At 40.4% G+C, this 70,425-nt stretch overlaps 3 protein-coding genes across 3 annotated transcripts; 2 read left to right on the top strand and 1 right to left on the bottom strand.

The window, feature by feature from the left end:
- The first annotated feature begins 19,168 nt into the window (after positions 1-19,168).
- Positions 19,169-39,510, top strand: LOC124264828. The gene is made up of 5 exons (XM_046699612.1): positions 19,169-19,200; positions 28,177-28,467; positions 28,718-28,804; positions 29,264-31,038; positions 39,268-39,510. The coding sequence occupies exons 2-5, from the start codon at positions 28,179-28,181 to the stop codon at positions 39,508-39,510; spliced, it is 2,394 nt and encodes a 797-aa protein (XP_046555568.1). The 5' UTR covers positions 19,169-19,200; positions 28,177-28,178.
- Positions 39,511-41,808: 2,298 nt separating this feature from the next.
- Positions 41,809-47,316, bottom strand: LOC124264827 (glycoprotein-N-acetylgalactosamine 3-beta-galactosyltransferase 1-like). The gene is made up of 3 exons (XM_046699611.1): positions 47,103-47,316; positions 44,589-45,253; positions 41,809-42,230 (listed from the first exon to the last, which is right to left on the bottom strand). The coding sequence occupies exons 1-3, from the start codon at positions 47,314-47,316 to the stop codon at positions 41,925-41,927; spliced, it is 1,185 nt and encodes a 394-aa protein (XP_046555567.1). The 3' UTR covers positions 41,809-41,924.
- Positions 47,317-69,829: 22,513 nt separating this feature from the next.
- On the top strand, positions 69,830-70,165 carry LOC124264826. Its single transcript, XM_046699610.1, has one exon. It carries the CDS (start codon positions 69,830-69,832, stop codon positions 70,163-70,165), a length of 336 nt encoding a protein of 111 aa, XP_046555566.1.
- Positions 70,166-70,425: the final 260 nt, after the last annotated feature.

Raw genomic sequence — 70,425 nt, 5'->3', positions numbered from 1 at the left:
GTCGATGCAGCCATTAATTGCTATTCCATAAGGTTTTGAGCTTGTCGCAAGAATCAATATGCCAGACATTATTCGGACACTCTGCTTAAGTACTGACGTCTTCGAGTCTCCTTCTTCTTCGCCTCGAATTCTTTCAGGGATCCAATATCTGTGGCAGGTAAAGGGACTACATCTCAGGTACACATATCCCAGATTGTAAACACTTGAGAATGCAATCCACCGATAACTCATGATGTTTTCCGGACTCCCAAGTAATTCACCATTAATAAAAATGGCTGTTTCTAACAGATCTGAATAGTTTCCTCGTCTTCCTTTCAGATTCATTCTTTTCTCAATATTCTGCAAAGAGTTCTTTTGGTGATAACCGCACGATCTTTAAGAGCAAGGGAACACACAAATCTCACCATAGGATGAACCAAATTGAAAGTAAACTCTGATTATTCTTTTTTGTGTGCTCACTGACGACCATTTTGATCAAAAGCATTCACGGCGAACTGAACACAATTCACACGAGTGCAAAGGAATATAATAATAGCTCTTCTGAAACCTCGAAGCTAACAAGAAAATACTCGAAATTTCAAGGTACGACAGAAACTTGAAGCTAACGAGAAAATACTCGAAGCAACGAGAAAGTAATCGAAGCAGCGAGAAAATATTCGAAATTTCAAGTTTTAAAGAAAATTGAAGTAACGAGTAAAATACTCGAATTTCAAGTTTTAAAAGAAACTTGAAGTAGCGAGTAAATATTCGAAATTTCAAGTTTTTGACCCGAGGAAACTTGAAGTAGCGAGGAAATACTTTCGAAGCAACGAGAAAGTAATCGAAGCAACGAGAAAAATACTTCGAAGCAGCGAGTAAATACTTCGAAATTTCAATTTTTGAAAGATACTTGAAGTAGCGACTAAATGCACGAGGAAACAGCGAGAAAGTAATCGAAACAGCGAGAAAATACTTCGCTAACAGCAGTAAATACTCGAAATTTCACGTTTTGTAAGAAACTTGAAGTAACGAGTAAATACTCGAAATTCAAGTTTTGACGGAAACTTGAAGAAACGAGTAAATACTCGAAATTTCAAGCTTTAAAGAAACTTGAAGTAACGAGAAAATATTCGAAATTTCAAGTTTTTACAGAAACTTGAAGTAACGAGTAAATACTTTCGAAATTTCAAGTTTTAAAAGAAACTTGAGAGTAACGAGAAAATATTCGAGATTACAAGTTTTTGACAGAAACTTGAAGTAACGAGTAAAATACTCGAAATTTCCAAGTTTTTAAAGAAACTTGAAGTAACGAGTAAATATTCGAAATTTCAAGTTTTTGACGGAAACTTGAAGTAACGAGAAACTACTTTCGAAACAGCGAGAAAGTAATCGAAGCTAACGAAAATATTTGAAATTTCAAGTTTTGTTAAAAGAAACTTGAAGTAACGAGAAAATATTCGAAATTTCAAGTTTTTGACAGAAACTTGAAGTATAGCGAGTAAATACTCGAAATTTCAAGTTTTTGAAGAAACTTGAGTAACGAGAAAATATTCGAAATTTCAAGTTTTGACCGAAACTTGGAAGTAACGAAATTAATCGAAGCAACGAAAAAATAATTGAAGTAACGAGAAAATACTCGAAGCAACGAGTAAATACTCGAAATTTCAATTTTTGAAAGATACTTGAAGTAACGACCAAATACTCGAGAAACAACGAGAAAGTAATCGAAACAACGAAAACATACTTGAGTAACGAGAAAATACTCGAAGGAACGAAAACTACTCGAAGCAACGAAGAAATAGTTGAAGCAACAAGAAAATAATCGAAACAACGAGAATTGTCGTTGAAAAATATTTTATGCTACAAAGTGGCAACATTAGGCTTCCGTAATTTTCTGCCCTGAAAGAGGTGTTAAATTTCCAAAGCCTACTCCACGACTTAAGCGAGGGAAGTAGAGAGGGACAATTCTATTAAAGACTGATATGAGTTTATACTCGGTATAATGTTACAGTAGTTAACTGAAGGCATCAAGTCATGTGATATCAAGAGAAAATCTAGTGTAGCCTTAAGTACGTTTATTGTTGATCATTATTGTCTTGGTGAAACTGTGAGGCTGGCGTATTCTCGACGTATATATTTTGCAGCAAACAAGGGCCTGTGAATAAATGATTGTGGGGTTCTGGACGGAAAACACACACATTTTCATCCGATCCGAATATGGGTTTTATGCCGCCTGTAGTAATATTCCAGCAATGTGTCAGCGTTTGACGCCACGGGTAGATTTAATTTCATATACCCATATAGGAATGAAACCTTGACCTTCTCACTGATGCATTAACACTCTTTATCGGAGAAGCTAGTGTCTGATAACATAGTTGAGATACACCCACGACAGTGAGCAGTGACACATTCGGACAGGCAACCCATAATGCTATCTATACCTTTTGTGTTTCTCAATAGCAATGAGTCATTCATGCAGCCATGTTTCAAAATATCTTCTTCCTAAAGTCGAGTCTGGAAATTCAGAAGCCATTTGCTTAAGAATGGAAATGTCAATAAACATAGCTGCCTGGGTTAAAGCGTCTGTATGGAGGAGAGAATTTTTTCGGGGAATTTTGATGAAATTAGAATTACAAAATGTCTGATCACAACAAAATAATTCTGGGTGGTCGGAAGATGGGAATCCGAGCATTGTTTGACAAATATCAGTTTGTTATGGGTAATGTCCGATACTGTAGCTGCATAGATACAGGGGGGGAACCCAACATCTGCATCAAGAAAACGTGGCACTTCGTCTGGGATAGTGATCATAGTATAGAGTATTAAAATAACGTTACTAAGCCGGAGTCGTACCGGATCAACTCGAAAAATCAGGCTGACAGTCTGTTGAAAAGACAGGTACAAAGACAAACAGTATATGGGATTAATTCTATACATGCAATGTCAAGTTATTATACAGAAACACGATGTTGATCACTGGATTGTCTGATCCAGATTCGATTATTTCCAGACCGCCGTCATGTAGCTGGACTACTGCTGTGCGTGGCGTTAAACACAAACTAACCCACTGCTATATAGAAACCTAATGAAGAAACTTATCATTAAGTGATTGACAGGTGTGATAAGTTATCTGTATTTCTGTCGTATGGAAAAACCCTGGCGCGGCTGCATGTGAATGTGACGTACATGGTGGGTGGTAGCAGTGAGAAAGGTCGAGCCTAGCTCTTAGAAGGTAAGGGCGATTTACGTTGCCATATTTCCGTGGTAGCTGAAGGTTGGTTTCTCGAAAGCTTGGGAGCTTGTCCTGTTAGTTGTAAACAACAAAGAATGCTTAAAAACAGTTGAGATGAGGTCCAGAAACATGGACGTGTCATATCCCATCTATTGGACAAGATGGCCGCTCAGGGTGATATACAAGTGGTCTCCACATGAAGATTCACTCGTCGGGCTCAAGGTTTAAGTTTCAGCGGGAATCGTGATCCCTCCCAGGAATGTGTGTTTCTTCGGGTTTCTCAGGTTAAGGGCTCAAATTAAATCCTCCATGGAATCCTTCTCGGGTACAGTTGAGAAATAGTATGAACTGTCGACAGATAAATGTGATACTGTTCAAGGAACCGTCTAAATACGTTCTGACAGGAAAAAAATGAACTACTTTGTCGAATGTGTCCAAAAAGTCTTTATTATGAAATGTCTCTCCTGATAAGCATGAACTGTCAGCACAGAAATGTTTGGTTTAAACACATTTTTATTCAAATTAAATTGAATACGGATCGGTGAACAAGCTGTTAGCTTATATGAACACCCATCCCTTACCAAAACAAATAATAATTACATAGTTTGGCTGTTAGTCATGTATACGCTGAACATAGTCCAAAAGAAGAGAGGTATGTTGACATCATAGGTTGAGAGTAAACAATCATTATCTTGAGAAAAGGGCGTCAAATCTGCCTGATTTTACGATATATAAATGAACAGATTCAAGAATCTGCATATTTACAGGTGCAGTTGCATGGACATTTCCGAATAATACTGAGTCTAATGTATATCCTTTTTTGGTAAAAGTACATGTTATTTCGAGTTACAGTATATACTGGACAAGTAAAGAAAAAGTGAAAACTAACGATATGTGACACTGTTTCAGGGACCATGTCAACATGTTCTAACAGGAAAATAAATGGATGACTTTGTCGAACGTGTCCTTAAAGACTAAATTCTTTTGTTGCATGCACAGATCAAATGACCATATTTTATCCAGAAAATTCAAACACTGGGGGGAATATCATTTCTATCAAAACCAAATATGTCAGGGATGGGAGCATGGGAAGAAGGGTATGGTATTGTCGGCTTGCATAAAACCTAGAATTAATGTTATCTTATCACTGACAGCATCCAGGTCCTGGGCAAAGTGGTAAGACACCAATTGGGGCGAGACTTCGAGGCTTACAGTGTTGCATACTAAACTAATGTCCAAAGGAAACCTGAGAGCCCATCTGAAGCTCAATAGCGAAAATGATCATAATGATCATAAAACGTAAATGATCATAATGATCATAAAACATAAATGATCATAATAAAAAGTATTGTCAACATCAATATGTGCTAAAACCTTGTGCAAACAGTCATAAAAATACAATGAACAATGAATTAGATATGGCTGCTAATGTCCATGTGGGGTACACAAAACAGCTTTTCAATATCTGTCCAAGTGGTCAGCTCCGCACAGGACTAGGTGATATTAAGTATCACCTTAGTGTGACCTCCACTGACTTGAATGCAGGAAAACATTCTCCCACGCACTGAATTCGCCAGTCGCCTGATGACGTCTCATGGCATGCGTCGCCATTCTTCATGGATCTGGCTTCTTTACGTTTAGGTGAAGGTATCTGTCTTTCAATAATTTGATTTTTAGTTGCCAAGTTTCTTTTGGACGTTAGATCATATCTGGGATTTCTGCCAGCCCCAAGGTTTGTTATATACTCGGCGTCATTAATGAAGGGTTGCTATTGGTAACATTATTTCTTAAACGTTGTAAAACCTTCGTTTTTGTTTGGAACATAAGTAACTGAATGTTTTACAAACTTTCTTAACAGTATGGAAAAACACATTAGTCCGTTGAAATGTCTGATACATTCTGTTACAAATGGCACATTATTCAAATTCAAATGTTCGAAGAAACGCAACAAAAAAGTTGGTAGAATCGCTCGACATTTGCAAGAATCATGACAACCGCACGCTTATTCCACTCAATGCAGTCTTAAGAAGTGCAGAAGTAACAAGAACACCTGTATTCATCCTTCTGGATTAAGCTCCACATACCACGCCATGGAGAAAATGGTTTCGGTCCGATAAAGAGAAAATCTCAAATTGTGAAGTATTGAAGCCGCGAAAAGAGAATCGCGCGAAACCCTATAATCACTGAACTATACTAGCCACATAAAGAAACTGTGCATTGTCAAAATATTATCCCAGTTGACAAGTACGATGACAATGTCAAAGGTACATATAAACTTCAAAGGAGGGATCATGAGACCATAACAAGTCGGGAGAATTTCAACTGAAACGTCAATCACAATGACGTCACAAGGCCACGAGCCCACACGCGGGACAGGGGTCAAACGACCATGTCACAAGCTCAATAACGGGTATGTCCACCATCCGCATTGAGAACAGCAGTGCATCGACGACGCATAGAGCCTATCAAACGTGCAAGGAAGGCTTGTGGGATGTCACGACAGATTCTCTCAAGTTCTGTTGCAAGGTCAAGGACGTTATCTGTAGGATGAGGAAGACGGCGTAGACGTCGATCCATGTCGTCCCAAACATGCTCTATCGGGGAGAGATCCGGTGAATTTGCAGGCCAAGGCAGTAAATCAATGTTGTGGTGTTGCAAGAAATCCATAGCAACCCTTGCCGTATGAGGGCGGGCATTGTCCTGTTGGAATGTTAACCCAGGGCCATGACGTTGCAGAAAAGGAATTGCCACACGTCGAAGAATCTGATCCCTGTAACCCACACCAGTTAAGCTGCCCTGAACAATCACCAAAGGAGTTCTTTGGCGTGCTGTTATTCCACATCAAATCATCAGGGAACCACCACCAAAGCGATTCCTCTCCAAGACACAGGCCTGTGCATAACGTTCTCCCACGCGTCTATAGGCACGTTGACGTCCATCACTATGGGAAATGTTAAACTGGACTCATCTGTAAAAACAACATTTCTCAACTAAAACAAGGGTCTGTGGACATGGTTTCGGCACCACATTCGGCGAGCTTGTCGATGACTTTGTGTCAGGATAGGCCGTATGGCGGGACGTCGTGGTCGGATCCCGTGATGACGTAAACGTTGTCGAACTGTGTTGGGGTGGATACGGCGAAGTCCTGGGGTAGTTCGGGCAGTCATCATTGCAGTCTGAAACCTGTGGCGAAGATGGGTCACCCTTATCCATATGTCCTGTCTTGGCGTTGTTACACGTGGACGTCCACAACGTGGCCGATCGATGACGTCATTTGTGTTCTGGTAGCGTCTCACCTGTGCAGAAATGGTGTTCCGGTGGCAGTGGAAATGTGCAGCCACTTGTCGTTGAGACATTCCCTTACGGACCATCCCAATGGCCTCAAGACGTTATGCAGACGTGAGCCTTGGTATGCTATGCGTTTCAATAGCCGTTTTTTTTTTTGAACGATCGCAAGGGCAGGGGTTGAGCTTTCCAAAGTGACAGTATTGTGTGGCATTCATTTGCTCTGTTTCTCTTTCCCGGAATGCACGTGTAACAACGTATTGCACGTCTCAAGGACGAACCCACTTACGTCACGGAACGTGGCACGTGCATGCATGTTGGATACATGTCACTAATCTCTGAGTTTAAAGCCTTATGTGTCTACACAGCTTTGATGAATTTAGATTTTAAATTTTTTGTATGCACAGTTTCTTTATGTGCCTAGTATATTATCTGGCTCTGAACCCGAGCAGCTAATTTGTGTCTGCAGGTGAGAGTGAACTCTGTTTAATCAACAAATCAAATTATTTTGTAGAATATATAAGTGAGTTGATATCATGTAAGTAAATTAATGAGTGAAACTCATAGTAAGAGGTGATGCAAATGCGAATATCATGGTTCATGTATCATGTGTGAATGTTATATAACGGATACGGATAATGTTTTCATCATTCCGAATCTTATTCATAAACTGACTAATAAGAAATTATTTTGCGCTTTTGTAGACTTCTCGAAAGCTTTTGATAAAGTATGGTGAGTTGGCCTTTGGTATAAATTAAGACATATTGGTGTGAAGGGAAAACTACTAATCTTGATTCAAAATGTATATACCGATATCAAATCATGTGTAATGGTCCATAACGATAAATCCCCTTTCTTCTCATGTTTGTGTGGCGTTAGGCAAGGGGAAAATTTGTCCCCTCTACTTTTCTCAATATTCCTCAATGATTTAGAGTTATATTTAGAAAACGAATCGTGTAGCGGAATACAACTCCACTCTAACACTGGAAATATAGCGCTATATCTCAAACTGCTTGTACTTCTATATGCTGATGACACAGTTCTCCTTGCAGACTCACATGATGATTTACAAAATGCTCTCAATAATTTTGCTACGCATTGTACAACATGGAAACTTAAAGTAATACTGATAAAACTAAGATAGTGATTTTTAGTTCTGGACCTGCAGCTAATTACAGAAAACACTTTTATCTCAATGATCAGACAATAGAGATTACCGATACATATAAGTATTTAGGAATATTATTACATAGAAATAGGCTACTGAACTTTGCAATTAAACACGTTGCAGAACACGGCATGAAAGCATCTATATCATTGCTAAAACGAGCAAGAAATATATAGTTACCGTTAGATACCATACTCTCTGCATTTGATACATTGGTTTTACTGTATGGATGTGAAAATTGCGATATCAGCGAACGTGTTCATCTTAAATTCCTTAAATTAGCTACCGGTCTCAGGTATAACACCTCGAACGTTATGAAATACACAATGCCATTTAGAAAGTGGTCAAATGTAACATATAGACCGCTCAGACTTTGTGTGCTGGCGATTACGTGCCTGACTCTGAGGGTGTGGGTTCGAATCCCGGATGGGACTCAATCCAGCAAAAGTACTAGAATCTGTACTTTACAAAGAAAGTGTAATCCCAAATATAACATATGTTACACACGAACTTTATGGTTTATGGAGAACTTGGAAGACAATCTATTGAGCTCCAAATCTCTAAACGATTAATCACTTATTGGTGCAAATTGAAATTCTCCCATTCAAACAACAAAATAGCAGCTTTTCTCTTAGATCATATCATGGACAATACTCCCTGGCTAAAGCATGTGAAACATATATTTTGTAAATGCGGCTTACCGGATGTATTTGTAAACCCCTTTCATTATACTCAATCCTGGATCATAACAAAATCTGAATCAATCTTGAAAGACCAGTTTTTACAATCGTGGACCAGTGAAATAAATAATTCATCAAAAGGACAATATTATAAGATTTTTAATAACTCTCCTTTACTCGACAAATACTTACTGCTATCTGTAAATATATGGAAACCTATTCTATTTTTTAAAACATCTAACCATAAATTACCAATAGAATGTGGGAAATGGACGAATCTCGCAAGAAATGAAAGAGTATGTAACCTCTGTAAATCGCAGTTAACTGGGGATGAATTCCATTATGTCTTTAGATGTTCATATTTTAGACAACAACGTATCACTCTCCTAGAAAATAGTGTGTGTTCCTTCCCTAATATCTCTACATATAAAAAACTGATGTCAAGTACTAAAATTTCAACAATCAAACACCTATCTAAATTTATCAAATGTATATGTTCTAGTTTTCAGTAATCATTGCGTATATTCCCTGTCACCTTCTTGCATACTTTGTATATTCTGCATTCAATTTTATATATTCATGTACCACCGGAGATGGTTCCATCTTTTGTGTAATAAACTCAGAGTGAAAGGCTATATGCTGTGGTAAAATAAATTTCAGAACAGGCTGTACTTAATCCCTTGTTAATCCCTCCATTGTTAGTTAGTTAACCATGGGTGACTGCTTCACACCCTAAAACAAAGACAGAGTGAGGTACCCCCGGTTCACGAATGGTAGATAACCCTGCCATTTGATGTCACGAACTCAACAACTGATGTCTCGAGTTATGTAAAAGAAACCAGATCAGATACCATAGGAAGGCCACTCGTTTCGTATAATTCGTATGTAATGAGACCTCGTGTAGTATTCTCTGTTTATGCCACCTGTAGTAATATTTCAGCAATTTGTCAGCGTTGGGCGCCACGAGTAGATTTCATATAATATACCCATGTGGGGAATGAAACTTTAACCCTCGCCATGATGCGTTAACACTTTTATCGGAGAAGCTAATGTCAGATAACATAGGTTAGATACATCACGACAGTGAGCAGTGACGCACACGGACAGACAGCCCATAGTTTATGTGTTTCTGAATTCTGAATCTTACAGCCATGTTCCAAAACATTTGCTTCCTGAACTCGAGTCTGGAAATACGAAGTCCTTTGCATGAGAATGGAAATATAGAACTAAATTTAAAAGCGTGACACTTCGCCTTGCATAGTGGTCATTGTATGGAATATTCAAGAACGTTACTTAGCCAAAAGTTGTACGCGACACGATCATTCTTGCAAATAAGCCTCAACTTACAACAAACCATGCACAGCTTAAAACAAACAATATATGGAATTAACTCTGTACAAGCAATGTCCAGTTATTACATAGCAACATATACTGAAACTTATCATTAAGTGATTGACAGGTGTGATAAGTTATCTGTGTTTCTGTCGTATGAAAAGTCCCTCACGTGTCTTCACGTGAATGTGACGTACATGGTGGGTGGTAGCAGTGAGAAAGGTCGAGTCTAGCTGTTAGAAGGTAAGGGCGATTTGCATTGTCATATGTCCGTGGTAGGTTCAAGTTAGTTTCTCTAAAGGTAGGAGGCTGGTCGTGTTAGTTGTAGCTGAGATGAGGTCCAGAAACATGGACAATATGGCCGCTTAAGGTGATATACAAGTGGTCTCCACATGAAGCTTCACTTGTCGGGCCCAAGGTCTAAGTTTAAGTTAAGACCATCGAAAGTTCCAACAATTCTTCTTCCAAGGAATACACTACGAGTGATGGGTTCTTTCAGTTGGCATTTCCAATTAACTGGATCAGAGACTCCATCACTTAGTTCCTCAGACAACTTGAATTTTCTCTATTTTGCTATCAGACGATTGCTAGCCGATATAAATCTATCGTTTGCAATCAGTGGATCTAATTTTGAGGGATACTGGGGGATTTCACAACTGATTATTCTGAATTTGAATAATGTTCAAATTTGAACCCACCCTGTTCAGTATTCATCCGATAGTAAATGGGTACCAAGTATAATAAGGTAACACTGCAGATTATCAGACAATTTAGGTTGTGTACTTCCCACGGTGCTGGTCAGTTGAATAGACTGAATTTGATGCTAGGTCTAGTTCTCACCAAGTTTATTGTCATTAAGGTTTTCGATAATGTTACCAAGTTTCTCTGGGAAACCAGTGCTCTCTGGTTTGTCCAACCAGTCCTTTATGTGATCGTTCAGAGAACCTAATTATCATGACTGTCTTGGGGAACACAATCATTATAATTGTCTTGGGGAACACAATCATTATAATGGTCTTGATAATTGTCCTGGGGAACACAATCATTATAATTGTCTTGGGGAACACAATCATCTTAATTGCCTTGGGGAACACAATCATTATAATTGTCCTGGGGAACACAATCATTATAATGGTCTTGATAATTGTCCTGGGGAACACAATCATCATAATTGTCTTGGGGAACACAATCATCATAATGGTCTTGGGGAACACAATCATCATAATGGTCTTGGGGAACACAATCATCATAATTGTCTTGGGGAACACAATCATTATAATGGTCTTGATAATTGTCCTGGGAACACAATCATCATAATTGTCTTGGGGAACACAATCATCATAATGGTCTTGATAATTGTCTTGGGGAACACAATCATCATAATGGTCTTGGGAAACACAATCACCATTATGGTCTTGGGGAACACAATCATCGTAATGGTCTTGGGGAACACAATCATTATAATGGTCTTGATAATTGTCCTGGGAACACAATCATCATAATTGTCTTGGGGAACACAATCATCATAATGGTCTTGGGGAACACAATCATCTTAATTGCCTTGGGGAACACAATCATTATAATTGTCCTGGGGAACACAATCATTATAATGGTCTTGATAATTGTCCTGGGAACACAATCATCATAATTGTCCTGGGGAACACAATCATCATAATTGTCTTGGGGAACACAATCATCTTAATTGCCTTGGGGAACACAATTATTATAATTGTCCTGGGGAACACAATCATTATAATGGTCTTGATAATTGTCCTGGGGAACACAATCAGCATAATTGTCTTGGGGAACACAATCATCATAATGGTCTTGGGGAACACAGTCATCATAATGGTCTTGGGGAACACAATCATTATAATGGTCTTGGGGAACACAATCACCATTATGGTCTTGGGGAACACAATCATCATAATTGTCTTGGGGAACACAATCATTATAATGGTCTTGATAATTGTCCTGGGAACACAATCATCATAATTGTCTTGGGGAACACAATCATCATAATGGTCTTGATAATTGTCTTGGGGAACACAATCATTATAATGGTCTTGATAATTGTCCTGGGGAACCCAATCATCATAATTGTCTTGGGAAACACAATCATCTTAATAGTCTTGATAATTGTCCTGGGGAACACAATCATTACAATGGTCTTGATAATTGTCCTGGGGAACACAATCATCATAATGGTCTTGATAATTGTCTTGGGAAACACAATCATCATAATAGTCTTGATAATTGTCTTGGGAAACACAATCATCATAATAGTCTTGATAATTGTCCTGGGGAACACAATCATCATAATGGTCTTGATAATTGTCCTGGGGAACACAATCATCATAATAGTCTTGATAATTGTCTTGGGAAACACAATCATCATAATAGTCTTGATAATTGTCCTGGGGACACAATCATTATAATGGTCTTGATAATTGTCCTGGGGAACACAATCATCATAATTGTCTTGGGAAACACAATCATCATAATAGTCTTGATAATTGTCTTGGGGAACACAATCATTACAATGGTCTTGATAATTGTCCTGGGGAACACAATCATCATAATGGTCTTGGGGAACACAATCATCATAATGGTCTTGATAATTGTCCTGGGGAACACAATCATTATAATTGTCTGGGGGAACACAATCATCATAATGGTCTTGATAATTGTCCTGGGGAACACAATCATCATAATTGTCTTGATAATTGTCCTGGGGAACACAATCATCATAATTGCTTGGGGAACACAATCATTATAATTGTCCTGGGGAACACAATCATTATAATTGTCTTTGGGAACACAATCATCACAATGGTCTTGGGGAACACAATCATCATAATGGTCTTGATAATTGTCCTGGGGAACACAAACATTATAATTGTCTTGGGGAACACAATCATCATAGTTGTCATGGGGAACAAAATCATCATAATTGTCTTGGGGCACAATGAATATAATTGTCATCAAAGTGAATGAATGAATATAATTCTCATCAGCCATTCCTGTGTTCGATACTAAATCAGTATGCATTTTAAGTATGCATATCACCTGTCAGTCTGTTAGACTGGCATATTCTCCACGTCGAGGAAACATGGTGTATACTTTTGTATCAGATGAGGATTGTTATATATGTGATATATGACAAATGTGTTGATTACACAATGACATTTCGGTCGTGGGAGCCGTCCCAGTTTACACTTATCAGAGGGGTACACAAACGCCACAGACTAGACTACCAGTTGTCCGAGCGGGTTAGACTGCTGACTTTGTGTGCTGGCGATTAGGTGCCCAACTCTGAGGATGTGGTTTCGAATCCCGGATGGGACTCAAACCCCCAAAAGTACTTTACTAAGAACGTGTGATCCCAAATCTAACATATGTAAGTGGGGTTCAGAACGGAAAGCACACATATTTTGCTCTGATCAGAATATGGATTTATGCTGTCAGCGTTGGATTTGTCTGACAAGTCTGATTTTGTTATTGTTAATGTCCCCTACTGTAGCTGCATAGATTTAAGGAAAACCCAAACATCAGCATCAAGAAAACGTCACAATTCGCCTGGCGTAGTGATCATTGTATTGAATATTCCAATATCGTTACTAAACCAGAGTTGTACCGGATCAACTCGGAAAAGCCTCATCCAGCTCATCAGGCTGACAGTCTGTTGAAAGCAGGCACACAACTTAAGAGAAACACACGGCCTAAGACAAACAATCTATAGAATAAATTATATGCAAGAAATTTGAAGTTATGAGCAGTTACTTGCGAAGTCCGCCAGCAGAGCTTTAGGAGTTATTACTGGAAAATTCAAATTTTTTTGAGGTTTGTCGGTGGAGGTTTTTAACACGCGTTACGGTAACCTCGTCCAACCTATCCTGACGTACGACGCCGCTATGGGGATTCATGGAATTTAGATGTGTCAGCAACGTCCAACATCGTGCTCGTGGGTTTTCCCTTGTGTATGAGGTAAAACCCCTAACATTGCAGTGAGAGGCGAGATAGGCTGGTTATCGTGATTAACGTAACAACGTGTAGAAGTCGTTCGAGTTTGGAAGAGACTATCTGATATTGCTACGGGTAGACTTGCGAGTACTGTTACAGACTGGTCAACTGGGTACCGTAAATCATTGTATAATCCCATCCCAACTTCGTTACAGTCCCTTCAAGTAATTATATTTGACATTAACGAATTAACAACACAGGATTTCCAACTATTCAAGAATCAGTTAAATAGATCGGATGCTGAAAACTGGTGGCACGAGATGTGAAATGACAGTGGTTTAGTTAATGGAAATAAACTGCGGACCTACAGAATGTTTGAATCTTGCCCAATTGCTGAAATTTATCTGATCAAGTATCAAATCGTCAGCACCGAAGTATGTTAGCGACGTTAAGATGTGGAACGCTAACCTTGGAAGTAGAGCTCGGCAGATTCCACCGCCCACCTACCCGGTTGCAAGATCGTATATGTAAAATGTTAGATGTAAATGTTGTAGAAAACGAAATTCATTTTCTTGGATAATGCAGTCTATATAATGATATCCGTTCAAGGCCTTGGAAGCAAGCTACAGATTAGGGCAGTGTCTTTCCTTTACTTAGCACCACTGGTAAAATAATTCATCGCATGCAAAATAATAAGCTTTGTAAATCTTTAGTCACTACCATAAGTAAAATGTTACATCTTCGTCGTTGCACAAGATTGTAAGATTTTCCTTATATTTTGTGAAAGAACAAAACTGTTGGTGTGTGTTTAAGGTGTGTGTTTAAGCGCATATGTAAGGTAGAAGGAGTCGTAGGGTGAGGATCGTAGATGTACTTTGGTGAGAGGGTGTTTCTGAGGGGCTAGAAATATGGTATAAATAGAGATTACTAAACGGGTGTGTGTCAGATACCATTTATCTTCCAACGAGTTGTTTCAACACGTATTTAGCGAGCGTATTTATGGAGATAAATGGTGTCTGAAAGACACGAGTACAGTAATGTTTCTTACACATTATAAAATCGCATCGCTTGGTCGAATAGATTCAAATGTCATATTTTCTCATCGTAGCTGCGCAATAATACACAACACAACGTTTGTGAATGAGTGACGTCACTTGGCTTCCTAATCACTACTCATCCCTAATGTGACCCTCCACCAAAACGTTTCTGCCACATCTTCGCGTCATCAAGGCAATAGTGATAATGCAACTAGATAAGGTCACAGTCTATTAAACACTCTAAAACGATGATGTTACCATGTAAATGCAGATGATTTTAATTCTTGCAAGCATAAAATATTTGAGCGTGTGACGTCATCGTTGTTGTTTGGTGGTTGTCGTTATCGGAAGATTGTTTTGGATATCTCTGCACATTGGGATCTGTACTTGCGTACCAGTTTAAGTTCAATGTTATCCCATCTACCGGAGTCAAAACTATTGAGTGTGTGTAATTAGGTGCACCCCGTGTGCTCGAATGTGACATTGCTGAGGTTACGTTCACTATCAATGGGGGACTACTCTTCTTCGCCGGAGTGCAGCCTTTTCGTTTTCCCGAGCCAAAACTGCCACTTGGAAAGTTACGGCATTTACGGAGTTGTCAGTATGAAATGTGAGTTGATTATATCCCGTATGTTGTCAAGACATGAACTTTACATTATTATGCGTCGGAGAATCTCTTAAAGGCAATGGCTTATGTGTAGATTCTAGATTAACCGTTCCTGTACATTTCCGATTGAATAGAAAGGACGTGTGTCGTTCCACGCTGTACATTGTTTCAACGAGTGTGTTTTTGTTTTGATTGTCCTGAGTGAATTTGATAACATTGGAATCACATAGTAGCTCGGAGCGGGAAGTGGATCTTAATCGAAAGAATCATCATGTTTATCAGTGAAAAATGTCATCTTCATCAAAGAAAAATTGAGGCAAATCGATCTCCCAATGGACATGCATTGACGTTGTCGTGTCACATATTTTTTTCAAGACGATACATATGACACTTCTCGTATCAATCCAATAAAAGTACCAATGTACATTTTAAATATTCGAAGGGAATCCCGGGCTTTATCTCTAACCGCCATTTTGACATAATTGTTCAAGCCATTTCGAATTCATGACTAGAATCAAAAGGAATTAGAAAATAACTAGATTCGTGTTATATTTATTCTATATGTGTTTCATTGTGTGTGTGTTTCATTCATAATATTGTACCTGGTTATGTTGCAATCGCAAAAATAGCAGGTGTAAAGGTTTTGGGGGGCATGGGTAACAGGTTTCTGTTCGATTGAAGAACGAGTAACTTATCAATGAATGTTAATCAGGAAAGTAGTCCGCCATAACATGACCCTAGGTCATCACCACGGAGTAGCCAATCACGGGATTAGGAAATCGATCTCACACATTTGTTTTCTCACATGGGTTTCTCACCCACAGGTGTGCAAGAATGCTATTTATATACAAATGCTATATATATATATACAAATTTCCTCGTTCCAAAGCGAAGGGTTATAAAGAGATGATGGACGGTAGCTACAGTGGAAGCAAGGCCGACAGACTTAGGTAAATGCTTATCAAACTCTTCCAGGATTGTGGCCAAAAATCACAATCGAAACCAACCTGAAAACTGTCAACTTCTTAGATGTTACCCTTGAGCTCAAAACAGGAACGCACAAACATACAGGAAACCAAATGACGAGACAGTCTACATCAACTCTCACTCAAACAATCCACCTAACACCATCATAAATATACCAAAGGCAATCATGAAAAGAATATCCACATTGTCATCAAACCAGGAAATATTTGAAAATGCAGTACCATATTACGAACATGCCTTCGTAACATCTAATTACATTCCAGACAAGCAATTCATACCAAAACCTGCAGGTGGGAAAACAACGAAAAGGCGACCAAGAAAAATCACATGGTACAACCTGCTATTCAGTAAAAATGTCAGAATAAATGTTGGCAAACATTTCCTACAACTGGTAAACAAATACTTCTCCCGCGAAAGCAAATTTCACAAGATCTTCAACAGATCAACGGTTAAAGTAAGCTACAGATGCATGAAAAACATTCAACAGACAGTCAAGGCGCATAACAAAACAGTACTGAAAACAGCAAGTCAAACGCCAAGCAAGAAGAACTGCAATTTGGCAAAAAAGCAAACTGCCCGCTGAACTGTAAATGCCTGATTGATGACGTCATCTGCAAAGCTACTGTAACAACTAAAGCGGACACAGCGTCATACATAGTGCTAGCAAGTGGGTCTTTCAAACTGAGATACAACAACCACACTAAATCGTTCAGAAATGAATGCTACAAAATAGAAACCGAATTATCCAAATATATCTGGCAACTCAAAAGTAACAATGTCAACTATGAAATAAAATGGAACATTTTAAAGCAATCAAACACAAGCACAAGCAATCAAACAAAAGAAGCTAGAACTTCTCAACAACAAAGGCAACAAGATCAACAGAAAGAGTGAACTATTTCAACCTATGAGTATGGAAAGCACACAAGCCGAGTGAGAAAAAAAATAGTTCCAAGCAACTTGATTTCAGTTTGTTTGGTGATTCTACATAGATCGCCCAGAAGGCGATGGCTCATTGGTCAATCTGGTGGATCTATTGATCTTGAATTGATACTTCTGCTGGATTATATCATCACAGTATCCTTGGTGCTGCTAGTTGGAAACCCACTGGCATATGGCATTGTCTTAATGATACTCCGTGGTGGGTGGGGAGCTGGGATGATGAACCTTTATTTACTTACCATGATACCTCTAAAACAACTCAAACGTACTTTAGAGGATAGTACATGTTCTGGTGATGGCACCGTCTCCAAAAACAAATCTGACGATTGGTCTCGATTTTTGGTGATTTTAACTTCGGATTATGGTCCACTGAAACTGAAACCGTTTGCTCTATCAAAAGAGATTTATGGTACCGCTGGCGATGTTGTGTCAATGAAAAAGACGCGATCTGGTTGTATCTTACTAGAATGTAAGCATTTCAATCAGCTACACTGCTGGCTGCTAAAGATCTCGGTACTGTACCAGTTATTGTGTCTCCACACAAAACTCTCAACAGTTCGAGGGAATTGTCTTGCAGACATGTCTGAAGATGAGATAGCTTCGGAACTGAACGACCAGGGTGTTAATGTTTGTAAAGCGTTTTACAAGCAGGCAGAATGTTGTTACTCTTATCACTTAAGGTTTGGTCATGGTGCCCAACCATGTCCCAACAGCAAGAAATGTCACCGTTGTGGAGAACCTGTGCATGACACTTTAGACTGCCCAAACAGCCCTAAATGTGTTAATTGTTCTGGTGACCACGCTGCTTCATCAAAATCCGGTCCAGCCTGGCAACTACACTTTCACCTGTAATAGTAAATGCCAGCAAGTCAGTCAACTATTCAAAAAATTCGGATCGAGTACCGAAAGGTCAACGGGATCCGGTACAACTATTTAACAGCTATCAATTCGCTTCATTATGTACTGTGAAATTGAAAAATTCCTGAATATTGCTGACCCCATTCATTTGTTTTCAGATGAACTGAATGCTATAGCTACCGATTCCTTTCCTAAGTCATCTACAAATTGCAAACAGGCTAGAAAAAAATAGGAAAAGAGCGGAAAGTATTTTCGCAAGCATCCAACTGTACATAATTTGAATAATGTTAAGGTAACCAGAGCTAAGGCTCGCCGTACCTTCAAACAAAATAAACGTCAATCATGGAGAACCTACGTCTCCAAGATTCATTCCCGCAAACCTATATCAAAGGTGATTAATATGGTCTGTTGTGGAGAACTGCGTTTGTAAGCATAGAATATTCGCGTGCGTTTATGTTTTCAAACAAACGAACATTCGCACAAACGCAATGTACTTCTCGGAAGATTTGATTGCGTGAAACACGTGGAGCTGAACCTGCACGCGGTTTCTCCGATAGCAGTTTTCAACATATTTGATAGAACTTCGGACATTAGCGGTCGTGCTTTCGACGAACTGACCAATAATAGTTTTTCGTTATAGTCAATGAATAGAGTACTATCTGTATACAAATGTACAAAACAAAACAGAATTAAAGTTGAAATAGATTAGTCACAGTTTTGAAATATTTATTTATAGAACACTGCGTAGCATGGTCCAAAGGATCAAGGGCAAAGGTTCAAAGACGAGCGTTAAACACCTTAAGGAAGCAGATCACTTTCTGGAAGATGCTTCAGATATTGCCAACAAACTTGGTGAAACATTAGCTAAACACTCGTCTTCATCCAACTATCTTCCCGAATTTCAGAAATATAAGAAGCTTGAGGGAAAGAAAAACATTAATTTCAGCTCTGAAAAAGGTGAAGATTACAACGAAGTATTTTCACGACATGACCTACAAACTGCCCTTGGGCAGGCTCATGATACAGCAACAGGGACTGATAATATTCACTATCAGCTCCTAGATCATTTGCCTGATTCATGTATTGAAGTACTTTTAGAAATGTTTGATGTCACCCCGTCTGCCTGTCAGGTGGGTCAGAGTATAGTTTGTTTCTTAGAAGTGTTTCTACCATGGATTTTCGATATTTTACGAGTAATCATTATGATTAGGGAATGGTACATCGTGATTACTCATATGCCATATTAGGTCGAGGTGGTATGAATTAGTATAGATGAGTTTTGAATCTGAAATATCAACCATTATCAAATAATTGCCAAAAAGCAGTTTCCAAGCATTTCTGGCATTACTTTAGTGGGGAGTGTCCTTATAGGGAATTGTCCGTACACCGCCTAGGTTGTAGGCCATTAAACACTGAAATCATGATCTAATCAGGCTGTCAGTTACTTTGAAATGTAATTAATTAAATTACAATTACTTTGGATTTCCTCAATTACACCTTAAATTAAAATGTAAATAATTAAATTGCAATTATATTACCAATGTAATTAATTACATTACAAATTACTTTGTTAAAAAACAACACAAGAAAAACTAAACAGACATATTTCTGTATTTCATTAATAAACAAGATATAGGTGTTGATAAACAGTGGCCACTAAATCCAATTCACACTTTTGTCATCAAAAAGTGAAATGCAAAATTAGGATTGTTCAATATATAAACTTAAAACAGGTTTCATTCTGTGTATTTTTCTTGTGTCCATTGTTATTAGTCGGAAGTCCTACTAACTTTCACACCTTTGTTCACAATCAAGTAGCAGGTTGAACAGCACAACCTTTGACACAGATTTTCTTCAGGATATGTCCATTGTCCATTTGTCTCAAAGGTTGTGCTGTTCAGCTTGCATCTCTCAGGCATGAATGTCTCCCCCGCAACACTGAATAGCGTCTCAACTGGGGTTGACGACGCAGGTATAACCAGGTATTTCTTGGCAAGTTCGCTAAGGATAGATTTAAGTATCATATCCAGTGAGAAATAAACAAAGACGCCATTTTGATAGGACTGACTGACTGAATTTGGTTTTACGCTGCTTTTAGCAATATTCCAGCAACATCACGGCGGGGGACACCAGAAATGGGTTTCACACATTGTACCCATGTGGGGATTCGAACCCGGGTCTTCGGCATGACGAGCCAACGCTTTAGCCACTAGGCTACCCCACCGCCCCATTTTGATAGGAACTTGACTAATAGTACAGCTAATCCCCCATTCCATCATAAACTAACCTACGTTCAGTCATGCGTTACTAGACTACGCTTCCATTGGTTATGGTGGAGCCTGCAAAAGCAATTTAGAAAAATTAGATTCTATCCACCACCAAGGCCTGAGGCTCTGCCTGGGAGCTTTTAGGTCCTCTCCGGAAGACAGTCTATATGCAGAGGCTAACGAACCTTCCCAGGAACAACGCCGCATTAAACTTTCACTGCAATATATCACTAAATTACGTTCAAATCAGTCCAATCAAGCATACAATTGTTTTTTCAACCCTCTCTATGAAAACTTGTTTCCAAAACTGCCAAGCCTGGTTCCACCACTTGGAATCAGAATTCAACCACGCATATCTGCAGCTAGAATTGATCTCAATATCTTAGCGCCTTACCGACCCCTGTCTTCACCACCCTGGCAGATCGATCTTACCCTCAATATACACAAAAAGTCCGAAAGGAATCCTTTGGTCTTCAAGCAGGAATACAACCAGTTGCGGCCCAAGTATGACACTCATAGATCCATTTTCAGAGACGGATCCAAGGATGAGGGCCAAGTTGCCAGTGCTACAGTCATTGGATTTAAGACGGCCTCCTCTAGGATTCCCGACAACAGTTCCATTTTCACTGTTGAGACCAAAGCTATCCTTTCATCTTTGACCTATATTAAACAGCAGAATCATTCCAGAAACTTCATCGTTTTCACAGATTCACCACCTTGCCTTCAAGCACTTCAAAATGTTACTTCAAGTCACCTATTCGTTCTGGACATTTTGGAACTTTACAACGACCTCTCTACTGGCCAATGTGACATCGTCCTCTGCCGGTTGCCGGGTCACGTCGGCATAGCTGGTAACACAAAAGCCGATGCTTCAACAAAAGTAGCTCTTGACAAACCCTATATCTCCACTGCTGATCCCGTACAGTGATTTCAAACCCACTATCAAAAGCTATACTCGGGACCTAATGCACAAATCGTGGGACACCCAAGTAGGAAGAAATAAACTGTATGAATTGAAGCCAACAATTGGTTATACCAACTTGGGTTGTGAGTCAAGACGTGATGAGGTAATTTTACGACGATGTCGTATTGGCCACAGTCGATTTACTCATGATTATCTGCTGAAAACAGATGGGGATGTTTCTGAATATATGTTTTTGAAAAAAACCTCATTGTTACCCTGTACTTACAATGTTTATTAATGCAGACTTGTTCTCGTCACTCTATGGTTGGAATAATGCCCATGTGACATAAAGCCCAACTCAACTCAATTCATGCATTACTGATTTCCTTTGCTTCACATATGTGCAGATGGTGATAATTACAGGATGATGGAAGTAGCTTTAAGGGATCCAGATGGTGATAGTTACAGGAAGTTGGAAGTAGCTTTAAGGGATCCAGATATGAAAGACCCACATGGCTTGCACTTGGCCTTAAAAGTCTTAGAAGAGATGCCATCAACAAGAAATTCAAAAACCTCCCTAACTACACTCTGTTTACTTGACATGGTAAACTGTTTAAAGGGAAAACACAACTCTGTGACATACCACCAGCATTACTATTCAGTGAAACTATACTGATGTTAAACTAATAGAATAAGTGTAGCAAATGCCTGTAATCAAAGCTTGGAATATAACAAGGTCATTTGTGTGACAATGGGTGCAGTAAACAGCTCAAAATAACAAATTTTCATACCTGGGTATACAAAATGCAGTGAAGATAATGTCTTGTAAAACTTCGAAGGCTTAGACATTCGAATCTCTTTCAAAACTTAACACCTACTAGAGTATATACTGACAACAAACATCAAACTGAAAAAACTCTACTTTGTCCTCCTTATTGTGCAGTATAATTGCATGGGTTGCCTGATGACCACCAAAATATAAACAATGAGATGTAATTTGATGTAATTGAAAAAATCAATTACATTGAGATACTAATTAATCAAATTACAATTACAAATTACATTTTGAACATTCAATTACATATTACATGCAATTACATAGATTTTTGCAATTAATTACATTTAATTACACATTACAATTACCCCATGTCTGCAGAGTGTAGATTTCTGCCTCCTGTTTCAGCAATGGCCATTTGTGGGTCAACAGGAGTAGATTTCACATAATATCCATGTAGGTGATCCAGCCTTGATCTTCACAGTGTCGCAAGAATGCTCACGTTTATCTGATACGGACATATTACACCACCACAGACGGCGATACATCCAGACAAACGTGTGCCTGTGTTTAAAAATATTCTCCTCCTGAAAGGCAAATAGTACAATTGTGTTTGATATATCGTTGTAAAGCCTACACACCGGGCTACCTAAATTGATCAAGGCATGTCAATATAATGAATAGTTGCAGAGTTCGAAGTTGGTCCATTTGGCCAAAACACATTTTCATGGGGTTTATAAATGTCACAGCTCTGCGGAAAACAATGGATTTCCTTTTTCAAGGAACGAAACTGTAGATAATAAAATGGGAAACATATTTGCTTCACATTATGGTTATGCAAAAATGAATAATTACGACACAAACACAAACAATACGATAATATAGAACAAGTTTTATGGATAACAACTTCTTTATTTCGTGAGTGCGACGTTTCGATACAGATTCTTGTACCGTTGTCAAGCAAGAGTGATACATGAAGTGTAGGAGCTGCATATATATATACTGTATATAACAATGAAACAACATAATAGACAAAGGAAACAACATAATTGCCATGATTGGCTAAGCAGTAAGCTGAAGAAGCCAGTGAGTACACAAAGGATAGTGAATGGAAGCCAGAGATGTAGTTACAACGAGATGTTTATACAATAGATGCGATGTTTATACAATAGATTGGGCTTGGTGGAGGAGTGGATCATAAGCTGATGGAATGAAGTATCCTTGGTCACGGTTGATGGTGGGCCTGTGGCGTTTGATGTGAATGGCTTCTGTGAGCTTGCGTTTAGTGAAGTCCGTTTGGTTGTTGGCGAGAATGGTGATGTCGGACCACTCTATTTGATGATTGGGGTTAGCTTTGATGTGGTCAGAGATAGCTGACTTGGTGTCGGAATTAGCAACAGAGGTGCGATGTACTTTGACTCGGGTGTTGATGGGTCGGGATGTTTCACCTATGTAGCATTGTCCACAATCACAGTTTATTTTGTAAATAACACATTTCGGGTTGTTGTTGTTGTTGACGGTGGGTTGTTTTCTTCCGTTGGCATGGAGGGGGTTGTTGAGGCTGGAGGACGCTGAGAAGGTTGTGTCTATGCCTGCCTGTTGTTTCAGGAGTCGGCTGATTTGGTGTGATGGTTTACCAATGTAGGGAATGGATATCTAGAAACTGTACCCTTCAAACCGTCCTGCTGGTACCGCAAAGTGGATGACACCTTCGTCATCCTCCAACCTCAGCAAGATCCAAAGCAGCTCCTCGCCCATCTCAACAGCCAACATCCCCGCATCAAATTCACCATCGAAACAGAGCAGAACAACCAACTACCTTTCCTTGATGTCCTTGTGTCCCGCACCTCCTGCAACCAACTCCAGACCTTCGTGTACAGAAAACCTACTCATACGGATCAATACATCCACTACAACTCCAACCACCCCCCTAAAGTCAAGACCGGCGTCATCTCTACATTGACCAGAAGAGCCAAAAACATCTGCTCAACAAACCTACAGGAAGAAATTGAACACCTGAGGAAAGTCTTTGTAGAACGCAACCACTACCCACCTGAAATAGTCAACAGAACCACCGAAGCAATGCTTTCACCTCCTGCCAAAAGATCTAAACCAGAATCAGCCCCCATCAAGATATCCATTCCCTACATTGGTAAACCATCACACCAAATCAGCCGACTCCTGAAACAACAGGCAGGCATAGACACAACCTTCTCAGCGTCATCCAGCCTCAACAACCTCCTCCATGCCAACGGAAGAAAACAACCCACCGTCAACAACAACAACCCGAAAAAACAATACGATTCCTTCACATTTTCGCACGTTTTGATGGTGCCTGTGTATAACGGTACAAAATCTGTATCTTCTCCTAAATAGCATTTAGTACCATTGTGTTTGATACGTCTTTGTAAAGCCCACCCTCCGGACTACGTATATTGCTCAAGGCATGTGTCGATTTCTTGATTAATTTTGGAGTTATCGCCCTTGGAAGTTGGTCAATTTTGTTAAAACGCATTTTCATAGGGTTCAGAAAAATGTTCAGTTCAAAATATCAAACTGTAGATGATTGAATGGGAAACAGTTTTGCTTCACATTATTGTTATGTAAAATCAATAATTAGGTCACGATTACGACACAAACATCACAGCAGCATTCCATCAGCTCCAAATCAGGACGTCAATATTTCACAGTAACTAACATTTACTTCCTTAGTAATTCTATCACAAAAAACACTGTACTGGACGCTCCAGTTGGTGTTCAAAGAAACAGTATAAGTAAAGGTAGCCACTGGGACTGAACCGGAAGTCTGAAGACTGTCAGTATTGCCCAGGAGGCAGTCCCAGTTGAAATTCTCATTCTTTTTAACCTGACATTCCTATCTTCCTGTTTGGGTTATGCCGGATTTTGTTGTATTAGATTTAAAAATCGATTGATGTACAATTGTACAAGATGGAGTGCGATGACCTTTTCGAACAAATGTTTTTCCGAAGAAGATAAAATTAGTACTGACAGAAGAGGTACACCTCCCTTCAACACGAGTGTGAATAAGCCATAATGTCGCGCATCCCTCGTCGTCAGTGGTAAGGGTTAACATTAATTGGGCAAAAATATTGCCACCGATAAAATTAGAAAATTGACGGATGGAAAAATCGACAAACTGTACGCGAAATACTAAACCAGACTCGGCGCCGAAATTATGAAAACCATAGGGTCAGCCAAGAGATAACTCTACACCGGCATAGCTTTGTATTTCCTTCCCATGGATATACAAGATGACAGAGGTGAACCTCGAAACGACCCCACCACCACCACCACCACCACCACCTGCAGTGGAGGCGAGGAGACGACCCCCAAAATACTGATTGATACTGTCACGAAAATACAAAACAAAACAAATCCAAAAAGTATCCACCGGTAAAAATGGTGGGTTAGAAGGGCATCATAATAAACCGATGAATAACCAACCGTGGATTCCAAACGCCGTGGCAGCCACTTTCATGGGTATCACCACAGCTGCATGGTTAAAAACGATGAAGCCAAACGACGGTGGTGGTAAATCCACACATTATGTAATAAGGATGTCTACTCCCACCGACGGAAAAACGTTCGTCAACGACGCGTATCACTCCACCGTGGTCACTCGCTGGAGCGATAGGCTACACGCAGTTGAGCAAAATGATCACCAAAGAAGCCACTCCCAAACTCGATTGCAATATGTAAGGCGTGGGTATCCTGGATTTGGGGCTAGCGATGGCCACCAAAAATATGCTCATCAAGCAAGGCATCATTCCGGAAAACATATTAAAGTTAAGAGACATTATCAAAAATAAAAAATGGCCGCGATTGCCTTAATGGTCGGTGGGGTTTTAGTCAACGCCATCACCTTTTCGGGTAGCAATTACCTTTTTTCGTATTTACAAACATCCACAGAACGGAAACGTCACAATTTAGTAGTGGATAAATTACAAGCTGCGCAAGCCTACTACGCGAAAAAACGAATGCAAAGAATGGATTTTAGTCACGGTCAACTGCAATGAGGTCACGTCGTACGAACGTTTCAGGACGTAAACGAGGCCATGCACGAGTATTATCTCGTCACGGGAGAACAATTGAAACCCCTCGGACGTGAGCCCAACCTATCGGAATATTACACGCCTTCTCCAAATCAGAACAAGCATTCTCACTAAGGTGACATAATCCCCTGCCGCAAATTATCAAATCAAACTTATTAAGTACTGAAAGTTTAAGTTAAATGTCAACAAAAGCATGACCAGTCAAGCTTTCTTGCTCTTTAGGTGTTCAAACACACACATATTTTCAAGACTGACTTTGACCTTGACATAAATGTCATAGTGTATGAAATATGTAAAAATAGTACTAAAGGAATTGCTTTTTGATAAACATTTAAGGGAAGTCTTGAAAGTCTTTGAAGACAATCCAGTGAACCATTATTGAAATATCTTGCTGACAATTCAGGTTAACATGCTGAAATCTTCAAAGTGTCGCCATGACCTTGAAAATTATGTGAAGGTCACCAACATCGACTGGGCCATGTGCCTTCCCTAGATAAAGCTTTGTATTGAATATGAAGAAAATCCAGTGAACGGTTCTTGAGATAGCTCAACATGCAGGTAAAACGTTAAAGTCCCCTTGTGACCTTGAAATGAAGGGCAAGGTTACAAAACCTGACTTGGATCTTTCTTATACTGTAATAAACCTAGGTACCAAATATGAAAAGAATCCAAGATATTACAATTCGTACGTGGTCATGGTCGAAAATTTGGCATTTAAAACACCTCATATCCTGCTTTAACTTATTTTGGAGCTGTTTCAGGAATAGGTAGGTGTTTGTTTGTTTAGTTTCAGAGTTTTGTCGGGTAGTGAATCAGTTTACAAAATTCATTCCTTGTACTTTGATTTCTGAGACGATGTCTAGTTCACACATGAACAGTAACCAGATGATCCTGGTCAAGTTTTATGTAGAGAAACCGATATCGGTGTTCCAACAAACAGCTGACATCAAATTTGTCGATTTCTGTTTCCAGGTACATTCTATGAGCAGAGAACCTGTACGCAATCATTTGATATTTCGGACCTCACCTGCAAAATCATGTACGTCTTTTGGTACTGCAAACGGGTTTAGCTTTATAGGTGACAAGACAACAAATCGTGGCCAATATTCAGTTGAGTTGGAAGGTCGTTCACTATCATTGTCCAATTGACGATTGTTTCGTTTTAGGGGAGGGGTTGTAATCCATAGTTAGTGTTTCATCATCCGAGCTCACCACCCATTACGGAGTATTATGAAGACAATGCTATAAACAAGTGGATATCCGACATGCAGCACCAAGGATGCTCGGATGATATACTCCAGCAGAAAACTAGAAATTTAATTATTCCACAGGATTGGCCCATGAACAACTTCCTTCTGGGCATACGCCTTTAGGCCAAATGAACATTTGTTGTAATTTTAAGTCATTATAAATTCTGTGAAATTATTTTACCAATACCCAAATCAGGATCAGTTACAGAAAACACGTTTGTGCAATGTGAAATCGAATGCACAGGGCATGGCATCACCGCCCGATTTATAGAACCGGGCCCATTCTACCACCCGTCTAGGTGAAGTAAGGGCAAAGTGGTGTGTTTGGCAATGGAACACTTTTTCTGGAACCAGTGCCCTCAACCAGCACAATCATTTGTAAATATGAACATGACAAATTATTCATCTTTGTAAACCATGTTTTTTCTATGTGTCAACACACTCTTCACGTGTCAAGTCATATTGTATTTACGAATGAGCTACTGGTTACAGTGTGATTAACGTTCAAAACTGATCCAATAGACCCACTTGACATCTCGGCGTGGTGCATGGCAATGATACGCCATTTTTCTATTTTTAGGTTTGGGACGCTTTAGTATTTGAATTCTACATTGGCAAGCAAAGCAAAATATTGTGAAAGGTTGCACTTTTAATCAAAATCAGTAGACGTACAAAAAAATAAGATACCAGAACATGTCATGATTTAGCGTCTTACCAAACTGGTGGCATCCATCACAAACACATGTTAATGCTAGTGAAGTTATAACTCGATCAGTTGGTTTATCAATTTAAGTTTCACTTGAGGATTAGGCTAAATATTGTGACATTGATTTTCTGACATGTCGAGGAATCAGAGGGAGACAGAATCTGAACGTCCTGCCAGGGAACGTGAGACAGGAGGTGATGTAACGTTCACAATGGACAACCTGGCATCATCAGAAGTAGCACAACCTGGTAATGACAATGATGTTAATGTCGTTCCCCAAGGAAGACAAGGTGATAGGACATTCTCCATGGACATGGTAGCATCATCAGAAGTGGTCGAGCGTCAGGCCAGTGCGGGGAGTGGTTCCATGGCTGTTTCTGAGAGACGAGAAAGGCAAGCAGTGTCAACTAGAATCACTGCAGGTAAGTAGAATGTTTACCACAAGCACAATTTCACCACATTTAATACAATCAGTATCAATGGCATTATGTTCTGAAACACATTTTATTGTCCAAAACGTAAAAGTGTGTACGCACCGTTGGTTCCACTTATTGTTGTCTCCTTCCCAAATGATGTAATTATCTTACAAATACCATACACAATCAATCAGGCAACAACAAAGCTGCGGTAAGCTCCATTGTGACTCACCTGCTGTTTCTACTCTCATTCCAGGGTCTGACTTTAAAGGTATCATAGTACAGGACTCTTCTGAAGTCAGCTTATCTGTTGGAGGTCAGAATGATGGAATAATGAAATCAGGTAATAATGGCGTTTTATTGAAAAAGACTTGACCTAAACAGAAAAATAATAGGCAGATGATAACGAGGGAGGTTTTATGCAGAAAAACAGTGTTGTATAGTAAATTAGTTTGTAGTGTGGTGGTAGGATAACTGGGTTATGCAACTCTCATCTTGGTTAAAGGTCAGTTTAAATCTTTTAATTAAAATGGCTTCTGGATCAATTGGCAGGTGGGCTGTTGCTACGAGATGGCACACAGACATTATTGATAGATTCCCTGGATCGTCTTGGTGTAGACGTCTCCGAAGATGCATCAGATGTTATTATGTAACAGATTTATTCATTTGGCAAAAGAAGATTTGCCAGAAAAAATCTTTTGTGGCAATGGGGCCACAAGAGATAGATTCGATACTGCAGATGAAGCAGGATATATAATTGTAAGATGATGTGTGGGAATTTAATGCCTTTATTGTCTTGTAGATATGCTCCAAATAAATCTGAAGCGAGTCAAAGATGTCTTTGAGAAAACTGCTAACTACAGAAGAGTGAAGGAACTCTTGGAGAAGTATGACCATGTGACAATAAGTGGTGCTTCTGGTGAAGGTAAAACGTCCATTGCCTTGATGATAGGAGCAGATCTCAGGAACCAGGGGTATGAACTTGTGTTTGTTGATGATGTGGATAAATTCGAGCTGAAGAATTGTGACCTGCGTGGAAAGAAAGTTTGTCTGATACTGGATGATATATTTGGAACAGTCGGCCTATCAACTGACGTTCCCCATCTTAGGTCCATTCTACAAAATCTCAAACAATATTTAGAAGATGCCAAATCTAGCAAGGAACTGAAAACACATCCAGGCGCTGAATCAGTGATTCGTGTTATCTTCACCACTAAATCGTACAACCTGGAATGTGGAGTCGCAAAGTTGGAAGGCCAAGAATATTATTTTTTCACAGGTCCATCGCTTCTCGATTTGACAAAAATGAAATCATGTCATTACAGCCCCCAGGAAAGAAAGAAAATACTCCAGAAACAACTAAAACACCATAACATGGACATGAACCTCGATATTGATGAGCTTTGTGACACAAGAGAATCTTTGTTTGGCTTCCCCCTAATATGTACCTTGTTTTGTGAATTTCTCAGCTTTCAAAAAGAACCTGCACAGTTTTTTCAAGAACCCCTATTTTATCTACGGCGAGAAATTGACATGATCATGGAACGTAGGAATGATCAATCCGCTGCGCTCATCCTGATGTTGTTGTGTGAAGATCATCTGAACTTGAGCCGGGTAGAAATGGAATCTGAAAATGATTTTTTAGAAGCCGTAAAAAACGTGGTGCCAGTTACCTCACGTACTGCAGTTGCCAAAGCCATCAGATGTTACAGGGGTGTATTTTTCACTGATGGAGATATACTTGGATTTTCACATCCCACCATCTATGACGCCTGTGCTTGTGCCCTATTCAAAATGAATCCATCCTTCGTTCTGAACCACTGCAGTATCAGATTCCTTTATGAGCGTGTACAAGCTCAGCCAGTCCAGTCCACTGCAATAGATAACCATCTCCACATCATCTACGTCTCAGATGCTTACTATGACACAATTGCCTCCAGACTGGCTGATGCTGTTGCCAAAGGCAACTACAGTATGTCTATTACACACCCTATTTTGAGAAAAGAGCAAATAGTGGACAAAGTGTTCAAAATGCTCAAACTGAAGAAATCAAATACATTAAAGCGGTTCCTGAATACGAAGGACACAAAAAGGCTTGCCATGTTGCATGCAAAGGAAGAAGAGAAACACTTACTGTACTGGGCAGTTCATGCACACAGTCTGTACTTGGTTGAGAAAATCCTTGATGTTGGATACCGTTTTTCAGACGAAGAGATCAAGGAAGCCTTCAAGGCCTGTGCTTCCTGTGAGAACGAAGCAGTGTTATTGTTGTTATCTTCCAAATATAGGTCACTGCTTCAGCAAAGTGTGCTCAACAAAGCTCTAGTGACTGCAACAGATAATAATTACAAAGACGTTGCTTTGATCTTACTTAACACAGGAGCTGATATCTATGAATCCAAAAATGATGTTGGTGAAAATGTCTTTCAAATTGCAAGGTTGAAGGAGTTCCGTTTACTTGGAAGAGTATTTTTGGGATTTATTACCAAAGGATTAAATATCAAAGTTCTGACTGGAGACTTCGACTTTCAGAGAGCAGCTTATTCAGCCTTGTGTTACAGCTGTAGGGAAGGGGATGTAAGGCTTTTTCAATTCTTCCTTCCAGTCACTGACATTAATGCAAGATATCCTATGGGCAAAACACTCCCGTTCTTTCACATTAATTGTCTGGAACACGTGGGTCTAACGCCAGTGACGGAAGCAGCTTTGCATGGGAAGAAGGATGTTTTCGGCCTGCTCGTGTCAAAGGGAGCTGATCTCAAACTAAGAGATGACAAAAATAACACCCTCCTTCATGTGGCATGTCAAGGTGGAAATAGTGGCATTGTAGAAGATCTGCTTCCACTGTTTGACATTAATTGTCGGGGATATATGGGTTTCACACCTTTGATGGCAGCAGCTTGGTATGGGAATAAGAATGTTGTCGACCTGCTCGTGCCAAAGGGAGCTGATCCTTCACTAAAAGATGACTATAACAGAAATCTCCTTCATCTGGCATGTCAGGGTGGAAATAGTGGCATTGTAGAAGATTTGCTTCCACTGTTTGACATTAATTGTCGGGGATATATGGGTTGGACAACTTTGATGGCAGCAGCTTTAAATGGGAAGAAAGATGTTTTCGACCTGCTCGTGTCAAAGGGAGCTAATCTCACACTAAAAGATGATATCAATGACACTGTCCTTCATGTGGCATGTCAGGGTGGAAACAGTGGCATTGTAGAAGATCTGCTTCCACTGTTTGACTTTAATTGTCGGGGATATATGGGTTGGACACCTTTGATGGCAGCAGCTTGGTATGGGAAGGAGGATGTTGTCGACCATCTCGTGCCAAAGGGAGCTGATCCTTCACTAAAAGATGACTATAACAGAAATCTCCTTCATCTGGCATGTCAGGGTGGAAATAGTGGCATTGTAGAAGATCTGCTTCCACTATTTGACATAAATTGTCGAGGAGAAGTGGGTATGACACCACTGATGACAGCAGCTTTGTGTGGGAAGAAGGATGTTTTCGACCTGCTCGTGCCAAAGGGAGCTGATCCTTCACTAAAAGATGACGATAATAGAAATGTCCTTCATCTGGCATGTCAGGGTGGAAATAGTGGCATTGTAGAAGATCTGCTTCCACTGTTTGACATTAATTGTCGGGGATATATGGGTTTCACACCACTGATGACAGCAGCTTTAAATGAGAAGAAGGATGTTTTCGACCTGCTCGTGTCAAAGGGAGCTGATCTCACACTAAGAGATGACAGCAATGACAACGTCCTTCATGTGGCATGTCAGGGTGGAAATAGTCCCATTGTAGAAGATCTGCTTCCACTGTTTGACATTGATTGTCGGGGGGAAGTCGGTTGGACACCACTGATGACAGCAGCTTTGTGTGGGAAGAAGGATGTTGTCGACCTGCTCGTGCCAAAGGGAGCTGATCCTTCACTAAAAGATGACGATAATAGAAATGTCCTTCATCTGGCATGTCAGGGTGGAAATAGTGGCATTGTAGAAGATCTGCTTCCACTGTTTGACATTAATTGTCGGGGATATATGGGTTGGACACCTTTGATGGCAGCAGCTTGGTATGGGAAGAAGGATGTTGTCGACCTGCTCGTGCCAAAGGGAGCTGATCCTTCACTAAAAGATGACTATAACAGAAATCTCCTTCATCTGGCATGTCAGGGTGGAAATAGTGGCATTGTAGAAGATTTGCTTCCACTGTTTGACATTAATTGTCGGGGATATATGGGTTGGACACCTTTGATGGCAGCAGCTTTAAATGGGAAGAAGGATGTTTTCGACCTGCTCGTGTCAAAGGGAGCTAATCTCACACTAAAAGATGATATCAATGACACTGTCCTTCATGTGGCATGTCAGGGTGGAAACAGTGCCATTGTAGAAGATCTGCTTCCACTATTTGACATTAATTGTCGGGGATATATGGGTTGGACACCTTTGATGGCAGCAGCTTGGTATGGGAAGAAGGATGTTGTCGACCTGCTCGTGCCAAAGGGAGCTGATCCTTCACTAAAAGATGACTATAACAGAAATCTCCTTCATCTGGCATGTCAGGGTGGAAATAGTGGCATTGTAGAAGATTTGCTTCCACTGTTTGACATTAATTATCGGGGATATATGGGTTGGACACCTTTGATGGCAGCAGCTTTAAATGGGAAGAAGGATGTTTTCGACCTGCTCGTGTCAAAGGGAGCTAATCTCACACTAAAAGATGATATCAATGACACTGTCCTTCATGTGGCATGTCAGGGTGGAAACAGTGCCATTGTAGAAGATCTGCTTCCACTATTTGACATAAATTGTCGAGGAGAAGTGGGTATGACACCACTGATGACAGCAGCTTTGTGTGGGAAGAAGGATGTTTTCGACCTGCTCGTGCCAAAGGGAGCTGATCCTTCACTAAAAGATGACGATAATAGAAATGTCCTTCATCTGGCATGTCAGGGTGGAAATAGTGGCATTGTAGAAGATCTGCTTCCACTGTTTGACATTAATTGTCGGGGATATATGGGTTTCACACCACTGATGACAGCAGCTTTAAATGAGAAGAAGGATGTTTTCGACCTGCTCGTGTCAAAGGGAGCTGATCTCACACTAAGAGATGACAGCAATGACAACGTCCTTCATGTGGCATGTCAGGGTGGAAATAGTCCCATTGTAGAAGATCTGCTTCCACTGTTTGACATTGATTGTCGGGGGGAAGTCGGTTGGACACCACTGATGACAGCAGCTTTGTGTGGGAAGAAGGATGTTGTCGACCTGCTCGTGCCAAAGGGAGCTGATCCTTCACTAAAAGATGACGATAATAGAAATGTCCTTCATCTGGCATGTCAGGGTGGAAATAGTGGCATTGTAGAAGATCTGCTTCCACTGTTTGACATTAATTGTCGGGGATATATGGGTTGGACACCTTTGATGGCAGCAGCTTGGTATGGGAAGAAGGATGTTGTCGACCTGCTCGTGCCAAAGGGAGCTGATCCTTCACTAAAAGATGACTATAACAGAAATCTCCTTCATCTGGCATGTCAGGGTGGAAATAGTGGCATTGTAGAAGATTTGCTTCCACTGTTTGACATTAATTGTCGGGGATATATGGGTTGGACACCTTTGATGGCAGCAGCTTTAAATGGGAAGAAGGATGTTTTCGACCTGCTCGTGTCAAAGGGAGCTAATCTCACACTAAAAGATGATATCAATGACACTGTCCTTCATGTGGCATGTCAGGGTGGAAATAGTGGCATTGTAGAAGATCTGCTTCCACTGTTTGACTTTAATTGTCGGGGATATATGGGTTGGACACCTTTGATGGCAGCAGCTTGGTATGGGAAGAAGGATGTTGTCGACCTGCTCGTGCCAAAGGGAGCTGATCCTTCACTAAAAGATGACTATGATAGAAATGTCTATCATGTGGCATGTCAGGGTGGAAATAGTGGCATTGTAGAAGATCTGCTTCCACTATTTGACATTAATTGTTGAGGAGAAGTGAGTTTGACACCACTGATGACAGCAGCTTTAAATGGGAAGAAGGATGTTTTCGACCTGCTCGTGTCAAAGAGAGCTAATCTCACAATAAGAGATGACGACAATGACACCGTCCTTCATCAGAGTGCTTTTAGTTATATGAGAACAAAATAGCTTTGGATAAATGAGTCGTATTTTAATTGAAGAAACATTTGGGTAATTTGTAGAAATGATGCATGAAGAGTTTTGAATATTGTTTGATATTTTGATTCGAATGTGATGAATCGAAAGTTCCGTATTTAATACCCATGGCGTGATCCTTAACCATGTCATTTACCAAGAACTGTAAACCATTTATATGTTTGTCTTGTTATACAAGGTTTTGAGAGGCGGGTCCTTTCTTGTCATTTTCATTGTCCACATTCATTGTTTTCATCAAGGGTGACGTCATAGCATGATGTTACGTCATAATGACGTCACACACATCTCTCAGTATTATATTTCATCATCATTGTATTGTTGAAGTACTTGTAAATAAATCATGTTTTTGTAGGTTTTGTTTTAATAGCACTGAAGGTATCTTTTATTCCCGCAGTGTGGATAATGAGTTTGTGAATCTGTCCAATATGTTCCTATAACTTGGTTTGTTGGTCGGTGCGTCTGTTGTTTAACGCCGCACTCAGCAATATTCCAGCTTTATGGTGGTGGTCTGTAAATAATCGAGTCTGGGCCAGACAATCCAGTGATCAACAGCATGAGCATCGATCCTCACTATTGGGATATGATGACATGTCTCAACCAAGTCAGGGAGCCTGACCACCGAAACCCAATTGTCGCATTTTAGCACAAGCATGGGTAAATGAAGACGAATTCTAACCCGGATCTGCACAGTGTCAGATAACTGTGAACATAATGTCAGCATTCCAAACCATGACTCCATGGCAGTAATTTAAGACTTGAATTTGGCCAGAAAAACAACACTTAGGCGTAGTGGTGCAAACTATTTAGGTATGTAGTACCGAGTTTAGTGATATACCGCTTTTAGCAATATTCCAGCAATATCACGGCGGGGGACACCAGAAATGGGCTTCACATTGCACATTTTACACATGTGGGGAATCGAACACGGGTTCCTTGGTTAAAACGAGCCAACGTCTTAACCACAATCTACGCCACCGGCTCAAACTATTTAACTTTGTAATGTTTCCGATGCTAAAGCGTTTGAAATAACCAGGCGATTCTTATAATAAAATTCGAAAGCGAAAACGAATGGTATCTACAATAGTTTAATCAGAACAGTTACATAAATGAAAACAGACAAATCTTGAGATTGATAAACATTCGAAGCGAAGGAACACACGTTGTGGCATGCAGTGAATGACGGGATTGTTAATGTGGCATGCAGTGAATGACGGGATTGTTAATGTGGCATGCAGTGAATGACGGGATTGTTAATGTGGCATGTAGTGAATGACGGGATTGTTAATGTGGCATGCAGTCAATGACGGGATTGTTAATGTGGCATGTAGTGAATGACGGGATTGTTAATGTGGCATGCAGTGAATGACGGGATTGTTAATGTGGCATGTAGTGAATGACGGGTTTGTTAATGTGGCATGCAGTGAATGACGTGATTGTTAAATTTATGCACTCAACTTGACACACCCACAAAGTCAGCAGCCAATCAATAACAAGGAGATCAAAACAAAGTTTCGGCAGCCTGTCAATCACGACTAGGAGACGAGATAAAATTCCAGTTGTCGGACTCTGTCAATCAGGAGTACATACATTAACCTCTAAATTTATGTTCCAAGCGAGCAACAAAACCAAAGTGTGCGACAACGCCCTGCCCGTGTGTGGTGTCATTCCTGGTTTTATTCCTGAATATCACAATCATACGTTTACAGAGACAACACATTCCCCCCATGGAAAGTGGGATTCCCTGATGGTAAACGTTATATTGTAAACTGCAGTTATGAGTGTTCGGCAGATTTTATGTGCTCATCAGTAAGTTTTCCATCTAATATTTTAGTGGTATTCAAAAATAGAGAGAAACAAATTAACTCCCTTTGACTTAAGCGGAAGTGGCTGTACATGTGCTGGGATAATTTCACTCGAAGTGTAACGACCAACCAGAAAGGTATTAAAGTTCACAAGTCAAGATATCAACAGTAAACGTCGTCCGCGTGGCTACATTTGTTACATTCATTGGGAAATGAACCGAATAACACGTGACCAATTCAGCCAATTGAATACATGCATGATAATGAATACATTGCAAATAGATTTCGACCATCTAACATTTGCATACATTCAGAAACCTGAAATGACTACGCTTATCCAATTATTATATATCAATAAAACATGCACATTTGTAAATATCATATCACCACAGCATTCTCACACTGTAACACGGACACCATATATCCTATAGCAAGTTATATATTTTACGTTTTGTCATTTGTTTGAAAACATCTATGCCATATTCACTTGTGATATTTATGTTTCCATTGATCAATGTGATCGTAGAATTTATCATGTAATCAAAGCAATTTTCTATGATAAAAGCTAATTACGACGTGAAAACAATTATGTCATACCTCAATGATATACGTATGCTGACCATATGTTATATTTGGGATTACACTTATGGCTGAGCGGTCTAGGCGTCTGACTTTGTGTGCTGGCGATTAGGTGCCTGACTCTGAGGGTGGGGGTTCGAATCCCGGATGGGACTCAACCCAACACAAGTACTAGAATCTGTACTTTATAAAGAAAGTGTAATCCCAAATATAACATATGTTACATTTGACCACTTTCTAAATGGACTTGTGTATTTCGTATGTTGACCAGATTTCCATTGTACATAACAAGAAGTGGGAGTTTTCTCTGTGTGTGCGGGCTTTTGAAAGCTAAATATCAGTGAAATTATACCGGAGATTTGACACCAAATCATCGCACTAATATTTACTAAAGTTTAAGCAATTTTGCAAAAGTCTGTCAAAGTATTTCCACGAAACAATAACCCGATGAACGTTTTCTTCAAGTGCTAAAAAGAAGCTGACAATTTAGTTTGGACTTTCGAGCTCAGGGAACATAAACAAACATCGAGGGTACATCAATCCATGCCCCCCTCGTGACCAGTGAACAACTTATAATGTATATATCACCCAAAGTTACTTCTCATGTACCACTTGTTTGGCAACGACATTATGATCTATGTCGAAACGTCGCATATACAGAATAAAGAAATTGTATATCCATAAACACTGTCCTCATTCTCCAACTCTTCAACTTCTAGAATGCCAATCAAAGAAGACATGAATATGTGCTGAAATACCGAAATGTAGAAATGACGGGTTCAAATAGTGCTGAAAAAACTCTCTTTTTCAGTAAAACCATGGCAATGAAATATATTGTTAATGTCATCGGCTGGGAGACTATTCTACACACTTGACTTTATCTTTGATTTCTTTGGTTTCTTTTTGTGTCTGGAATATAGATGGTAGTCAAGTCAAAAGAGTTTATTGTATTTCAGGCCTCCGGCCCACATACAAATATACATTTGCAAATAATATACAGAATACCATATATAATAGTGGAGAGAACAAGATGACAATCTATTGTGAAATTTCGTTCTTGCGTTTTAAACTGTTTAACAGTACATTTCTTAGTCTTATACTATCTTTGATAAATAATGACAGATTAAGAATAACATTATCATTTTGAGAAGACATCAAGGATGAGAAGGTAGAGCAGGAGATTTTGACAAAAACGGGTGTGGAATATATTTGCTTCTGAGAATGGAGTAGGATGGACAGACTAGCATAAAGTGGATTTCATTCTCAACTGCGGATTTACATAGCGGACAAAGTCTCCTGTTCTTATCTATGGACATTTTCCTGCCTTCATTTATCATTAAATCTAACAAACCAAGTCTAAATTTGATAAAAATATTTCTTAAATCTTTAGAATATAAAACAGACAAATATTTTTCAGGCTGCAGTAAACTTTTAAATGTCCTGTAGCAGTCATACCTTGAGCTGTCGTGAAGGGTAGAATGCCAATTCTGATAGAACATATCAATGGCTTGGTGTTTAAAATTATATAAAAAGAGACTGACATTCCCAATAGTTTGGTTCATCCAAATAAAACCAAAACCATGAGAGAACAAAATGTTTCTTACATGGGATGCCCATGTAATTTTACCGATATTGTCTAAATGTAAAAGCATATTATAAGCGAGCTTTGGAATTCTATTTTCATGCATACCAATAAGTTTTATCCAATATTTCAAGCATCTAATCTGAGAATTGATATATACTACTCAAAGTTTGATAAGGATAATATTTTTCAGCACTTGTAAAACTTTCAACAAAGGTGAATGACAACCAACACAGAGTGATTGATGTTCAGAAATGTTTACTTCAAGAAATTGTGACAGAAAAATTTGGCAAACATGACATTTCATCGCGTACTCCTAAGGTAAAGGGAGAGTACCATAAAAAGCATGGTAATTTCATGATCACGAAATTGTTTAAACTCTGCACATTCCATTTCACACTGCACAAACAAGTGTCAATAGCGGGTATGGCCTCCGTTAGCTCCAATGACAGCTTGGCAACGTCGTCTCATGCTTCCAACGAGGTTTTGAATGGACGCAAGATAGAGATTGTTCCATTCTTGGATCAGAACATTTTCAAGTTCCTGGAGGGTGGTTGGTTGTACAGGACGACGTGAAATCGCTACCTGAAGCATATTCCAGACATGCTCGATAGGGTTGAGGTCTGGAGAACGAGCTGGCCAGTCCATACGAACAATTGTCTCACGTTCCAGGTACTCGTCCACCACCCTAGCACGATGTGGACGTGCATTATCGGCCATGAGGATGAAGTCAGGACCAACAGCACCAGCATATGGTCTCACGCACACATCCAGGACTTCATCCCTGTAGCGCACTCGGTCATCGCGCCTCGCCTTAGGACATGGAGATCAGTTCGTCCAGCTCGACTGATTCCTCCCCAAATCATCAACGACCCACCACCATATCTGTCGTGTTCAGCAACATTAGCGTCCTGATATCGTTCTCCTGCCCTTCTCCACACTCGTGCACGACGATCTGTGAAGTCAACACAAAACCTCGACTCGTCTGTGAAAAGTACAGGGGCCCAATCAACAACCCTCCAATTCACATGAGCCCTGGCCCAATTCAAACGATCTTGTCTGTGTCGCTGAGTAAGAGGGATGCGAATACAGGCTCTCCGGACGAAGACCAGCTTCATGAAGACGATTACGCACAGTTTGCGTGGAAATGTTAACTCCAGTTGCATTCAGAAGATCATTTCTAAGCGCAGTCGCCGTTGCAAACCGATGACGTTGTGCTGCAATCAAGAGAAAACGGTCATCTTGCTGCGTGGTGGACCTTTCTCTGCCGCCTCCATGTCGATGAGAAGCTGAACCATGAGCTTGATACCGGTTCCAAGCTCTGCAAACAACGCCTGACTGACACCCAATAGCTCTGCAACGTGACGTTGTCTTGCACCATTTTCGAGCATTCCTATGCATCTGGCCAATTCTTCAACAGTCAAACGACGTCTTTGACGTTGTGGAGGCATTTTCATAGAGTAACAGTGACTTAAACGATGTCAGATGTAAAGACAATGCCCAAATTCAAATCAACGACAAGCACTCAGACATGTGAAAAATGTGGGTACCATGCTTCACGTGCTACTCATGATCATTGCAGCATGCATTTCCCTACCTAACCTGTGTTTTGAGGCTCAAGAGGGGTCAGTCCAACATTGTGATGAAATTTGCGTGTCATATCAATTCATATATTGATTTTATAATGTAAGAACTATATGATCCTTATCAAACTTTGAGTAGTATATTGGGTGTCTTCCACATTCGCCGTATTTCATACAGTTTGGTGTAGATAATGCAACGGATAAATATCTTTTGCATGCTAAAAGGTGAAGTTTTTCTAAACAATCGTATCTTTGATACCCCCAAATATCAGATCCATATAACATTATTGGTTGTATCTGCGAATCAAAGAGTTTTAAAAATATATTAGGTGAGGTAATTCCAATTTTATATGAAACAGACATAACGTTGAATAGGGCTTTCTTTGCTCTTGATACTAAATCTTCTATGCTTTTAGAAAAGTTCATTGTATGGGTAAACAGAAGACCAAGATATTTATAATGACTATTAATCTTAAGGTGTATCCCATTTAGTACCCACGTTTCATTTTACGGATAACGAACCACCCCTTCTGAAAATGACAATATTTGTTTTGTCGTAAATTAACCGATAACTTCCATTCTTTTGTGTAACGTCCCAAGATATTAAATTGATTTTGTAGTCCTACAATAGTGTCTGAAACTAAAATGACATCATCAGCAAAAGTAACATTAGTATTTCAATCATATCTGGGAACATCTGAATACCATGTTTTCCATTTTAGCAATATCGTAATACAATTCATTAATGAAAAATGAAAATAACATTGGGCTTAAAATACATCCTTGTCTTAATCCGACTGGACAATCAAAATAATCTGTAAAATCATCACCACATCGCACACATGATTTTATATTAGAATACATAGACCTTAAAACAGAATACATTTTCCCTCGTAATCCGGTCTTTAGCAGACAATACCATAATTTAGAACGATCAACAGAATCGAAAGCTTGTTTAAAATCGACGAACGCTACATACAATTTGTGTTTTCGGCGTGAAAGACGTTTTTGAATTATTGCATTTAATGTAAAGATGTGATCTGAAGTAGAATAGTTTTTTTGAAAACCGGCCTGAGTTTCTGGGATTAAGTCCCGCATATTTGCCCAATTTGTTATTCTATTATTTAATAAAGTTGTGAATATTTTGCCCAGAATACTCATAAGTGAGATGCCTCTATAGTTGTCAGGATCATCAAATTTCCCCTTCTTATGAAGAGGAACAATAACTGAAGAAGACCAGCTAGTTGAAAACATACCATTATCAAATAGTCTATTGAAACATTTTATCAGAAATGGCATGATTACGAATTCCGAACATTTTATTGTTTCTGTGATGATATAATCAGGACCTGCCGTTTTCCCGTTTTTTAAATGTGATATAGCATTGGATATTTCATTTTCTGATATTGGTGATTCTAGAATAAATTTATCCACATCCATGTAACATTCTGATGGTGAACTAACCATGTCATTTAAAACATCGTTATCTTGATCGATATCAAATACAGACATTATGATCTATGTCGAAACGTCGCATATACAGAATAAAGAAATTGTATATCCATAAACACTGTCCTCATTCTCCAACTCTTCAACTTCTAGAATGCCAATCAAAGAAGACATGAATATGTGCTGAAATACCGAAATGTAGAAATGACGGGTTCAAATAGTGCTGAAAAAACTCTCTTTTTCAGTAAAACCATGGCAATGAAATATATTGTTAATGTCATCGGCTGGGAGACTGTTCTACACACTTGACTTTATCTTTGATTTCTTTGGTTTCTTTGTGTCTGGAATATAGATGGTAGTGTACTTCAGTCTCCATTCCGTGGCATTCTTGTAGTATTCCTCTATAGTCTCCCCTGGGTAAGGCCGACGTCGACGTTTCTGGGGGATTTGAAACGTCTCTTCTCGGAACAGATCTCTGAGTTCCTTGTATTTGACCGTCCGACCAAACACAGCGATCTGGTAGAGGAACATGTCCAGTGTCCTCATCAGCTCTGGTTTCACATAGTGGAAGCTTATAGTCAGCTGTGAGCAGCACTCTGGACCCTGCGTCGAAAAACAGAATTAACTCAGCAACGCAACTGCATATTACATATTTTTTTATTTTTCTTTATTATTTTTATTAGGCCCAGAAGTTTGATAAAATACCGATTGCACGATAACCCCAAATCAGCTGATCACCAATCCCACTTTTCTGTCTGCTTTATCTAGGGGCGAAATTATGCACACACAGAATCCAGACAGGGCCACTTACGTAAGTAGAGAATAACCCACGTGGTACCAGTGAGTACGGGAAATATGTCCCCCGTGAAATTAATGTTCACTGTCCCGAGCTTTAGCGATATCGGTTCCGGCAACACTATACCTTGCTACGTCCATTTCATCGTGTACAGTGTTTATCACATACACGTGAAAGGAATTTAGTGGTTGTATAATTCTCGTTACACGTCCAGTAATGTAGCCGTCCACCTTGACAAGGTAATAGACGTTGATTGCAGTTAACAGGGTTTGTTTACAAAATACGATTAGATAATTTTATGAAATATAACTCCAAATCCTGTATGTTTTTTTCTCTCTTTTAACATGTCGAAAAGGTGCGATTACGGCACGGTCAATTCATCAAGAAATCGATGAAATATTATGAATGAATGTAGTGGTGTGAAAGTAGTTCCGACATCCAATGAAAATGTACATTTATACGATCGACCAATCAATGTCGAGAATCACTAAATTACACACAGTATAAATTTCAAAAAGGTATTACACGGGATCTCCTCACCCGTAGGGTACTACTGCAATGTAATCACTTTTAACTACTAAAATATATTAATCAGAATGCGTATTGTCCACCGCTGCCATTGTCCAATGACCATTGCCCCACCAATTTCAAATATTACTGAAGACACCATCAGCCAGTTAATCCTGAATGTATATTCTCTGACTCAATGACAAAAAAAGAATCAATTTTACACGTACAATCCGCTTGATTTCATTTGAGACCTATGAATTGCTCACTAACAGAAAGTCTAATAATTGCAACAAAACCAAACTTGGCACAATCGCGGACCAACTCTGATGATTTGTCTCATAATTTTAGACTCCCGAATACAAAAACTTGTTTAACGAATGATCATTATTTTGTTGTAACTTTTCGCTTTTTATTTACGAGGGGGGACCACTTGCTGGTAGAACAGCCAGGTGTGCGAGTTGCACGTGTGAAACTGAAATTTCACTACACACGCTGGTTGATGACCTGGATGTCCTCGTAAAGGTAGAGGTAAGTGACAACAAAATAATGATCGTTTGTTAAACACCTTTTTTGGACTGTAAGGGTTTAGATACAGTGAGTGAGGTGGGTGTAACCGTGTTATGTATGCCAGACATAGAAGTGCGAAATAATGATGGCCCAGACGTCTAGCGCTTTGGTGAAACACACGAACAACAGACACAATCCGTGTCAACACGATCACAAGTGTCTGGCTTGTCCAACTCTGACAAGCAATTGCGCCCCCTTAAATGACAGGGTCATTTGATATATTAGCAACAGATGCTTAAAGTTATGACAGCCGTGGATGTACAGGGAATTTTCAATACATTAATTTATAGCTGAAAATGTTTTCTTTTCGAAAATGGTCTAGAAAAAGATCTAAACAGGCAAATGTCCACAGTGAAGACTAGGTTAAGTTAGGTCACGAGGGTTTATTCCTTATATTCAGGTTACAGTCAGGTTATTACACATTATTTCCATGAGGCTAATCCAAGATACATAGAGGTACTGAACGACCTTCCGTGTAATACCAAACTTATTAAACGAGTTAATGATTCGGTATCAAACGAGCGAAAGCGAGTTTGATAGTAAATCTTTCACGAGTTTAATATAAACGGTATTTAACGGAAGAGAGCTTGGTATTCTGTTTGTTACTCTCCAAACTAAATTGATAGAAACTGCCTACAGTGTGATGACTCCCATATAAATCTTCTGCGAGTCAAGCAAGGTTTAATACCATTACGACAGAGGCATTATCATTTTGACGTCATAACTGTAACCATTCTGACGTCATATGTCTAGCGGTATTACACTAGTGTAATATTGCCGCAAAAATATTACACTGTAGTATCTTCCACGGACGAGTAATAAAAGCATGTTCATATTTCCTGCCATGAGGCAATTCGGCCATCTTGCATTGTTACATGTGAAACTAGGAACTGTAAAATTTAAAACTATACCTCAAGAGCCTGAAAATAACTTGATTAAAGGAAACGAAATTGGATTTAATAAAAGAAAACAATGTCATCCAGAACAGAGAGAGGATGCGCTAGAATAACAGAACCTTGCCCACCATAACAGAGTAACGTCAAGCCACATTGATCATTCACCGAACAACAACAAGAACATCAGCTTACCGAGTGGTATTTATGGGCGGAGAAACCGGCAACAAAGTTGGCCTGACCAACTTGGAAAGTTTCCGGAGCTGCAGCGTGGAAGGTTGATCTGTTGTACTTGTCTAGTGATAGATAGGTGGATACTGCAACCTTGTACATACATCGCCCTGTCTCGATGTCCTCACTTCCGCCTGCGTGACGACACCTACCGGGTACCTTGTAACCCTGCTCTACCAACCGACGCAGAGCCTCCCTACTGATAGCGTATCCTGCTCCACCACCCATGTACCCATTAGGTGAGAAGGGTGCAAAATGGTCTCCAACGTACACGGGTTTGCTGGAGTTGAGATGAGCTAGGAGAAATTTCAGATTTTCCACAATGACATAAGTGTCATCATCCGCCTTTAGGAACCAGTCATACTGGTCTAGTGATGTTGTGTACATGTGTGTGAAGGCAAAGACGATTTTCTCAGTTAGGGTTCCATGGGCGTCGGGTATGTTCACTCCTAAAATGTCGGGCACTGCTTTGTTGGTGGTCATGACATACAGCATATTGTCACATCTTCTACCCCACGTCTCGTTCACGGCTTTCAGCTTCGTCTCCATGTTCTTCTCCCTGGTGGTGATGAAGCAGGCCAGGCGGACCTTCCTGGACAGAGCTTCAGCCAGGGAACTGTCCACGGCTACTGCAACAGGACAACAGTAGGGTGTTAGGGCAATTATTGCAACAGGACAACAGTAGGGTGTTAGGACAATTATTGCAACAGGACAACAAAAGGGTGTTATGACAGTTATTGCAACAGGACAAGAGTAGGGTGTTATGACAATTATTGCAAGAGGACAACAGTAGGGTGTTATGACAATTAGTGCAACAGGACAACAGTAGGGTGTTATGACAAGTATTGCAAGAGGACAACAGTAGGGTGTTAGGACAATTATTGCAAGGGGACAACAGTAGGGTGTTATGACAATTATTGCAACAGGACAACAGTAGGGTGTTAGGACAATTATTGCAACAGGACAACAGTAGGGTGTTATGACAATTATTGCAACAGGACAACAGTAGGGTGTTAGGACAATTATTGAAAGAGGACAACAGTAGGGAGTTAGGACAATTATTGCAACAGGACAACAGTAGGGTGTTAGGACAATTATTGCAACAGGACAACAGTAGGGTGTTATGACAATTATTGCAACAGGACAACAGTAGGGTGTTAGTACAATTATTGCAAGGGGACAACAGTAGGGTGTTAGGACAATTATTGCAACAGGACAACAGTAGGGTGTTAGGACAATTATTGCAACAGGACAACAGTAGGGTGTTAGGACAATTATTGCAACAGGACAACAGTAGGGTGTTATGACAATTATTGCAAGGGGACAACAGTAGGGTGTTATGACAATTATTGCAAGGGGACAACAGTAGGGTGTTATGACAATTATTGCAAGAGGACAACAGTAGGGTGTTAGGACAATTAGTGCAACAGGACAACAGTAGGGTGTTATGACAATTAGTGCAAGGGGACAACAATAGAGTGTTAAGACAGTTAGGCTGTTACATAACTACAATAGCGTACTGCATCATTTGTGGAGTCCTATAAACTTCTAGTGACGTCACACCATTGTTCATTTAGGTTCCTCGTTTATAGAGTAAACCTCTGCAGGATGTTTCCCGGGCATTCTGTGGGAAATCACAGGTATTTCTTGAGGAATAACTGGGGCTTTCCTGAGGAATAGCCCTTACCTTAAGTTTTAATTATTTTACTTGTAAAGTTTTGAAGATTGATAACTTTGTCTTGCTGTTACATAATACGATCGTAACATATCACAATGTTGAAAACTTCCAATATATTATATTGATGCCTGGTTTGGAACCTGCAACCCTTCGCTTACGTGGTTGGCTGTTTATCTGCTATCTCCATTAGATTTTTGCAGTATTTATGTCTCAAAAATATAAAAGTTGTTAACAAACTATCATTCAAAAATTAACAAAGTTCACTATTTGTTACGAGGGTTACGGGGGAGGAGAGATAATATTTTCATGACTACAAACCCAGCGTACAATTTTGACACATTAATGGTTTTGATGAAGGTGAAGTTTCTCCAACAATATAATGGGCCTAAAGCCCTGCTGGAGTAGGAAATAGCTTTTTAATCAACCAGAGATTATATTACTCTGCATGATAACAAAATGTTCATGAGCAACTCCTCCCTAGATACCCAGGGTAACCCAACCATTGCTTACCGAAATAGTTGTAGTCAGTTGAATGGTTTTGCATAATGTCAAAACCTGATCCATGGTAATCTTTGAGAAGTAGATGATTCTTGTATATCTACCACATCTAGGATTTTCTCAACAGTAGTAAAGCTTCAATGACTGAAAGCACAACCCTATTCTCCATTCGTCTGGATATAATGCTATATTTTGTAAAGTCACTTTCTAACAGACCAAAGGTGCCGACAGTATTGTATCATTGGATCTTTCTAGCAGATTCTGAAATAAAGATGATGTGATATCTGTGGATTTCAACTCACATGTGAAATCTTGGTTATTCCTTTCTCCGATAGTGACGTCATCCTTGTCCTTTAAAAACAGGTCAAGGCCGTCTTCCGTCAGGCGGATGTCGTCTTCATCAGCGCTATGATGAAATACGTTCCCAATAATCGATTCGTGTAGATGGGTCAAATCTCTTGAAAAACCTGTTGCTGAGTAATGACCAGGAAATATATTCATGAAACACTCCTTCATAACCAATAACTGGGTGTTAAACTGTTGACAGAGTACTGAAACTGCCTAACTGTGTGTGTTAAACAGTTGACAGAGTACTGAAACTGCCTAACTGTGTGTGTTAAACAGTTGACAGAGTACTGAAACTGCCTAACTGTGTGTGTTAAACAGTTGACTGAGTACTGAAACTGCCTAACTGTGTGTGTTAAACAGTTGACAGAGTACTGAAACTGCCTAACTGTGTGTGGTAAACAGTTGACAGAGTACTGAAACTGTCTAACTGTGTGTGTTAAACAGTTGACAGAGTACTGAAACTGCCTAACTGTGAGTGTTAAACAGTTGACAGAGTACTGAAACTGCCTCACTGTGTGTGATGAACAGTTGACAGGGTACTGAAACTGCCTAACTGTGTGTGTTAAACTGTTGACAGAGTACTGAAAGTGCCTAACTGTGAGTGTTAAACAGTTGACAGAAACTGCCTCACTGTGTGTGTTAAACAGTTGACAGAGTACTGAAACTGCCTAACTGTGTGTGTTAAACAGTTGACAGAGTACTGAAACTGCCTAACTGTGTGTGTTAAACAGTTGACAGAGTACTGAAACTGCCTAACTGTGAGTGTTAAACAGTTGACAGAGTACTGAAACTGCCTCACTGTGTGTGATGAACAGTTGACAGGGTACTGAAACTGCCTAACTGTGTGTGTTAAACTGTTGACAGAGTACTGAAAGTGCCTAACTGTGAGTGTTAAACAGTTGACAGAGTACTGATACTGCCTAACTGTGTGTGTTAAACAGTTGACAGAGTACTGAAACTGCCTAACTGTGAGTGTTAAAGAGTTGACAGAGTACTGAAACTGCCCAACTGTGTGTGTTAAACAGTTAACAGAGTACTGGAACTGCCTAACTGTGAGTGTTAAACATGTGACAGAGTACTGAAACTGCCTAACTATGTGTGTTAAACAGTTGACAGAGTACTGAAACTGCCTAACTGTGTGTGTTAAATAATTGTAAGAGTACTGAAACTGCCTAACTGTGTGTGTTAAACAGTTGACAGAGTACTGAAACTGCCTAACTGTGTGTGTTAAACAGTTGACAGAGTACTGAAACTGCCTAACTGTGTGTGTTAAACAGTTGACAGAGTACTGAAACTGCCTAACTGTGTGTGTTAAACAGTTGACAGAGTACTGAAACTGCCTAACTGTGTGTGGTAAACTGTTAACAGAGTACTGAAACTGCCTAACTGTGTGTGTGTTAAACAGTTGACTGAGTACTGAAAGTGCCTAACTGTGTGTGTTAAACAGTTGACTGAGTACTGAAAGTGCCTAACTGTGAGTGTTAAACAGTTGACTGAGTACTGAAACTGCCTAACTGTGTGTGTTAAACAGTTGACTTTGTACTGAAACTGCCTCACTGTGTGTGTTAAACAGTTGACAGAGTACTGAAACTGCCTAACTGTGTGTGTTAAACAGTTGACAGAGTACTGAAACTGCCTAACTGTGTGTGTTAAACAGTTGACAGAGTACTGAAACTGCCTAACTGTGTGTGTTAAACAGTTGACTGAGTACTGAAACTGCCTAACTGTGTGTGTTAAACATGTGACAGAGCTCTGTAGATTGTAGTCGGCCTGTTGTTCTCGTCTTACTTGACTTATCGGCGGCATTCGACACTTTGGATCACTCAAAGCTCTTACAGCGTCTCAAACAGGAATTTGGCTTAAATGATGTTGCTCAAGATTGGATGGAATCCTTCCTGTCAGCGCCACGATATTGCTGAAATATTGCCGATGTGACTTTAAATCTTCACTCACTCACTCACTCACTTACTTACCTGTCAGCAGATGTGGAACAGTTACAGTGCAACAGTCAAGATCACAAAGTCGAGATATCAACTATGGTGCGCCACAAGGATCGGTCCTTGGACCCAAGCTCTTTTCATTGTACACAACACAGCTCGGTAAAGAGATGTTGACCATCACCTGTTTGCTGATGATGACCAGCTCTCAAATAGCTTAATTGTTCCAGACTAGATTCTAAGCCTGAACAAGGTGAGGTGAGGTGAAATTGGGTTTAACGTCGTGCTTGAGAATATTTCGCTCATGTGACGACGTGCATGCGTGTGTATGTATATGTGCGCTGCTTGTATTAGCCCAGACTGAAGCTGGTTTGATAGTGCTAGCTCACTAAGATACCATGCCGCAGTGAAGCATGAATACCCCACTCAGACACATTATACTGACTCCGAGCCGACCAGTCCTTGTTGTACCCATTAATGCCGAGCGCCAGGTAGGGACCAAGAAGTACCATATTTTAACGTCTTTTGGTATGACGCGGTCGGGGGTCGAACCTGCGACTTTCCGCTCTCCGGGCGGACGCTCTAACCACTACACCACGGAGGTGGTAACAAGATTGAGAACTGCACAGAGCAGATACCGTCTTGGATGACATCCAAGCTGAAGCTAAACAATCGCACAACTGATGCAATATTAGTTGGAACTGGTGCATGCTGACCAAGGTGGAAGAAACACACCTTTCAGTTGACTAAGAAAGCAATGCCTTCGTGCCTGTAATGAAGAAGGGGCGGTGGGGTAGCCTAGTGGTTAAAGCGTTGGCTCGTCACGCCGAAGACCCGGGTTCGATTCCCCACATGGGCACAATGTGTTAAGCCCATTTCTGGTGTCCCCCGCCGTGATATTGCTGGAATATTGCTAAAAGCGGCGTAAAACCAAACTCAGTCAGTCAGTCAGTGTAATGAAGAATCTTGGTGTTCTCGTGGATTCTAATCTTAGCATGGATGAACAAGTACAAGAACTTTGCAGGATTCCATCTCCAGAATATCCACACCATCAGACACCTGATAACCAAGGATGCTGCAGCAGATCCTATTTTCTATGCTAAACAACTGCAATGGTTTATTATCTGGAATATCACGAGAATCCATTTCAAGACTTCAACGCGTACAGAACACTGCAGCACGCAAAGTGACTCTTACATCCAAGTTCTTCCACATACAACCTGTTCTAAAGACTCTGCATTGGTTGCCTGTTCAAGCCAGGATAGAATTCAAAGTACTAACACTGACACAGGTGTTTATATGGTAGAGCGTCACCGTACCTTTGTAGCTGATTAAGCAATATCATCCAACACTACACTAAGATCCGAAACCCAGTTTCTCTTATTGTCCCTAAGTGACGACTGCAATCCTTTGGAATTCCCTTCCATAAGAGTTGAAAAGAGCACCACGTTATGGTGTTTTCAAGTTAGACCCAAAGCTCTGCGCTTCAAGAAATACTATGAACACTGGACTGACCAAATCTGTAGCGCTATGAGCATACCTTCTGGCGTCGAGTTTAGCGCGTTACAAATGGACTCATTATCATTAACCTAACAAACAAAAGACCTCAAACGCGATACAGAATGCACTACCTTTCTGGGCCTTTATGTAATTCGATGCCATTTCGAGACTTTTTCAGTGAAAGTCCTTAAAAACAAACTGAGCAGTAAGAAAATGGCAGATGGCTTCCTTGTGGCTACAGTGTGGTCTGTCAGGATATGTAAATGTCGGGACTGGTCGATGTTGTACTCACGTGACTGTGACATGACCATGATGATGATGACGATGATGGCACTGCAGAGGGAGGTGAACAGGACGAAGTACCTCCTCACACTGTACATGGTGGCGTTGTGTAACCACCTGTAACGCAAAACACATCTGCCTGTTGTTAGGATCCACACACAAACACATGGCGTCATCTCAGGTCTGCCAGTTTGCATATTGCCGTACAAATGTGTGTGTGTGTGTGTGTGTGTGTCTGTGTGTGTGCGTGCATGCATGCGTGCGTGTATATGTGCGGGCGTGTGTGTTTTGTTGTAAGGTAGAGGGGATGCAGAGAGAAAAATATGTCTGCATATTCCAGATGGCGCCCCTTCTTATACACCACAGCATGTTACACCTATTGTACCTGTTACACCCACATATATCAGCTGGCTTGCCTTCTTATACACCACAGCATGTTACACCTATTGTACCTGTTACACCCACATATATCAGATGGCCTGCCTTCTTGTACACCACAGCATGTTACACCTATTGTACCTGTTACACCCACATATATCAGCTGGCTTGCCTTCTTATACACCATAGCGTGTTACACCTATTGCACCTGTTACACCTGCATATATCAGCTGGCCTGCCTTCTTGTATACCATAGCATGTTACACCTATTGTACCTGTTACACCCACATATATCAGATGGCCTGCCTTCTTGTATACCACAGCATGTTACATCTATTGCACCTGTTACACCTGCAAATGTCAGACGGCGCACCTTCTTGTAAAGCATAGCGTGACACACCTATTTCACATCTTACACCTCCATATTCCAGATGGCGACCCTTCTCGTACAACATAGCGTGACACACCTATTTCACATCTTACACCTCCATATTTCAGATGGCGACCCTTCTTGTACAGCATAGCGTGACACACCTATTTCACATCTTACACCTCCATATTCCAGATGGCGACCCTTCTTGTACAGCATAGCCTGGCACATCTATTTCACATCTTACACCTCCATATTCCAGATGGCGACCCTTCTTGTACAGCATAGCGTGACACACCTATTTCACATCTTACACCTCCATATTCCAGATGGCGACCCTTCTTGTACAGCATAGCGTGACACACCTATTTCACATGTTACACCTCCATATTCCAGATGGCGACCCTTCTTGTACAGCATAGCGTGACACACCTATTTCACATCTTACACCTCCATATTCCAGATGGCGACCCTTCTTGTACAGCATAGCGTGACACATCTATTTCACATCTTACACTTCCATATCCCAGATGGTGCCCCTTCTTGTACAGCATAGCGTGACACACCTATTGCACGTGTTACAGCTGCATATGTCAGATAGCGTCTTACACCTATAAAACCTGTCTCACCTACATACTTGTCTCACCTAGATATGTCAGACAGCGTCTGACACCTATCACACCTGTCTCACCTACATATGTCAGACAGCGTAATACACCTATCCCACCTGTCACATCTACATATGTCAGACGGTGTCTCAAACCTATCACACCTAGATATGTCAGATAGCGTCTTACACCTATCACACCTACATATGTCAGATAACGTCTAACACCTATCACACCTTGATATGTCAGATACCGCATTACACCTATCACACCTGTCTCACCTACATATATCAGATAGCGTCTTACACCTATCCCACCTGTCACATCTACATATGTCAGACAGCGTCTTACACCTATCCCACCTTGATATGTCAGATAGCGTCTTACACCTATCACACCTAGATATGTCAGATAACGTCTTACACCTATCACACCTAGATATGTCAGATAGCGTCTTACACCTATCACACCTAGATATGTCAGATAGCGTCTTACACCTATCACACCTATCACACTTACATATGTCAGACAGCATCTTACACCTATCCCACCTGTCTCACCTACATATGTCAGCCAGCGTAATACACCTATCCCACCTGTCACATCTATATATGTCAGACGGTGTCTTAAACCTATCACACCTAGATATGTCAGATAGCGTCTTACACCTATCGCACCTAGATATGTCAGATAGCGTCTTACACCTATCACACCTGTCACACCTTGATATGTCAGAGAGCGTCTTACACCTATCACACCTAGATATGTCAGATAGCGTCTTACACCTATCACACCTAAATATGTCAGATAGCGTCTTACACCTATCACACCTAGATATGTCAGATAGCGTCTTACACCTATCACACCTAGATATGTCAGATAACGTCTTACACCTATCACACCTACATATGTCAGATAGCGTCTTACACCTATCACACCTAGATATGTCAGATAGCGTCTTATACCTATCACACCTATCACACCTTGATATGTCAGATAGCGTCTTGCACCATAACACCGAGATATATCAGATAGCGTAATACACCTATCACACCTATCACACATAGATATGTCAGATACCGCATTACACCTATCACACCTGTCACGCCTACATATGTCAGATAGCGTCTTACACCTATCACACCTTGACATGTCAGATACCGCATTACACCTATCGCACCTGTCACACTTAGATATGTCAGACAGCATCTTACACCTATCACACCTAGATATGTCAGATAGCGTCTTACACCTATCACACCTAGATATGTCAGATACCGTCTTACACCTATCACACCTAGATATGTCAGACAGCGTCTTACACATATCACACCTGTCACACCTAGATATGTCAGATAGCGTCTTACACCTATCACACCTGTCACACCTAGATATGTCAGATAGCGTCTTACACCTATCACACCTGTCACACCTAGATATGTCAGATAGCGTCTTACACCTATCACACCTGTCACACCGAGATATGTCAGATAGCGTCTTACACCTATCACACCTGTCACACCTAGATGTCAGATACCGCATTACACATATCACACCTGTCACACCTAGATATGTCAGATAACGTCTTACACCTATCACACCTGTCACACCTACATATGTCAGATAGCGTGTTGCAACTATTAAGCTTGTCCTACCTACATTTGTCAGAAGTACCAAGTGCGTGTTGCACCTTTTAACCGTGTTGCACCTGCTAAATGGCATGTGTAACATTTGTGATAGAAGGCAAAAATGTCAACCAGACAACTTGAAGAGAGACGGCATCATAACAATCAGTTTATAGATCAGATTGCACATTGGCGTTATTTAGCTCCACGTTACACTCTCGAGACGCAATCAAAATATAGCATGGGAACAACAGGTGCGACAATACCTGGACGTGTCGTTCGAAGTTAGACTGTATTTCGAAGGTATTTTATACAGGGATACAAATGAGTGAGTGAGTTTAGTTTCCCGTCGCTGTCAGCAATATTCCAGTAACATCACTGTGGAGGACACTGGAAATGAGTGAATGAGTGAGTTTAGTTTTTAATCCGCACTCAGCAATATTCCAGCTTTATGGCGGCGGTCTGTAAATAATCGAGTGTGGAACAGACAATCCAGTGATCAATAGCATGAGCATCGATCTGCACAACTGGGAACCGACGACATGTGTCAACCAAGTCAGCGAGCCTGACCACCCGATCATGTTAGTCGCCTCTTAAGACCAGCATGGGTTACTGAAGATCAATATTCTAACCCGGACCTTATAAGGTAGACACCGGAAATGGGCTTCACACATTGTACCCTTGTGGGGAATCGAACTTCGGTCTCGGCGTGACAAGCGAACGCTTTACCTAATTGGCTACACCATCGTCCCCAGGATTTGGGACAGGTATGTGTCCAGTATCGTCAAAGCACTGTGTGTAGTTGGCTATCTTAAGAGTTTACTGTGAAGTGTGTAGCAAGGTACATCAAAACGTGTTCAAACTTTTATGTCAGTGCTTGACCGTAATCCGTCTCGAATATCTGTGGAAATGAATCGGTATACCCTTTGTTGATGGAATTAATGGGAGTCGATGAATAAATATATGAAAAGGCCGATATGCTCTGCTATACCGGGTACACCCGTAACACACTTTGTTATAAAATAGCTTTGCTGGTTCCCTGGCACCTAATAGTACAACCTTTAGTACAACAAATACTGATAGCACTTCTACAAACAATACTACAGCTTGTAGTACAACAAATACTGATAGTACATGTTACTACTTCATCAAATACTACAACCGATACTACAACCAATAGTACAACCAATCGTACAACCAACAGTACAACCAATACTACAGCCAGTAGTACAACTACTGATAGGACATGTTACTACTTCACCCAATACCACAACCAATAGTACAACCAATCGTACAACCAATAGTACAACCAATACTACAGCCAGTAGTACAACAAATACTGAGAGTGCATGTTACTACTTCAGCCAATACTACAACAAATATTGATACTACAACTTACTATTACCACCAATAGTATAACCAACAATACAACCAACACAACACAATCAATAGTGCAATCAATAACATTATGACCAATACTACAGTTAGTAGTACAACCCACTGTACAACAGATTGGTGCATCCAACAGTAAAATCAATAGTACAACCTGTTCGGACAACCAACGCTACAGCCTACTAATACAACCAATTGTACAACCTATTAGTACAACCAGTACTACAACCAATGAGTTTAACCAATGCTATAACCAATAATATAACAATACTGCAGCCTACTGGTACAACCAATTGTACAACCTATTAGTACAACCAGTACTACAACCAATGAGTATAACCAATGCTATAACCAATAATATAACAATACTGCAGTCTACTGATACAACCAATTGTACAACCTATTAGTACAACCAGTACTACAACCAATGAGTATAACCAATGCTACAACCAATAATATAACAATACTGCAGCCTACTGGTACAATCAATTGTACAACCTATTAGTACAACCAGTACTACAACCAATGAGTATAACCAATGCTACAACCAATAATATAACAATACTGCAGCCTTCTGGTACAACCAATTGTACAACCTATTAGTACAACCAGTACTACAACCAATGAGTATAACCAATGCTACAACCAATAATATAACAATACTGCAGCCTACTGGTACAATCAATTGTACAACCTATTAGTACAACCAGTACTACAACCAATGAGTATGACCAATGCTACAACCAATAATATAACAATACTGCAGCCTACTGGTACAATCAATTGTACAACCTATTAGTACAACCAGTACTACAACCAATGAGTTTAACCAATGCTACAACCAATAATATAACAATACTGCAGCCTACTGGTACAACCAATTGTACAACCTATTAGTACAACCAGTTCTACAACCAATGAGTATAACCAATGCTACAACCAATGATATAACAATACTGCAGCCTACTGGTACAACCAATTGTATAACCTATTAGTACAACCAGAACTACAACCAAAGAGTATAACCAATGCTACAACCAATGACATAACAATACTGCAGCCTACTGGTACAACCAATTGGACAACCTATTAGTACAACCAGTACTACAACCAATGAGTATAACCAATGCTACAACCAATAATATAACAATACTGCAGCCTACTGGTACAATCAATTGCACAACCTATTAGTACAACCAGTACATCACCAAATGAGTACAACCAATTCTACAACCAATAATATAACAATACTGCAGCCTACTGGTACAACCAATTGTATAACCTATTAGTACAACCAGTACTACAACCAATGAGTATAACTAATGCTACAACCAATGATATAACAATACTGCAGACTACTGGTACAATCAATTGTACAACCTATTAGTATAACCAGTACTACAACCAATGTGTATAACCAATGCTACAACCAATAATATAACAATACTGCATCCTACTGGTTCAACCAATTGTACAACCTATTAGTATAACCAGTACTACAACCAATGTGTATAACCAATGCTACAACCAATAATATAACAATACTGCAGCCTACTGGTACAACCAATTGTACAACCTATTAGTACAACCAGTTCTACAACCAATGAGTATAACCAATGCTACAACCAATGATATAACAATACTGCAGCCTACTGGTACAATCAATTGTACAACCTATTAGTACAACCAGTACTACAACCAATGAGTATTACCAATGCTACAACCAATAATATAACGATACTGCAGCCTACTGGTACAATCAATTGTACAACCTATTAGTACAACCAGTACTACAACCAATGAGTTTAACCAATGCTACAACCAATAATATAACAATACTGCAGCCTACTGGTACAACCAATTGTACAACCTATTAGTACAACCAGTTCTACAACCAATGAGTATAACCAATGCTACAACCAATGATATAACAATACTGCAGCCTACTGGTACAACCAATTGTATAACCTATTAGTACAACCAGTACTACAACCAAAGAGTATAACCAATGCTACAACCAATGACATAACAATACTGCAGCCTACTGGTACAACCAATTGGACAACCTATTAGTACAACCAGTACTACAACCAATGAGTATAACCAATGCTACAACCAATAATATAACAATACTGCAGCCTACTGGTACAATCAATTGCACAACCTATTAGTACAACCAGTACTACAACAAATGAGTACAACCAATTCTACAACCAATAATATAACAATACTGCAGCCTACTGGTACAACGAATTGTATAACCTATTAGTACAACCAGTACTACAACCAATGAGTATAACCAATGCTACAACCAATGATATAACAATACTGCAGACTACTGGTACAATCAATTGTACAACCTATTAGTATAACCAGTACTACAACCAATGTGTATAACCAATGCTACAACCAATAATATAACAATACTGCATCCTACTGGTTCAACCAATTGTACAACCTATTAGTATAACCAGTAATACAACCAATGTGTATAACCAATGCTACAACCAATAATATAACAATACTGCAGCCTACTGGTACAACCAATTGTACAACCTATTAGTACAACCAGTTCTACAACCAATGAGTATAACCAATGCTACAACCAATGATATAACAATACTGCAGCCTACTGGTACAACCAATTGTACAACCTATTAGTACAACCAGTACTATAACCAATGAGTATAACCAATGCTACAACCAATGATATAACAATACTGCAGCCTACTGGTACAACCAATTGTACAACAAATACTGCAGCTTACTAATACAACCAATAGTACAACCATATGACAGCTTCCTTAACACTGGATCTTACACAACATCCAGTGTGACCATCTGATCGCGTGTAGAGGAGGAAGGAGTACTACAAATATCGCAGTACGGGACAGCACCAAGTGTCTTGTTAGCAAACGACATGTCATAGGCTACGCATAAATACACATCTCTAACTGGGTTTTATTTCAGGTTGAAAATGGGAATCGCTTCAGGCAAACGTGTGTGACTCTTGCTATCTGCTAATCATCATTGCAAGCCTGGCTGCTTCTTTAGGCCTTCACGCTTCGACTCCAGTCGGAAAAAAATGAATATATTCGTCTCGTGGTGTTTTGTTATATCACAGACCCTTAGCAGTAGGATATGTGTCAACAAATACAATCAATATATTTTGTTTGCCGTCATCGCCGGGAGGAATGAAGGAGACATGGTAGATAGCGATGTCATCAGGACATGAGATACAGTGTTGTCCTTACAAAGGTATTGTCTGAGAGGGACGAAAATGGAAAGCTCACAGGAAAGATAAGTAAACAGTTAAGGCAGAACGTCTTTAAACTGTAGATGTATGATGTTCTCAAGTACACAGCTGTACCAGAACCTCGTCAAACTAAATATGACTAGTTATCAAGTACACTTGTATTGCAGAACCTTCTCAAAATGAGTGTGTGAGATACGTCGGCTATCAACTATTCAAGTTCTGCTATAGTTTCTAAAAGTAATGGGCTTTTGGAATCATATTACCTCACCTTCAATGGTAAATTTGTAGCTAAAATAGACAAATGTGTCTAAGATACCCCAAAGCATTTTGCGTTTTTGTAATTTTTCCAATTTTTGCAATTTTGAAATAAAAATATACTTCTTTTTCGTTTTTTTTTATAAAACAGGTAGGAGTTGGTTTTTTTCCAGTGCTAACAAAGCACAAGTGCAGACCTTGTATCGCATATGATGCCTGCTCTAGATACTTTCAGCTGAAAACCAAACAAACAATACAAACATTGGTGAGGTAGTTTCTGTGGCTCGTCATTTGGCCTATAATATACTATGTGTGCGTTGTATTACAATATTGAACAATGTCGCTTCTTATAAACACAATGTTTTGTACAATTTGTCGCAATGAACCACATTTTGGTTACATAAACGTAAGAACAAACATGACTTTGCAACCATAATCAAGTGTTTGAAATGTAAATTTGTGATTAAAATCAGTAAATAAGCTTTGTTATGCTCAAAAACATGTTGCGGTGATTGATTAGTTTTTTGTTGGAAAATTTATATCAAATTACATTTTAAAAAAAATTCAACAGGTAGAAGTTTGGATTTTTTTTTTAATTTTGGAAAATATTAAATTAATTTCCATTTCTTTTAAAAAAATACAACATGTAGAAGTTTGATTTGTTATAACAAAAGATACATTCAACTGAAACTCCAACAAATAATAGAAACATTTGTGAGGTATAGTTTCTTTCCTCCATCACTTTATGCTGCATGTTCCTGTATTGTGCTATGTCTGCAGTTAATCACAATACTGAACGATTTTGCGTCTATAAACACAATGGCACATTGCGTTACACAATATATCGCAATGATCTACATTATATATCATTCAAATACACTTAACACAAGTCTGTGCCGTTTATTTCAGCGTTCAACCAAACCGCTCACGTTACCACCTAACACGCTGTGTGTTTATGCCTCTTCTACACACTCACACAAACACACCCTCACGCACTTTAGAAGAACGTGAAGTTTGTATAATTTGTCTAAATTCCACTTAATATATTGATTAAGACGCCGACTATACCATCTACGAAAAAATCTATTTCGACAATAGCAAACTTACCTCGAATGGACGCCACAGCAATATATTGGACTTGTGTGACTCTGGCGTTCAAACTCGCCTTCAGCCGACTTGTGTTCCGAGATGTAATCATCGATTTATGTTAAGTTATAGCTCTAGCTTGGAGCAAGGTATGCGTCACAACAAAATCAATCCATCTTGGTGAAATATGATTATTGTATGTCTCTCAAAATAGGAGTAACACGAAGGCTGTAAAGAGATCAAGTGTTTGGTGGACAAGTGGTGTACAAGTGCGTCTGGCTAAAGTTATGTCGAACTTGCTGATATGTCGAAGTAAGGGCTCGGTCTCTGTGTACCCCGCAGATAGTCATCATTAAGCGTCTTTGGCGAGTCTCATATAGTTCAAAATATTTAAGGTGAACTTTGATTTTGATTTACCTAAAATTATTGACATAAGTATAATATTCTGCTCTATGAGGTCCGCTAACGTATAATAATAATAATAATATAACAATTTATTTATATAGGCCCTGGTTTCCATCTGACTAGTAGCTCACTGGACGCTGTAAACACAATCTGATTACTATTACCCCGGTTATCCCAAGCTGCCAATGAGGCGCTAGAAGGTTAATAGTCATATGACTTATCCCATCGGGTACCCATTTCTGCCGGGTGAACAGAGGCGAGCTGAAGGGACCTCATGAAATATAATTTATCTTGAGCGCACAAGTTAGTATATTGAGCGCACAAGTTAGTATCTTGAGCGCATCTCATCGTTAGTTAGTATCTTGAGCGCACAAGTTAGTATCTTGAGCGCACAAGTTAATATCTTGAGCGCACAAGTTAGTTATCTTGAGTGCACAGGTTAATATATTGAGCGCTCAAGTTAGTATCTTGAGCACACAAGTTAGTTATCTTGAGTGCACAAGTTAGTATCTTGAGCGCACAAGTTAGTATCTTGAGCGCACACGTTAGTATGTTGAGCGCTCAACTTAGTATATATTGAGATACACTGCTTCATAAGCAGTTCATGTGGAAGCAAGGAGGAGCGGAAACGCGAACTGATTCATGCTTATTTCAGTCTTTGGGTTCCAATACAAACACATAACACATCTTCTTGTCAAAACTCAGGGTATAGTATAGTACGCCACTTGAAGCGTATTCTGAGGTGTATGTCCCTCTCTCGTACCAGATACCAGATTTGCTGATGTTACAGTGAGTGAGTGAATACGGTTTACACCGCTTTTAGCAATATTCCAGCAATATCACGGTGGGGAACACGAGAAATGGGCTGCACACATTGTACCCAGCTTGGGGAATCAAACCCAGGCGTGACGAGCGGACGCTTTAACCACGAGGCTACCCAACCGCCGCGCTGATGTTACATACTTTATTGCGGACGACTTCGACGATCTGAACAAAGACATGGTTATCGTTGATGCATCAAAAATGTATTCAATGCGGTTTAATCGTGAAACAGGATACTGTACGGTCGTTGTTGGACCCGAATGGTGTTGAATTTCGCTCAGGACACTGTCTTCATCGACGTCTTTATTCTTCAACTTCCTGTGTTGTTAAAACATGTTAAATAAACTACAACACACATACGTATACATAAGGGATTGATACGGAAGAAGTGAAACGGGGAACACGGTATTTTAGTAAGAAATAAAGTCGGTATATATGCTATACGTGCACATACTAATGGATCAAATAAATCAGGCGGGTTTTAAATGATATTGTACAGAGTTAAACTGCCATTGTACCCACGTTAGGAAACATTACTGATACATGCAAACCAAGACTACAGACTATAGTTCCCTGAAAGTGGTCGACTTTACTTCCAATACATCCGACATTAGTTTTATAATTAAGATAATTAAGTATAACACTCAATGTTTACATTTTTTCATGGTCATGTAATACTATATATACATAATAAAGCCGTAGCAAAAAAACAAGTTATCCAAGTGTTCATAATTCTATGTACCAATATAAGAAGCAAGTAAAACCACTATTCATCCCTGCAATAAACTCCTACTCATGTTTATGTTTTAATTCTTATTATGACATTACACATACCTAGGCCTGCTTTATGTAATAAAGCAAAAAGTGGTAAAATCAGATACAAAGAATAGTATTGACAAGCATAAAGACGATGAACGTTTACATGATAAACATTATCAATGTTCATGATACATTTACATACTTTTACATAGTCTCATCATAAACACCTATTGTTAACTCCGACTTTGCATCGTTTGAAATCTTCCAAAAAGGATATAAGTTTGTACATTTTAGCCAGCAGTCAAGCAAATGTGCGTTCCATTAATGCCATTAGATGCTAAACACGGAGTTGAGCGCTCAAGATATTAACTTGTGCGCACAAGATACTAACTAACTTGTGCGCTCAAGATATTAACTTGTGCGCTCAAGATATTAACTTGTGCGCTCAAGATACTAACTTGTGCGCTCAAGATAACTAACTTGTGCGCTCAAGATATTAACTTGAGCGCTCAAGATATCAAGATAACTTGTGCGCTCAAGATATTAACTTGTGCGCTCAAGATACTAAACTTGTGCGCTCAAGATATTAACTTGTGCGCTCAAGATATTAACTTCTGCGCTCATATTAACTTGTATTAACGCTCAAGATATTAACTTGTGCGCTCAAGATATTAACTTGTGCGCTCAAGATATTAACTTGTGCGCTCAAGATAAGTAACTTGTGCGCTCAAGATAAGTAACTTGTGCGCTCAAGATACTAACTTGTGCGCTCAAGATAACTTGTGCGCTCAAGATAACTTGTGCGCTCAAGATATTAACTTGAGCGCTCAAGATATTAACTTGTGCGCTCAAGATACTAACTTGTGCGCTCAAGATAACTAACTTGAGCGCTCAAGATATTAACTTGTGCGCTCAAGATAATTTTTATTTTATGAGGTCCCTTCAGCGCTTCACAGTACACAACCCCTAGTGTACAGTACACAGCCCCTAGTGTACAGTACACAACTCCTAGTGTACAGTACACAACCCCTCGTGTCCAGTACACAATCCCTAGTGTACAGCACACAACCCACAGTGTACAGTACACAACCCCTAGTGTACAATACACAACCCCTAGTGTACAGTACACAACCCACGGTGTACAGTACACAACTCCTAGTGTAAAGTAAATAGTCGCTAGTGTACAGTACACAACCCCTAGTGTACAGTACAGAAACAATAGCGTACAGGACACAACCCCTAGCGTACAGAACACATCCAATATCGTACAGTACACAACCCCTGGCGTACAGTACACAGCCCCTAGTGTACAGTACACAGCCCCTAGTGTACAGTACAAACTCCCTTGCGTACAGTACACAACCCCTAGTGTACAGTACACAAACGCTAGTTTACAGTACACAACCCACGGTATACAATACACAACTCCTAGTGTACAGTACACAGTCGCTAGTGTACAATACACAACCCACGGTGTACAGTACACAACCCCTAGAGTACAGTACACATCCCCTAGTGTACAGTACACAACTTCTAGTGTACAGTACACCCCCCTAGCGTGCAGTACACAACCCCTAGTGTACAGTACACAGCCCCTAGTGTACAGTACACAATCCACGGTGTACACTACACAGCCGCTAGTGTACAGTACACAACCCACGGTGTACAGTACAGAGCACCTAGTGTACATTGCACAACCACAAGCGTACAGTACACAACACCTAGCGTACAGTACACAACACCTAGCGCACAGTACACAGCCCCTAGTGTACAGTACACAGTCCCTAGTGTACAGAACACATCCCACGGTATACAGTACACAACCCCTAGTGTACAGTACACAGTCGCTAGTGTACAATACACAACCCCTAGCGTACAGTACACAACCCCTAGCGTACCGTACACTACCCAATGCGTACAGTACACAACCCCTAGCGTACAGTACACAACACCTAGCGCACAGTACACAGCCCATAGTGTACAGTACACAACCCACGGTATACAGTACACAACCTCTAGTGTACAGTACACAATCGCTAGCGTACAATACAGAAACCCTAGTGTACAGTACACAACCCACGGTGTACAGTACACAACCCCTAATGTACAGTACACAATCCATAGTGTACAGTACACAACCCCTAGTGTACAGTACATAACCCCTAGTTTACAGTACACAACCCACGGTATACAGTACACAACCCCTATTGTACAGTACACAACCCCAAGCGTACAGTACACAACCCCTAGCGTACAGTACATAACACCTAGCGCACAGTACACAGCCCCTAGTATACAGTACACAACCCCTAGCGTACAGTACAGAAACCCTAGCGTATAGTTCACAATCCCTAGTGTACAGTAAACATCCCCTAGCGTACAGTACATAACCCCTAGTGTACAGTACACAACCGACGGTGTACAGTACACAACCCCTAGAGTATAGTACACAACCCCTAGTGTACAGTACACACACCCTAGCGTGCAGTACTCAGACCCTACAGTACAGTACACAACCCACGGTGTACAGTACACAACCCACGGTATACAGTACACAACCCACGGTGTACAGTATACAACCCCAAGTGTACAATACACAACCCCTAGTGTACAGTACACAACTCCTAGCGTACAGTACACAACCCCTAGTGTACAGTACACAACTCCTAGTGTACCGTGCACAACCCCTAGTGTACAGTACACATCCCCTCGAGTACTGTACACAACCCCTAGCGTACAATACACAACCCCTAGCTTACAGTACACAACCCCTAGCGTACAATACACAACCCCTAGCTTAGAGTACACAACCCCTAGCGTACAGTACACAACCCCTAGCGTACAGTACACAACCCCTAGCGCACAGTACACAGCCAATAGTGTACAGTACACAACCCACGGTATACCGTACACAACCCCTAGTGTACAGTACACAATCTCTAGTGTACAGTACACAACCCACAGTGTACAGTACACATCCCCTAGCGTACAGTACACAGTCGCTAGTGTACAATACACAACCCCTAGCGTACAGTACAGAAACAATAGCGTACAGTACACAACCCCTAGTGTACAGTACACATCCCCTATCGTACAGTACACAACCCCTACCGTACAGTACACAACCCCTAGCGTACAGTACACAGCCCCTAGTGTACAGTACACAGCCCCTAGTGTACAGTACACAGCCCCCACGGTATACAGTTCCTAGTGTACAGTACACAACCCACGGTATACAGTACACAACCCGCGGTGTACAGTACACAACCCCTAGTGTACAGAATACATTCCCTATCGTACAGTACACAACACCTAGTGTACAGTACACAACCCCTAGTGTACAGTACATAGCCCCTAGTGTACAGTACACAACCCCTAGTGTACAGTACACAACCCCTAGTATACAGTACACAATCCCAAGTGTACAGTACATAACCCCTAGCGTACAGTACACAACCCCTAGCGTACAGTACACAACCCTAGCGTACAGTACACAACCACTAGTGTACAGTACAGCCAAACCGTAGCGTACAGTACACAACCCCTGGTGTACAGTACACTCCCTACCGTACAGTACACAACCCCTAGTGTACAGTACACATCCCCTAGTGTACGGTACACAGTCCCTAGTGTACAGTACACAACCCACGGTATACAGTACACAACCCCTAGCGTACAGTACACATCCCCTAGTGTACAGTACACAACCCCTAGTGTACAGTACACACCCCCTAGTGTACAGTGCACAACCCCAAGCGTACAGTACACAACCCCTAGCGTACAAAACACAGCCCCTAGTGTACGGTACACAGTCCCTAGTGTACAGTACACAACCCACGGTATACACTACACAACCCACGGTATACAGTACACAACCCCTAGCGTACAGTACACAGTCGCTAGTGTACAATACACAACCCCTAGCGTACAGTACAGAAATCCTAGCGTATAATACATAACCCCTAGTGTACAGTACACATCCCCTAGCGTACAGTACACAACCCCTAGCGTACAGTACACAACACCTAGCGCACAGTACACAGCCCCTAGTGTACCCTAGTGTACAGTACACACAATCCCTAGTGTACAGTACACAACCCCTAGTGTACAGTACACAACCCCTAGTGTACAGTACACACACCCTAGTGTACAGTACACAACACCTAGCGCACAGTACACAGCCACTTGTGTACAGTACAAAGTCCCTAGTGTACAGTACACAACCCACGGTATACAGTACACAACCCCTAGTGTACAGTACACAGTCGCTAGTGTACAATACACAACCCCTAGCGTACAGTACAGAAACCCTAGCGTATAGTACACAACCCCTAGTGTACAGTAAACATCCCCTAGCGTACAGTACACAACCCCTAGTGTACAGTACACAACCCACGGTGTACAGTACACAACCCCTAGAGTATAGTACACAAGCCCTAGTGTACAGTACACACACCCTAGCGTGCATTACTCAGCCCCTAGTGTACAGTACACAACCCACGGTGTACAGTACACAACCCCAAGTGTACAATACACAACCCCTAGTGTACAGTACACAACCCACGGTGTACAGTACGCAACCCACGGTGTACAGTACACAACTCCTAGTGTACCGTGCACAACCCCTAGTGTACAGTACACATCCCCTAGAGTACTGTACACAACCCCAAGCGAACAGTACACAACCCCAAGCGTACAGTACAGAACCCCAAGCGTACAGTACAGAACCCCAAGCGTACAGTACACAACCCCTAGTGTACAGTACACAACCCTGTGCACTTAAAAGAACCCACGAACCCGTTGGTATATGACTATATGGTGGCCACATGAATACGTGCAAACACCTAGTTGCGGGTACAGCAACGTGCAGTTAACTTGGACAAAGTGCTGTGACTATGTGTCCCAGTCCACCCAGCTGTGAATGGATACCTTGTTAGGATGAGAAAGCCGCAATAACTCGGTGTGCCTAGTGGCAGCAAGAGTTGTATACTCCCCAGGGAGATTGAGATTGATAATACGATGTGCCGTTGATTGACATCCAATGATGGAGGGGAAAACAAAACGCCTTTGAGCAGCTGAGGTGGACACTGGTGCTGTACAAATATTAGTATAATAATATAATAATACAGTGTTGTGATTATGATTATCATGATGGTAATTATACCAAGCCACCTGACACATCTACCAGTAATCGACTTGTCAGTGTTTACATTCACAACATCCGTATGTCCAACGTTGATCGACCACATCCTCCATTTGTTTGCAGTGGCTATAATACTGTGTTATATGGGCAGCAGTGTTCAGCTAAAATCTGGTTTCACTAAAAAATATTCTATCAGCGTGTTTGCTTATTATTCGATCTGTTTTACAGTCGTTAGATCCAGTATTGCGAACCATTCGTTTGTAGACAATACAGTTGAATAATTGTAACCACCTTTATATTTTTATTCAAACGATGTTGATGTTGTGATTCACCAGTGTAATGAAAGGACAATTGACAGGGAGTCTTCTGCTCTACGCCATGCATCTCCCAAACAGTTGTAATACAAGGCGTTCATCTGACGCCATGCAACTAGGAAAGGACTTCAGTATTTTATTTTTGCTTTTGCAGGTATAATATAAGTTGTATGCTTCTCTCGAGGGTAATACGGTCTGATGTACGCCTCTTTGTAGCAGTGTCAGCCGAGCCGGTAGGCGATCGCTACCGACTATATGACATACAAACAAAATGGTGTCTGCCTCTCGACTGGATTTTTTAAATCAGTGAAATATATTCTAACAAGCTTAAAACTGCTATAAAAATGGTCAATTATATTTTAGTTGAGTGTGCAAACGACTCAATGTCTAAAATAATTTAAATAAGGCAGTGGAAGTCGGTAAAATAAACCTGTACATAGTAAACTCAAAAACAACTAATCGAACGGTTTTCGGACTCCGGGCACTGCATGCGTCATATTATGATATCATACGATTGTTAGCGATACAACTTGTCGGCGGAGAGTTTGGCGGTTACCGTGGCAGCGGGTAATATATTTTTCCAGTTGTAACCAACCTGGGAGGGGTAATACGGAAACTTGTTAAAGCGTCATTGATCATTGAAATTAAAGTATTTTACATGAAGGTAAGATCATTGCTCTGATGCCATTCGACAATGAATGAACTTCAATATTTATTTTATTTTTGTTTCTTGAGGTGTCATATTCTGTGTTGCATAATGAAAATAAGTATTTTGAAGTCAATTCGTATCGATAATTCATCTACTATTCATAGACTGTTTATTGAGTCATTACACTACAGGATATATTGTAGTTAGCATTAGTGGCATAGCTCAGCGCAGTGAGCAGGTCCCACGACCTTCTAAGACAAACAGGAGACTGAAGACACATAGCGGAAGTGGCCAACTTGTTTGGGGTTAAAGGAAACATTAACCGGATGTTGCTTGGTTACCTCCCTTGAACACAAGCTAAGGTGTTGCTTCATTTCGGTCACGGTGACACCATGTAGGACCCGGGTCCTAAACACCAGAGATATTTCACTTTATCCATTTTCTGATTGTCTTCCAATTTGTCTGTGGTATTTTGGGTGATATCCTCTGCCTCCCATCTCAAATAGTTCATTGGCGTAACTGGTTGGCTGCCTCTTTTAGCAAATCAGGGCATTTCCAAGCAGGCCCTCAAATATGCCAATGAAACAAAGATAAGGGGACATAACGTGAAAATAACAAACCTTTAGACTTAATTTCGTGCCTTTCGGTTTAGGAAACACATGCCGAGCTACACAAGCATTAAAGAATTACAGTATTGGAATGACAAGGTTCATTTTCAAATCGAACATTGTTACCGTAGAAAATGTGCTAAGGACCTTCGGCCGATAACTTCTATAGTGGTTGCCATATAGAATGATTTACTAACTTAATTGACGACCTATTCATTATGTAAGGCTGTAAGGAAGATGTTCCATGTATACATCCATCCAAACACCCATCCACCCATAATAATAATAATAATAATAATAATAATAATAATAACAATAAGTCATCTACTATAGCGCACAGAATCCAAACACCAGGTGATTGTTGGCGGTGCTTACTCAGAATCTGATTATCATCACCCCGGATAACCCAAGCTGCCTGTTAGGCGCTAGAAGGTTATAGTCACATGACTTTATCCAACCGGGTACCCATTTTCTGCTGGGTGAACAGAGACAATTTTGAACAAACTCACTTGCCTAAGGTAAGACCACATGCATCACATGTGCTTCGTTGTGGGGCAGGACTGAAGTCCTAGACACGGTCTGGAGAGCTCGACGTTGCTTGACTTCAACTGATTCGTGACCCATCCATCCATACACACCATCCATACACACCTACAAACCTGGGATACGATGCTACGCATCGACCAGCTCGGCGTGTCCGACCACATTTCCGACAGGCATGAGTTGCCCAAGTAAAGGGAGGAATCTGATTGGTCAAGAGAAAAGGACATACAGGGGACACAACTCCTAATAGCCATTGGCGGATCGTGCTACAAACTTCGAGCCTACATTGCCAGGGGTGGGAACTGGACATTTATCGTGAGTTAACTCCCTTGCCCAAGACGTAAGTGTGCGAGGGAACCCTCATTTTCAGAAGAAGCAACCATTAGGAGCGCTTGAGTTAGGAGTGCGTGAGTTTAGTTTTACGCCGCTTTAAGCAATATTCCAGCAACATCACGGCGGTCTTGAGATAGGATGGAAGTAGAAAAAAACAGTCGAAGTGGAGAGAGGCTGATACGATGTTGTCAAACGGGCAATGGAATAAATGTTGTTGTTTTGTTGTTGTTGTTTTTAGACATTAATGCTTTTACCAGACTGTCTAATAAGATTATTAATAGCTTGTATCTCACTGATACTCGGCAATGTTGAAACCTATGTAATATGCACTGGTATATTAATAACTGCATGGATCCGACTGTCTAATATGAATTAGAATACATAAGCCAAAGGACCTTCGACTGATCAACGTCACCATGCACTTCCTTCCTCCCAACACCACTGCTCATATTCAACCAATGGACGCTGGTATCATCCGGAACTTTAAAGCCCTTTACAAGAAGTCGCTAGTGAAACACTACATCACATGTGCTAAGAATGGCCAACCCCAGACGCTAACACTAAGGTTAGCAATCCGGTTTGTCAAGTCTACCTGGGATGAAGTGAGTGCGAAGTGCTTCAAACACGTCGACATAATTCCCACGACAGCTGAGATTGAGGACGAAAGCGATGATGACATCACCCTTGCTGAGCTGCGAAATTTAATGCAAGAAGTGATGGGGACGAGGTCCCAACTGCTGAGCAGTACGTGAACGAAGACACTATCGTAGACACCGACCACCAGCTGAGTAGTACGTGAACGAAGACACTATCGTAGACACCGGCCAACAGCTGAGCAGTACGTGAACGAAGACCCTATCGTAGACACCGGCCAACAGCTGAGCAGTACCTGAACGAAGACACTATCGTAGACACCGGCCACGAGCTGAGCAGTACGTGAACGAAGACACTATCGTAGACACCGGCCACGAGCTGAGCAGTACGTGAACGAAGACACTATCGTAGACACCGG

This window comes from Haliotis rubra, unplaced genomic scaffold (genome assembly GCF_003918875.1).
Source record: "Haliotis rubra isolate DU_JTF1 unplaced genomic scaffold, ASM391887v1 Scf946, whole genome shotgun sequence".
Taxonomy (NCBI): domain Eukaryota; kingdom Metazoa; phylum Mollusca; class Gastropoda; order Lepetellida; family Haliotidae; genus Haliotis; species Haliotis rubra.
Note: the sequence above shows the minus strand (reverse complement) of the source record. Positions and strands in the feature narration are given on the sequence as shown.

Excerpts from the sequence above, each read along its gene's own strand:
- LOC124264828 (XM_046699612.1), top strand. The coding sequence starts at position 28,179 with ATGTCGAGGAATCAGAGGGAGACAGAATCTGAACGTCCTGCCAGGGAA. Across the intron at positions 28,468-28,717 it reads GTCAACTAGAATCACTGCAG|GGTCTGACTTTAAAGGTATC; the intron begins GTAAGTAGAATG and ends CTCTCATTCCAG. Across the intron at positions 28,805-29,263 it reads TGATGGAATAATGAAATCAG|ATATGCTCCAAATAAATCTG; the intron begins GTAATAATGGCG and ends ATTGTCTTGTAG.
- LOC124264827 (XM_046699611.1), bottom strand. The coding sequence starts at position 47,316 with ATGAAGGAGTGTTTCATGAATATATTTCCTGGTCATTACTCAGCAACA. Across the intron at positions 45,254-47,102 it reads GAATAACCAAGATTTCACAT|TAGCCGTGGACAGTTCCCTG; the intron begins GTGAGTTGAAAT and ends GTCCTGTTGCAG. Across the intron at positions 42,231-44,588 it reads CCGCCCATAAATACCACTCG|GGTCCAGAGTGCTGCTCACA; the intron begins GTAAGCTGATGT and ends TTTTCGACGCAG.
- LOC124264826 (XM_046699610.1), top strand. The coding sequence starts at position 69,830 with ATGCACTTCCTTCCTCCCAACACCACTGCTCATATTCAACCAATGGAC.